At 29.1% G+C, this 72,089-nt stretch overlaps 4 protein-coding genes and 1 long non-coding RNA gene across 8 annotated transcripts in view; 2 read left to right on the top strand and 3 right to left on the bottom strand.

Moving 5' to 3' along the window:
* Positions 1-1,076, bottom strand: part of LOC137813312 (uncharacterized) — a 1,810-nt gene extending 734 nt beyond the window's left edge. Inside the window, exons 1-2 of the long non-coding RNA XR_011081411.2 lie at positions 847-1,076; positions 1-498 (exon numbers count right to left, since the gene is read on the bottom strand). The exon at positions 1-498 is cut by the window's left edge and continues 734 nt beyond it. This is a non-coding gene — a long non-coding RNA (uncharacterized LOC137813312). The remainder of the gene's footprint in view (positions 499-846) is intronic.
* Positions 1,077-19,162: 18,086 nt separating this feature from the next.
* LOC137813311 (14 kDa proline-rich protein DC2.15) lies at positions 19,163-19,936 on the bottom strand. The gene has a single exon (XM_068615447.1). The coding sequence runs from the start codon at positions 19,850-19,852 to the stop codon at positions 19,487-19,489; it is 366 nt and encodes a 121-aa protein (XP_068471548.1). The 5' UTR covers positions 19,853-19,936; the 3' UTR covers positions 19,163-19,486.
* A 19,030-nt stretch (positions 19,937-38,966) lies between these two features.
* Positions 38,967-44,897, top strand: LOC137815413 (ACT-like superfamily protein). The gene is made up of 7 exons (XM_068618551.2): positions 38,967-39,161; positions 39,298-39,349; positions 39,844-39,958; positions 40,060-40,127; positions 42,490-43,197; positions 43,336-43,440; positions 44,351-44,897. Exons 1-7 carry the CDS (start codon positions 39,088-39,090, stop codon positions 44,690-44,692), a joined length of 1,464 nt encoding a protein of 487 aa, XP_068474652.2. The 5' UTR covers positions 38,967-39,087; the 3' UTR covers positions 44,693-44,897.
* A 3,981-nt stretch (positions 44,898-48,878) lies between these two features.
* On the bottom strand, positions 48,879-57,590 carry LOC137813310 (putative glycosyltransferase At5g25310). The gene is made up of 4 exons (XM_068615446.2): positions 57,225-57,590; positions 56,843-57,021; positions 53,443-53,794; positions 48,879-49,754 (listed from the first exon to the last, which is right to left on the bottom strand). Exons 1-4 carry the CDS (start codon positions 57,465-57,467, stop codon positions 49,089-49,091), a joined length of 1,440 nt encoding a protein of 479 aa, XP_068471547.1. The 5' UTR covers positions 57,468-57,590; the 3' UTR covers positions 48,879-49,088.
* A 6,625-nt stretch (positions 57,591-64,215) lies between these two features.
* On the top strand, positions 64,216-71,124 carry LOC137813309 (putative transporter C405.03c). 4 transcript variants are annotated; one of them, XM_068615443.1, is made up of 9 exons: positions 64,216-64,783; positions 65,833-66,228; positions 66,689-66,903; positions 68,397-68,467; positions 68,573-68,671; positions 68,826-68,943; positions 69,026-69,161; positions 69,859-69,909; positions 70,690-71,124. In XM_068615443.1, exons 1-9 carry the CDS (start codon positions 64,703-64,705, stop codon positions 70,717-70,719), a joined length of 1,197 nt encoding a protein of 398 aa, XP_068471544.1. In that variant the 5' UTR covers positions 64,216-64,702; the 3' UTR covers positions 70,720-71,124. The 4 variants fall into 4 exon arrangements, 2 of the variants coding, with proteins under 2 accessions (XP_068471544.1, XP_068471545.1); XR_016518892.1 differs by having other exon boundaries at positions 64,373-64,783; positions 68,380-68,467; XR_016518890.1 differs by lacking the exon at positions 70,690-71,124 and having other exon boundaries at positions 64,373-64,783; positions 68,380-68,467; positions 69,859-70,172.
* Positions 71,125-72,089: the final 965 nt, after the last annotated feature.

The raw sequence follows: 72,089 nt of genomic DNA, 5'->3' as shown, positions 1-72,089 counted from the left end.
TACATGTTTGGTTGTAAAAAGTTAAAAAAAAAAATGCAATTTTAACAGTATCTATACTTAATTGAGTCTTGCCATGAATATATATTAAATTTCTATTTTCTTGTTGATTAAAAGGAGTAGAAATAAAAAAAAAAAAAAAACTGGGTAGAAAGAAGTGATTCTAATTAAGCTTGATTGCATGTGTTGTGTGGCAGTCACAATTGCAGTTAAGTACGTCACCTGCATTATGGTCCACTGTTTTATTTTTTTATGATTCCTTTAGTTGCAAATGTAAACTGATACAGTGATTTGAAAAACACATGCTTGTAATCAGACACTTACCTTCATCCCTCAGAAGGGTTTTGTTTGTGCTTCACACTTTTTTCTTTTCTTTTCAACATTCATCTTCTTTCTCCTTGAATCTTCAAAAAGTGGCAGATAAAACCCCAATCATTTTGGTTAAAAAAAGCAAATCCATCACCACTCATGTCAGTCCAAAATGCTGGTGCTTTTTCACTTCTGAAGCAAAAAAGGATTACCAAAATTAATAAACAAATAATAATTATTACTTTACATGCAATTTATATCCAGATTATTAACCTGACAATAATAATAATAATGACAATTCTTCAAGATAGATTACAAGAAAAAAAAACTGAAATTCAGTACTAATTAGTTAAACAAAATTGAAGAAGAACATGTATGGAGAAGCATACAGAAGAACACACAGCAGCAAAATCTGATAAAGAAAAAGATACACATATATATATATATATATATATATATATATATATATATATATATATATATATATATATATATATAACATTGGTGTTGTGTATAGATTGTGCAGAAAGAGAGACATGCCATATATATATTGAAGCAGATCATCTCAGTGATTTTCCACAACTTTCTTGAATTGTGGTAATGTAAACTCTGTTGTATTGATGAGCTTAATTGGAAAAGCTCAAACAAAACACAGTTCAAGAAAGCTGTGGAAGATCACTAAAAAGATCATTCATCACAAAGTGACACCCTTCTCTATGAAATGGTTTTCTAAGAATGAACCAAAGGGGAGAGAGAAGAATAAGAGTGAATGGGAATAGGTAGAGGTTTCAATGTATATATATATATATATATATATGTAAGTTGGTAATTAAAAGAGAGAGAGAGAGCAATTCTTTATTTCCACTAAAAAAAACATTTAAGATTTTATTAATGAGATAGACTACCAAAAAAAAGGCATTGTTAAAGTTACTAAACATCATGAAATTTTGTGAAGTAAATAAAGATTTTCTTATGTTGAAAATTGTACCCTTTTTTTCTTCTTAATATAGATTATGAAATTTTAATAAGTATCTTAGGACACTAGTTAAGGAATTAAAAAATATTATAAAAACATCGAAAATAGGTTTAAATTCATTTTTTATATCCTTAAAGTTTCATGAATGTAATTTTCATTCAATAAAAAATTAATTGCATATTTCAAATTTCAAATTTTTCCAAAAATTAACTATGCTCTAATACTAAGATTATAAAAAAAATATCAATTAGAAACCAATTTTAGATAAAAAAATAATTAATTGTTATATGACTAAATTAGAGACTATTTTAGAAAAGAAAAATTGGTAATTAGCTACCAAGGTTTTAAGTACCAAATTTAGATTTTAAATTTGGTAGAAAAACCTTGATTTTTAATTAAATACCAATTTAAAAACTATTTAATAATAATATAAACTAATTTAAAAACTAAAATTTTTTTAGTCTATAAAATGATATCTAATTTAGTCACTATATAATTATTTTTAGTTAAAATTGATTTTTATTTCATGATTTTTTTACTATCTAATTTTAAATAAAAAAAATTAAACATGCATTCTTTCGGTTATAATAAAAATATTAATTACTTAATTCATGAAAATTAATAGCAATAATAAAACTCCATCGGTTTCTTAATATTAGGAGTTAAAGGTTTGATTGCTAAATCAATATACATATTAATTTTCATAAATTTTAATAAACATTTTAATTTCTGTCTAATAATACCCTTATCATTGTCATTATTTTTTTACAGAGAAGATCAGTCAAGATAACGTATCTTCCAATCAAGGGTCAATTTTTATTTTTTCTCAACAGAAAACTTATCTTATCTCTTTGTAATAAAGTATCAATTATTTTTCTCTCAAGCAAATAACATCTTGTAAGATAGAGTATCTGAAACATTTGTTTTATCTGAACCTTTTTTTTCTCTCATTTCAATAAAAATAAGTTTCCTTTTATAATATTTAATCTTAAAAATTTTACTATCAAATTTTGATTTTAAACAATAAGGAAAGATTTTTGCTTTCCATAAAAGAAATTAATATCCCTCATATTTTTAATATATATTGGATTTTAATCATTTTATACAAAATTGCACTTACATATTATTGTATTAATGTAGTCTTAAATTTTACAACTGGCAAATAAAAAAAAAAGTATGATGGTTGAAAAATGAGGTGTGAACCTAGTTGAGATTTTTGGTCTGATCAGTGATCAGTAAAATAGGTATTTAGATATATCCCCACATCTATTAGAAAAAGACAGGTTATATATCTGCATAATGCCCCAAAAACAGTTAAGACTCTGATAAACATCACAGTTACCCTAAAAAATCACACTCACCAACATCTACCCCCACACAAGAGAACCTGTGAAGCTATAGGACTATCAACACAACCTCACTCATCCACCCACAGGATACATAACAATCCAACAACAGAAGTAGGTGGGAAAATGGAGAGAAAAACTTAGCAAAAGCTATAAAAATATTAGGCAAAACTGTGAAACACTACAAGAAAATCATTAAACAGAAATCAAGTTTATAGACAAAAAAAGTGATTAGTTGATATATTGAATAAATTATATATACTATTTCAGATGCTACAAAAAATTATTGGTATCTAAATTAGTTCCTATTATTGATAAATAGTTTCTAAATTGATAGCTAATATATATATATATATATATATATATATATATTGATAAATAGTTTCTAAAGTGGTCTCTAATTAAGTATCAAGGTTAAATTATTGGTATCTAAATTAGTTTATATTATTGATAAATAGTTTCTAAATTGGTATCTAATTAGTTACAATTTTAGAAATTATTTATCAATAATATAAACTAAATTTTGGTAGTCTTTAACATTGTATCTCATTTATATAATTTAGTCAATATAACAAATAATTATTTTTTGTCTTCAAAATTGATTTTTGTTGTAGTAGTGTTTGAACCTAGTTGAGATACTAGTGGGATATTATTATTTGATAATCATTTTTTTACCAGTAAAGAATAAAATTGAAGAAAAAAAGAATATTTCAGGAGTAGCTCAACCCGTATACATCACCTATAGGCTTAAGACATAACTAAACAATCCTATAGAATCATCCGTAGTGGTGCACATTTGTAAAATTGAATTTATGAATAAGAAGAATATATATATTAATGTTAGATCAAAATTATTTTGTGTTAATATTTCTTAAAAGCTTCATAATTGATGGAATACTTGTCTTAATTAGTGAGGGGAAATGTTGGTCTAGTCCCTCATATTTTTGTATTTTCTTTCTTTTTTTCCTTTTTAATAATATTTTTTTTTCATGTGGTGGCAAATGATTGTTATAAGGTGTTAGTATAACTGAGATGTCAAGTTGCACAATGATGCCTAAAATGAAAGTTTTTATTTTAAACCAATTATTTAGTGTTATAAATTTGATTAAATATGTTATTAAAAGTTTTAGATATCAAAATTGCATTTGGATGAAATTATGAAAATATTGAAAGTCATACACAAGATCATTGAGTTTTATAATATTTTCTCATTGAAACATAATCACATAACATAAATGTAAGACTATAGATTATAAGAACAATTATATACAGCTTTAACTAGAATATAAGTGTCGAGACTTTTGTATTGTAATAAAAAAATGTTTTACAAAGTGAGCTGACACACTAGAATCACTAAAAGTAAATTAAAATTTCCTACAATAATTCTTGTAATGAAAATGACCAAAGTTTCCGGGATCAAATAAAACAAAGAAAATAAAGGGAGGAGCATATTCCATTCGATACATTTTATACATTGTATAAGAAAAACATTTATTTAATTTTTTTTTTAAAATAGCTTCTTAATATTAATCTTATTATTATTAAAAATGATAAAAAAAAAATAAAACCTATACAAGTTATATTAAATATATGTAGTGAATAGTTTGAATTATGAAGTAATGTTATTTTTTTAATTTTATTAAGCATTTTCAAAGAAATTATTGAAAATTAATTTAAATAAAAAAGTGAAAAGAAGGAAAATTGAAAGATAAAAAAAAATTAAGAGTATCAAATATATAAAAAGGAAGAAGGATATTGATAATAATTTAAAAGGTTAAAAGAGGAATGGTTTTGCTAGTCACATGTAGAGTTGTTAAAATAAGTGTTTGGTCCACAAGGAAAATAACGTATCACAATATGTTTTGTAAAACCAATAAAGTTAAAACGGTTAGCTACAACTTTACTAATTTATAATCTAATTTGATCAACATAAAATTATTTGATAAAATATCTCTTCTAGCTTACACCTTGTACTTTTTATTACTATTTTTTTATATTTTAATATTATTTAATTTCATTTTACTTATTATTATTTATTTTAATTTTATAAAGACAACTAATTATACTATTTTTAATATTCGTCGAAATTGCTTTTTTAATTTTTGTGTAATTTAAATTAAAAAAGATTTAACATTATAAATTAAATTAGCTATTTTTTCATTGCATGATGCTATGTGAAAAACATAGATAAAAAAAATCAATGTAACAATAATTTAAATTGATAAACAAGCAATTTAAATTTTTTAAAAGAAATAAAATGACTTTTCCGAATTAAAAATATATATTTAACATTTAGAAAATAAATAAAAGTACTAAAAAAGTTCAATAATAATTTAATTATTTAGAATCTAAATAAATAATTGGTAGCTAAAATCTTACTAGATACCAATTTAGAAACTATTTATCAATAATAGAAACTAATTTAGATATCAATAATTTTTTTAGTCTTTAAAATAGTATATAATTTACTTAATATAACAACTAACAATTTTTTTTCTCTACAATGAATTTTTATTTAATATTTTTTTGAAATGTGAAAGATAAAATGAATATTTTTTAAAATTTAAATGACATTAGCTTTAATTAATGATTAGATTTAATTATTTTTGTTCATAAATAGGCTAGTTTGATATGAGTCTATTTGGTCAAATTAATTAAAGAAGTTAATTCAATTTAGGTTATTTTCTTTAGATTAAACTCAAATCCTATATATGGTTACCTGAGTCAAGTTATCTGACTAACTCTACTTCAATAACTCTAGTTTTATATAGGAATGACAACACTAGGTGTGTATTCAAACTAATACCCATAAAAACTTATAATATAATAGTTTATTCATATAATCTACATCTTAAATAAATCTTATTATTTAGGAGATTGTACTGGTCCTACAAAACTCAAACTATACAGGTTAATGTCACTCTATGAACTATATTTGTTTAGCTCACAATTATAGTAATGAAAACTCACAATAAAAAGATATCCTAAATTTAAAAGTGATAGTGTGAAAACATTGGATTATAGTGATAACTCACAAGTTTAAGTCTAAATCTTAAGCTCTAATTATAATATTAGTCTTCGTATTAATTATTTTTTCTCTCATAAATAGACTAGTTTGATCTTAGTCTATTTGGTCAAACTAACTAAAGAAGTTAATTCAATTTAGGTTATGTTTTTTTAGATTATAGTCAAACCCTATTGACAGTTACTTGACTCAAGTTATTTGACTAACTCTATTTCAACAACTCTAGTTTTATGTAGGAATGACAACACTAGTTGTGTATTCAAACTAATACCCTCATAAACTTATACTAGAATAGTTTATTCATATAATCTACATCTTAAAGAACTCTTATTATTTAGAAGATTGTATTGATCCTGCAAAACTCTCAAACTATATGGGTCAATGTCACTCTATGAACTACATTTGTTTAGCGCACAAATTATAGTAATAGAACAAAACTCACAATAAAAAGATATCCTAAATTTAAAAGTGATACTCTTAAACTGTAAACAAAAAAATATGGTGTGGTGGATGTGTAATGGGTCAATATTCACACACTGCAACATAGTCAACTTAGTGTTAACTATTAACATTTCCACCTTTTGAATGAATTTAAATGGGAAACAAAATCTAGTTTGGAAGAGGTTGTGGATTGCAATAGTATGGGAGGTGTGGACATATAGGAATAACATAATATTTAGGCAAGGAAAGGTTGACATGAAAGAAGTGTGAAGTTTGGCTTAATTAAAAGCATGACTATAGATCAAACAGAAGCATACAACTGTGAATTTTTCATTTCGAACTAGGTCCATTGTCCTATTATGTGTCTAGAAAGTTTGTGATGTTTGAAAGGGAGTCATTAACTAGGTTTACTGTGGTTTGAATAGAAATTTTAGCAGTATGCAGTGTTGTTGGGGCTCGTTAGGGGTAGCATAGGATTATTGTGCTGACATATTATATTATCTACTTTCCATAACATTCTACCTTGGTCAACAAATGTTGCTTAAAGTTTGTTGTGGTTACACATCATTCTTTCTATCCAAGTTATATCTCAAATGGAAGTGAAAAGGGAGGGTTTGGAGGCAACGCCACATCAATATAGGACCATAGTAAGACTTACTTGCTTGTCATGTAATCCCTGCTATGGTTGTGCAATTTTGGAAAGGTGATAGCAGCGGTGACATTAAAGTAAGGCCATGCTAAGGAATACTTTTTATTGTGGGAAGTTAGATATTCTGAAATTAATAGCATCTCTATTTTGAGAATTTTTTTGGGAATGTGATTGATTGGTATGTAAATATTGTTTAACATGTTTGTGTTGGTAATCACTGTCAAGAGGAATAGAATAGCCTGAGCAAACAAGAACCACAAATGGGATCTGACATTAGGACTTTTGTGCAGGAGTATGGCTTGTTGTTGTTCTTTGTCATCAAGTCAATTTTTGTAAAATGGTTGGTACATCACTAAAATCTCATAATTTATTTATTTTATTTTTTTGTCGATAAAAAAAGGTTTGACAACTAATTATCTTTACATGATCTCATATTCATTGTGAAAAACATATATAAGTAAAATAATTAGTTATTCAAGTTTCATTTTAATATAATCACCATCTCTTTAAAAAATTTCTCTATGATTCTGACAACCTCCTTCATCATACTGAAAATCAAAGGTCACCACTAGACTTTTGGCTGTGAATAAAACAAAGCTTCCTGATCCGAATTTTAGTTAGAGTAAGTTCATTTTTACTCATTTTTTCTTTGAATCAGTTTTGAGTTCTAGTATTTGTGTGTAGAGGTGTTTGCATGTGGTGGTTATAGCTCTAGGATTAGTCTCTATTAGTTTAGAAGCCTAGTGATATGTTTGGATCATTGATCAGGACCCATTCTTTCTTTAGGAGTTAGAGCTCTTTGTGAGCACGCTTATTCTGATTAAGTAAGAGAAACTATTTTTACTTTTCAATGGAATCTTAAGTTAAAAGATTTGAACGAGAAAGTGACGTGGTCACAAGCTTCAAATTTTCTTGCAGAATTTTTTGTTGAGTAAATTAAGGTGTTTTTATTGAGATTGAATGTGAAAGTATAGAGATGATAGATTTTGTTGATTTGGTATATCACATGTTGATTATGATGTGAAGAAAATCATGAATGTGTAATCATTTGAAGTGTAAACATTGATGACTGTTGGTTGTTTGAATTTGAATTTGAATGAATATGGTTTAGAATTCGTGAATGTATAGATATATAGGTTGACAAATGAGTTCAATGAGAATATTGATCCAACTCTGAGCAAGGTGAAATCATTTTTCTCTTATATGTTTTATAAAATACAAGTTTGAGTATTTATTTTGAGTGAAATATTGAAAAGTATCAATTTTATGAAATTTTCTTCTGATATGACATGGGCTTAGACTATGTTGTGATGAAAATATAACAATATGACAGGTGCAAGTCTCTGAGTCTTACACTGATCTTCTGGAAGTAGAGTCAAGTGTTTGTGTATATTGGTCAGTGATTTTTTTACATGAGTAATATTGATTTTGAATTATTTATAGACACTTGATTGGTTTGTTAAAATATAATGGATGAACAGTGATGAATTTTATGTTCGTGATTGAAAGTTATAGTTAGTTATATTGGAAGTTTTAATAATTTCTAGTTTACCCTACATTTTATTTTGTGTTTGTTTCTTTTTAAATTATGATCGTATATTACATGAGAGCAAATGATGTTGCAGGTAGTAGAACTCCACATTGAGAAGATGGAGTGTTCTAATTCTTTTTTTTTTGACATTTTTGTTTTTTTATATAATGTATATTTTAAATTCTTTGAGATACTTTATGGATGATATGTATATATTTATAAGTTTTAATTAGATATTTTTTTGCATGATATAATATTTAGGTGATATGATTAGGGATGTTACATTAATTCTCAAAATTAATTAAATAAAACAATAAACTTGAAAGAACTAATTCAGAAACTTAGATGACATTACCAATAAAAGTTAGGGGTAACCAAGTATGTCTTAACTCGTGGGTTGATTTGTCAACCTGTCAATATTTGACAGGTCAGAGTGGTGTTTTCAACCTGCCAGTCTGTTTTGGTCTATCTGGTCAAAATATATGAAATTGGTGGATTAAAGGTAAGGCTGGGCACATTGACCCGCTAGCCCATTTTTTAAATTAAAAATTAAAATAAAAAATAGTTTAAAAAATTAACTTCTAACATTATATTATAGTTGAAATATTGAGAATAAAGTACTCTTCTTCCTTAACTCAATTTTTATCTATAAGAAAATTTTTTCTGAGTAAGGTTTTAATGATGCTCATTCTTAACATAAATAAATATATATATATATATATATATATATATTCTCTATAATTCTTTTTATAACGGTCATTTTAACAAATTAGACCAAATAATTAAAGAGTATTCTTCGATATCGAAAAATCATTAGATCAATAGTATCTATTTAAAATTAAACGATTATAAAATGTTTTTATAAACTTAGGCCAAAAAAAAAAAAAAAAAAAAAAACTTCGAGATCAAATCATCATCAATTTTTTTACAAATTTAGACCAAGCAATCATAGAGCACATTAAGATCAAATAATAGTGCTTAATCAAGAGAATAAATTATTGAAATTACTTTAAATAGAATAATAAGTTATGATAAATAACTTAGTTGATATCAGAAAGAAAATTAAAAAGGCAAAGGTTTGAGAATTATGGAGAGTTAGCCCCTATATACATTAATGCACATGCATGCCAGATAAGAGGTCTCTCTATCTCTCTTCTGCTTTCACTTTTTGCTGTCTACAACCACTTAATCTCTGGAATACTCTGTAATATTGTTGGAACTAGTTACAAAAATACAAGGTGAGTGGCATAACAAGTAACATCAAAGAGGCAAAGAAACATGGTGGGTCTAACCCTAATTATGACTTGTGACACCCTCCAACTCAACTTCTGGCTACATAATCCCAACAGTGCAAAACTCTACCAAAAAAATATTCATTTTTCTTAAAGCATTTTTGTGATCAACATGGATCCACTTATGTTTGTCTTTATATGCTGCAATTTAATGTTTACATCAAAGAAGGGGTGATGGTATCTTTCCACTACAACAAAAATATTAAAAAAAAATTAATTTTTTGAAAAAAAAATAATTAGTTGTTATAATAACTAAATTAGAAATCATTTTATAAATTAAAAAAAATTATTTTTCAAAAAAGTTTCTAAATTAGTGTCTAATTAACAACCAAAGTTTTTCTACCAAATTTAGAATCTAAATAATTTGTAGCAAAAATCTTGATGGCTAATTAAACATCAATTTAAAAATCATTTAATAATAATATAAATTAATTTAAAAACCAAATTTTTTTTAATCTTTAAAATATTTTTTATTTAGTCACTATAAAAAATAATTATTTTTTTATTTAAAAATTAATTTTTATTTCATGGTTTTTTTATTGTTCTATCAACCTGCATAAAAAGATGGATACAACTTTATTTGTATGGAAATATCAGCTCATAAATAAATTCATGTATAGCTTTTTTTTTATAAAAATAATATCAAAATTTCAAGTTATAACTCTCTTTCAAGAAACAAATAGTAATGAACGAATTTTGTTGCAGATTATGTATGGATAATTCTTTCATATAAACTTCTAAAAGGAAAATAGTAACATATTTTTATAAACTAAAAATAATTTACGTAAGTCTTGCATATTTTCAATATATAAATATGAGGAATAATTTTTTCTTTTATTATCTCTATAAAAAGTTTCATCATATAGCAAAACATGTAAGTTAAAAATATGATTTTTTAAGCAACTCGAGAAGTATCAACCTTGAAATAAGCATGTAAACACAAAATAGCTACTGTGAACAGAGCACTGCCATATGATCTTATGAACAGAGTATAGAGTATAGTACGACATAAAAAAATATCTCTTCTCTATTTTTTTATTAATAAATAATAAAATATAATATTTAAAATATATTTCAACTCGTAAAGATTAAAAAAATTAGTCAATCCTTCTACTTATATATAAAAATTATAATTGGGATGGTGAGATCCTTAGATTTTTTTTTAATAAAAACTTTTATATTAGATATTATTATGAAATTTTACATATCTAATTAATTGTCATATAAAAAATATATTATTAAATAGAATACAAATAAATACGGAAAACTAGATTAAATATATAGTATTGGTGACTTGTTGGAAGATGAAGACGATAATAGAGAGGTTCATGGAGATGGAAACGTTAGCTTGAAACATGAGTTATTCCGAGAGTTATAACATTCCAATAATGAAATAGAAACCATTTTTTAGATACCATAATAATTAGTTGTAATAGTAACTAAATTAGAAACCATTTTAAAAATTAAAAAAATTATTTCTAAATTAATTTTTATTATTGTTAAATAGTTTCTAAATTGATATATAATTAGCTACCAAGGTTTTTGCTAAAAAATTTGAATTTTAATGGTACTAATAAATTGACTAATAAAATATTTCATTAAATATATAATTTTTTTAAGATAATACATGTAGACACATTATTACTATTCTAATTTAAATATATATATATATATAATATTATATTTAAATTTTATTATATAAGAGACTAAGGTTTGAGAACTGTATTTAGCATTTGATAACCATCGAAACCTAAACAATATATGCATTTGAGAACGAAGAAAACTATTAAATATTAAAAAATTGTGAAGGTGTTATGAATTAGGAATTGATGATAGTTTTTTCATACACCTCCATGCATTTCTTCTTGCAACCCATACTTCAAAAAATACTTAAATTACCTTTTGATATTTTTCATTAAATAATTTTTCTTTAATTCTGAAATGTGAAATTCAAAGACTTCCCAGGTTATAGATTTTGGAAGTTAAAATTAGTGTTTCAGATTGTATAATATTTCATATTACACAGTCCAGAATAAAATTTGTATTCCAAATTTTAGAATTTAACAAGAAGAAATTGTGAGAATTCATAAAGAAATTTCTAAATTTGTAAAATATGTGAGTTATGTGCAACCCGTCCCATCGCACTTGGTCCATGCGGACTTTGGGTTACACAAAGCATATCTAAGGGGACCAACAAGTTGAAATGGGCATTTTACCCACTTTGTCACTCCTATAATAAATTAAATAGAGTATTTGAAAATTATTTTATTTGTTATAAAAAAATAATTAAACATTTATTGGTGGTGAATTACAAAATTAACATGATAATTTTTTTTTTTACTTTTTGTAATCATTACTTAAAAGTGATATAATTATTATTATTTTTTTATAAATGTTTTCATGTATACAGATATTATTATTATTATTAATTATATTAAAATTTATATTATTATTATTTTATTTAAAAGTTGAATATGTCTAGTACAAAAACATTTTGTGCGGATTTTTATTGATTTAAACGGAAGCATCGTCTAAAAAAACTAAACCTAAAGACATTTTAACACATTTCTACATTTTCCCATCAATTTTTATAGGTCACAACTTAAATTGTAGACCTCGATTTTCATGTTTATTATTATATGTTAGAAAGTTATGTATAAAATGCTAACATTTGTGAAAAGTAACTTTGACGAATTCAAATGTTTTCAAAATAATTTAGGTCTCAAGCTTAATCATGTTACTGTGTTTTGGGGTCTCGTGCTTGACAATGAAGATAAAGTGTTACTTTAAACAAGTCTTTTGGGAGTCCAATCATTATTTGGTTTATAAATATGGTTTCTGATTATGAAAATTATTACTTATTTATGATATTGTCAATAAAAAAAATTATTTATGATCTTTTAATAGGAACAAGTTTTTTTAAAAAAAAATAAATTGATTTCATAAACTAATAGTATAGTTAATTTTATTAAAAAATTAGTAAATAAAAATTAATTTAAAAAAAATTAATTAACTATTATATTAACGAATAAGTTAAATATTATTTTATAAAATATAAAATTATTAATATCTAAAATAATTTTTATTATTAATAAAAAATTATAAACTAATTTTTAATTAGTGTTTAACCTTAGTTACCAAGATTTAAATTAATTAATGTAAGGATTATTTAGAACCTAAAATGTAAGAATTATTTAAACTCTCTAAAATAATTAGGAGATAAATTTTTTATATTTAATATTCAATATTAAATAAAAACTAATTTATAAATTTTTATTAATAATATATATAAATAATTTTTTAATTAATAAAATAATATATAATTTAGACAATATAGTGACTAATTATTTTTTATTTTTTAAATTAGTTTTTATTTAATAATATTTTTATAGTGTTTATAGAAAAAAATTTCAAATTTTATTTTAAATATGTGTATTAATAAATTTTAACATATTGAGAATTTAATTTCATTTTTTATTTCATATTTTTGTTTACAATTCCTTTTAGAGAAGGTGACAAAAAAAAAATGTTATTGTCTACTTTATTGAGATCCGCTAGTAATGAGATATCTTTTTCAAAAGATTAATTATTTCCTTTTCTTTATTTTTTATTTTCTCCCCTAAAAAAGTGTGTTTTCCTAAGTGACAATTTCTCTTTTTATTATTAAGGGTAAATTTAGCATTAGATTGGAAATAAGGGGGATAAATAAGAGAAAGTAAAATGCAGATTGGCTCTTTTATTTTTTTTTAGTTTCAAACTTTTCAATAAGTTACCCTTTTTTCTTCTTAATTCTCTCTTCATTCTTCTTAATTACTAACCAAAATTAAGGAGTTTTTTTATATAAAAATATATTTTCTATTATCAACCAACTTGAATAAGGAATAACTCAACATAACTGTTTTCACTTTCTCTTTATACTAAATAAATTGTTTTGCTTTTGAAAAAAAAAACTTAAAAACAATATAATATTTTTCAAAACCCTATACTCTTCAATAAATATTTAATAATGTGTACTGAGTCGTAAAGTATATAATGATTGAATGATTTTTTTTTTCCTTTATAGTTATTATAGTAAAAAACAAAGTTAGTTATGGACTGGATTGACGTGATTTATAAAAAATGTCATATTCAATTAAAGTGATGAATCAATTTGGAAGTGGTTAAACTTTAAATAGTTAAAGATATTTTGAAAATTCTGAGCATACTTTATAAAAAAATAATTGTTTCATAACACATAAAGTCGAGCCTTTTTGGAATACCTAGTATATTCAATATATTGTTTTGTTCATAAAAAAATATAAATTTATATATAATTTTTTTGTAAAAGTTATATTTTTATTGGTTTTATCAAATTTTATTTTTAATGATATTTTTTATTTTTATTTTTTATAGGTATTTATGAAAAAGTTTTCTATTAACACACTACAAGAAAAACATGAAATATAAACCAATTTTAGAGACAAAAAATAATTAGTTGTTATAGTAACTAAATTAAAGATCATTTTAGAAACTAAAAGAAAAATTGGTTTCTAAATTAGTTTCTATTATTGTTAAATAATTTTTAAATTAGTATCTAATTAACAATTAAAGTTTTAATTACCAATTTCCAAACAAAATTTAATCTCTAAAATGGTCTCTAATTTAGTCAATATAGCACCTAATTATTTTTTGTCACTAAAAATTAGTTTCTATTTCATGATTTTATAGTAGTGAAAAACCTAAATTTTTAAAAAATTTAAATTATAAAATGAAACTTAATACTTTTTCATTTTTTTATTTCTATTTAAATGTAATTTTTGAAACTATTTATTTTATTTTAATTATATATATTTTTCTTTTTGCAAAAGTTAGATAAGATTCTTTTACACTAATTAACAATATAATCAATCCCTTAAAGTTGATTCGAGAGCAAAATTCATTCCCTAAAATAATATTAATAAAATAATAAAAATTAAAGTTAGAATAAAGAAAAACATAAATCCTTTTAAGGTAACTTTAGAAACTCTTACAAAAGTGAGACATCTTTATCAACTTTTTATCATCTTATATTTTTCATATAGATGATTATAATTATTAGCAAAATTTGAAATTTCATAAATTATGCTTTAAGTAACTTAATATTATTACACTATATTTACAAACATAATTTTATCTTTATAATAATAATTAATTTATATCATTGTGAGGAGGAATAATAGTTGGGAATGATAGTAATGTTAGAGAATAAACACATACTCCCTCATGGGAAACTGCATTAGAACAAGAAATGTTGGAGGAAATTTATAGTCAATCTGCAGATAACTTAGATAGGTGAACATGGTTAAGGGACTAGGATGGTCAATTTTTTGTAAAGTCTACTTATGTTTGTTTGCATAACAATAATAGTACGAATACAACAAATTTTCATTGTTTTTAGTTTATAGCACAACCGAATGACCATATATTGGCTTAGAGGGTTTTGTTGGGGAGAGTGGCAACTAGAACAAGCCTTGTAAGAAGAGGAGTCAACCTAGATAGCATGTTATGCCCTTTAATATCTAACTTAATTAATATAATGACTAATTATTTTGTCTCTAAATTAGTTGTTATTCAATGATTTTTTTTGTAATGTATCCATACAACTCATTTATTTCAAGTAAAACAAGAATAAAGGAAAGATTTCATAAAAAAAAAGCGAGGTGTTTTCACTTGAGTGTTATTCCTAGAGTTTAATCCCAACAATTTTCATTCTCACAAATGTTAATTTCTTTTCAAAGTAAAGTAATAGAAGTTAGTTTCCCCTACCTTGATATTTTTGTGCTCTTCAAGGAATTACTCCATAACTTAAAAAAATTAGAGAAGTCCTAAGTTGCTTCTAGAAGTCCTAATTCACAACCCAAACATATTATTATGGATCTAGACAAACATATATTCATCCTTCCAACTTGGATCTCACATGAGACTAGAACAACGATACATGCATGTGAAAAAAAAAAAAGAAAACCATAAATATAAGGGAAAATAAAAACTTATTGAAATTTGTGAATGCATGTGTATTGTTATGAAGTAGAAGGACCTAAAAATTGTTTAAGATCAGTAGAAGGGGTATAATTGAAATGAAGTATGGATATTTTATTATTTAATTAAAAAACTTATGAATAGAAAAAAAATTAGTTAATCAAGCTTTATTTAAGAAAAAACCACCATCTCTCTATAACCTTCTTTGATTTATCTCTAAAATCCATCAACTCAATTCCTAAACTAATTTTCAAAACAAACAAACACACAAGTATAATAAATCCATTTTCCTATGTTACTTTAAAGTTTTATATTTTTATCAGCTAAAAAAATAAAAAAAATAAATATGAACCACTTAAGGGGTGATCCAACCCGTAGACATCTCAACTGCTTCACTCTAAAGAAAGACCCAATAACCTTGTTAAAACCTACCAACTCAAAACCAACGAAGGCACCTAAAAAACAACACCACTAAATCTTCATACGCAAACTAAAAACTAACAGAAACTTTAGATCAAAAGCAAACGAGTCAACGAATCAAGACACCAATCAAAAAAGGAAAAAACAAGAAAAAGCAAAATAAGAAGTAATCCAAGGTCAAGCCTTTAATTGAGTCAAAGAAAAGATTTCAGAATGATCAATCACCCCGCCTTTAAAAATGTGTTTGTTCTTGTGCCTCCAAATCTCACCATTGTTTGCAACCCAAAAACTTTCCCAAACGACGTTTACATAGTCTAGAACATTGTTCAGATTAAAATGTAAGAAATGTGAACATGAATCAATATGATCTACCGACGCCACCCCGAGCCAAGTATAACACTGATTCCGACACAAACAACAAGAAATACAATCAACTTAACCCCTCACCTAGCCAAATTGGCCTTAGAAGCAATTGAACTACCCAACACCCTACAAGTTGTTTAGAGAACATAAGGTAATGCTTTGATCTTCCAAAAAACTTCGAAAAAGGAAGAACTTTCACGAACACAAGAATTCCTTAAAACACCTAGGCCAAGTTGACCGAGTACCCCGAATTCACGTCATCCTTCCACACCCAAAAATCTTCCTTACCCAAACTCGAGCCTTGAAGCTCCTGCCGAAGCAGAAATTCCTGATTCTTTTCCCAATCAAACATGCATCTTCTCCACACTAGAACCCAATTCCACGAGTCGAAGGCACTCCCCAAAAGAATCCAAGAAAGCGTCTTTGTTATTACTTAAATAGAACAATCTCGGAAACCTGCTCTTCAAAGCTTCATAACCCATCCACACATCATCCCAAAACAGAATTTTATTTCCATTACCGAGTGCCCACTCAAGGAAGCCCCCGAAATTCCTTCCCCACTCCTCCATCCTTCAAATCCCCTTTAGTTCTCTCCATCAGAGAGACTCATTGTAAAAACTTTTATTCTCTTTCGGACTCCTCCAACCACCGTATTTTGTATCAATAACCTCTTTCTAAAGTCTACTCTGTCAGAACCCAGTCACCAAATCCATTTTCCCAACATAGCCACATTGAATAACCGTAGATCCAAAATACCAAGATCACCAGCTTCTCGAGGCTCACATACCTTTTTCCAAGAAACCCAAGCAATCTTCCTCCCAACCGAGCCCCAACCCCACAAAAAATTTCTCTGTAAATTCAGGATTTTCTTCAACATCGAAGAAGGAAACTTATACAAAGAAACGTAAAACAACAAAATGGATGAGAGAACAGACTTAATCAAACAAATTCTTCCTGCCAATTACAGGAATCTACCTTTCCACCTTCTGAGTTAGCTTTTAATCCTTTCTATCACGCCGACCCAAACGCACCTCTCTTATGACAATCCCCCACAAGCAACCCCAAATACTTAAAAAGAGTATTCATCACATCACAATTGAGTATTGCAACAAACCATTGGATCATTGACTTATCCACTCCCAACTCTCCAATCCTACTTTTAAAGAAATTAACCTTAAGGCCAGAGACTAACTAAAAGCAATTGAACATTACTTTAATAGTGAACACGCTTTTAGTATTGAATTAATTACTCCAAAACCTCTCTCTTTCCTAAACTCGCAGACTTTTTTCCATAAAACCTAAGTGATCTTCCTTCCTTTGCATCATCACCCAAAATAAAATACTCATACTAGTGGTACTCCTATCAATTCTGATAAATGATAAATGAATATGAGATTTTCATTATTGAATTGAGTCACATGAATGGACTATGACTATTGACTATTGTTATAATAGTTAGACTAAATTATTAATTATAAATACTATAATTTTTTTAATTATTATCTTTAACATATACATAAAATCTTTTTATTTTATAAAATAATCATTTAATTTTTTTTCTCTTAAACATATTTACGGAATCCCTTAGTCAGGTTATAAAATCTTTATTCATCTTTTTAATATGTAATGCTGAAATTTAGTATGAGTTTTTATGTACGGACTAGCTATTTAACTAGTAATATGTGTGCAAACTTATACTAAGAATAATTGACTCGTTTAAATTCTATTAAATACATTTGGTTTTCTAGTTTCTGAATTAAACTTGAACTTATATTTATAAATCAATTATGTGTTTACTATTCCCTCCATTTGAATAATTAAAATTTTATTTTAATATTACTTGAAATAAATATTTAAACTAATCTATTTTTTCTTATTTTTTATCACATGTAAAATGAAATTGAGGAAATAATTAATTCCAATAATTGTATTTAATATTTGGTTATTATTTAGGTGGACAGACTAGCTATTTTTATATTTTGTTTATAATTCATTTATTTATTTTGTATTTATACTTTTCTAGATTCACGTGCCAAATCACCAATCCATAGGACTGTATGGACCAACTTTTTATGCTGACACATTTATTTTGCTGGTCCAATTCATTTTTTACAAGCTTGTGTTGAGTTTCTACAAGTCAAACTAAATTTATACACTATTTTTTTAACCTATATATACATAATGGTGGAAGTTCGAAACATTTTTTGAACAAATAAATAATATTCACTTTCCCAATCCAATATAATCTATTTCATACCCAAAGTAATATTACCAAAATAATTATGCTACCACTTTTACAACTAAGATTGGTATGATCAAATATATAATAGAATAATGTTATTTAATAAGAATACTAGTTCATAATACATTTTATTAGTTCCTCACCACGTATTTTATTTGAGCACATTCTTTCCTTATTTTTTCTCTATTTGTTGTGAAAATTATGATGAAACAAAAATGTCAGAGAGCTGTAATAATCATGTTTTTCAGCATAGTTTGGAAAGAAGCCTGTTTTATTTTTTTTCTTAATTTATTGGTTACATATACTAAGATTCTTCTGGAGAAAAAAATCAAAACAAATATTGTCAACATCTGGAAAGAAACCTGCTGCATGTAATTTGTTGTTTTCAATTCACATACAGAAGAAAAAGGTGCAGAACTGTTTAGCTAAAAAAATCAAGAACTTTTTTTATTAGGAATATATTTATAACAAAATAATTTTTACATGAAACTTTGTTTTCTTTTGATTTTGTTTAACCATTGCTCTATTAAGTTAAAGAATTTGTAAGAAGAAATATGAGGAATAATAACAGCAATTTAGAGGAAATTAAGAGACAGTGCTGAACTTATATATAAATTGATAATACACACTTGATTCTAAATTAGAATAAATTCTGCATATTGGTCTTTAAGATTTGGCTTAGCAAATCAAACCCCTCTACCTTTAACATACCCCAAAAATAAAACTTACAATAATAACCAAATTTACTAGAAAAGAGCAAAGGGTTACTGATTTGGACAAACATGTGTTTGCCAAATTATTAAAATGAAACATGCACACATTGCACAAAAGGAAGAACTCTAAAAGACAACAAATTGAGGACACAAGTGATGATGAGATGAACCTAGCATGATGAATTCTATGGACATTGGAAGCCAGAAGGAACTGTTTTTTGGCAAGCACTGAGTAGCACACTGAGTGTGATAGGCACATTCAAGTTGATTCCAAGCACATTGGCCTTGATGGCAGTGCAGAGGCAAAGTGCAGCCTCTAGATCAGCCAAACCCGAAAGCAATGCACAACACTTGCTGGAGACAGGTGAGCCAACAACAATATTAACAAGTCCTAGAATGTCTGCACAAGCCCCTAGCTTTAATGTGTCCTTTGGGCACTTCCCTGATGGAGGAGGGGGAGAAGCCTTGGGAGTGCATGTGCCACATGCATTGGTTGATGAGGCAAGGAGAGAAAGCACAAAGATGGTGGCAATAAGCTTGTTGGAAGCCATTGCAAGGTTGCAAATGAAAAACACTTTCACAGTGTGCTTTGCTTTGGTTTGAAGGAATCACAATGGGAAAGACAAGAGAGGTGGACCAATTTAAAGGCAAATTGTGAGGCCTGATCATGTGCATATCTGATTGAGTGGAAGAGAGGGTGATAATGTTACAGTTGGATGTTTTTGTATGCTTCTGAAAATCATGGGTTCCTTGCTTAGTGGTTGTTAAGGACTAGGACTATCTATGGTAAGTAGTAACTTAGATTTTTTTTTCTCACTTACCCTTGTCAGCATTCTTGCTTACTGCATCATTGTTTTTACCAAAGCATTAGAAGCCACTAAAGTAGAATCTTGAAAATCTAAATTGAGGACCAGGAAGAGCAGGAGAAACTTCCAAGGAAGTGCCTAACACCAAACAAGCTTGGTTCACATGATGTCATTGTAGTTAAATTTACTGCAAGGAAAAAAGTTGTTACTCCAACCACTGCAGTAAACTATTAGTGGTCTACATTTACTTTCAAAATCACAAGTTCTAGCTTTTGGTTTTATTCAGCTATGAAAAGGGCAGTTTTGGCTCATGTGACATGTGATTACAAGAGAAATTATTTCCTTTTGGATTATTTAGAGATGAAACATGTCTCAGTTTTATCTATAATTAAGATCACTGAACATTATTACTTGAAAATTTACCATTCATTTTAATGTTAAACTAGGTTTTGAATACAAAGTGCAAAGAATTCTGCAGTTGAAGGGCTTATGTGATGGGTGGATCTCTTGGTTCCTTGCTTTGAATCAAAACTACTAAAACATATGAGATTAGAGAGTAGTTGAAGGTATAAGATAAAACTACTTTGAAAGGAAAAAGAAAAAGTGGTAGAAAAACAAACAGAAGAGGAAAAGGGAGAATAAAATTAAATGACAAGTTGACAGTGATATAAGTGGTTTCCAGCTTAATTGGTTCAGATTAAAAAGAAAACTGGGGTATAGGGTTTGTCTTGTTTCATGTCCATTACTTGGTTGCTTCATTGAATTATTGAAATCAATTGGGCATTCTGCAAGTAGCTTACAACACCTCTTCAATTTTCTTGTCGGTAAGGCTCAAATGACTGAGATCACCATTTTCAAAACAAAATCAACCTTATCATTTCAAACTGTCTTTTCTTCATCTCCTCACTGTGTAATGTATGCAATATAATATATTTACTATGTTATGTAGTTTGAGGAAATAGCACATATGTTTGAATGCAGTGTGACTTGCATGATCTTTTGATGTTTTTTTTCATCAATTTGGCATAATTTTGAATTGAGACTTTGAGCTTTTAAGGCTAAAGATTGATTTTCTTACCTATAATTGTATTGTTTAAATAATGAAATCTTATATAGGTTCAAATTAATAGGAGAGGCGAACAAATTCTAACAGTTAGAAATATTGGATATGAATTTTTCTCTTCTATAAATAATTTTTTTTAAAAATGAATTTTTTTTAGATATTCTAGTTTGAAGTCTTCTAAATACTTTGAAGTAGAATATATATTTATTATGCTCTTAAAAGTGTAAGATACTTTGTAAGAATACTTACTAGCATAGTTAAATTAAAATTTGTAACACTCCAAGTATTAGTAATATTAATCTATATAAAAGAAGTTCATTATGTCTAAAAACTTTAGTCATAACATGTTTAATAAAAAAACTAATTAGGTTTCTAATATCTTTTAGATAGGTATTTGTAAGGATGGACTCTAGTTTCACATGCAAACGAAAATTTCAAACCCAACATGCTCATGAACAACATTAAACACACATAACTCATGTTCTTCTAATTCTACATGGTGAAGAACATTAAACATGCATACAACAAGTATTCTATCGTTTCTACATACAAATGGAGAACATTAGATGCACTTCTTCAAGTTCAACCGAAGAGCATTATACTTACATATAACCCAAGAATTTCAGACCCAATATACAACAAAAAATTATGCTACTAAAGTCTTCACAATGAAACAAATTTCAAATTCATAAAGTGCAATTATGTGAGGTAATATCCCTTATCTGAAACTTTTCTTCCTCGTGCAAAAAATCACCTTACACTCTGAATCTGTGATTGAAAAACTATTCAGACGAGGAGCTATTCTTAGTTTTCCAACTACTGTGTGATTGAATTCTAAAAGATATGGAATAATTGAATGGATGAAGGTAGACAAAGAGCAAGGAAAACTCTTAGAAAAAAAGAGAGAGAAAGATTTGCACGCAAATCTAAATGAGGGAATAAAATGATAGAACATGCAATTTTACTAAATTGAGTATAATGTAATAAAGAGTTAAATTTTTAATACAAAAGTATACACATTGTTACATTTTAAACTACACAATTAAGGTGTTTGCCTCTTTAGTAGAAATTATCAACAATTAAGGTGTTTGCCTCTTTGGTAGAAATTATCAAACATTATTATGTGATTCAATCCTTTAGTCTAGTTGTACTCATCAGAATAATTATCATTACAAAATCTAGTCATTTTTAAAGTTTTTTTCCTCTTTAAAGATGAATTATGTGAAAATCAAACTCAAATTTTCATCCATAAGTTTGTCTTAACATACCCATATCCAATAATAGATAAAAATAATGCAAACTTTGCATGCACGATTAAACTAAATTAATATGAATTCTTGTAGTTTATATGTATTTAGGTAAAAGATTTTCAGGAAGAAGCCAAGACCCATCCTCACCCTTTGAAATCTGTTTGAGTATAAACCTCATGAATAATGTTATGACTTGAATTGATAAAATTTGATACAAATAAAATTTTACAATATTTAGGTTTTATTGGTTTTCTGAGTACTGAAATTCACTTGCGTAGATAATACGACTAAAAATTGGTAATAATGTTTCGTGTACTCAAAGTATAGACAAGTTAATGAAATACACACCCAATGTAATTACTATATTGTAACTTTGGTAGAAATTAATTAGCTTTTAATGTGAGTTCTAATTTTTTTTGCTTGCAAATTGAAACATAGAATCAAATTTGAGATTAGGTTTTTTTTTTCTTAGGATTATTTGAGATTAGTTTTGATTGATGTGTTTATAGTGATTACGGATAAGAAGGATTGGGATCCACCATTCACGAGAGTGGAAACTGTGTTCTTTTCCTCACACTTCAAGTACTGTGTCACAAATTCCCTTCATGCTTTATTCAAATTCCAATCTCAAATTTTGTGCCATACTTTTAACTTTTTCATCTTTTTTTAGTACAAACTTTAAAGTAGTAACAGTAACACTCAGTCAATTTATATATATATATATATATATATATATATTAGTTAATAACTAAAATTTTGATAATAAATATTAGATATTTATTTAAAAATTAATTTATAATTTTTTATTAATAATAAAAATTATTTTAAATACTAATAATATTTTAGTTTTCTAAAATAATATTTAATTTAATTATTATAATAATTTTTTAAAAATTTAGTTGCTATTTTCTTTTTAGTAATTTCACTTATAATAAAAATAGTTATTATAAGTGAAAAAATTTGTAAACATGTAATGGAATTATTTATTGATTATGTAAATTTAGTTTTGTTGATTAAATTAAAATAATATTGTGTAAGTGTACATGGATTTTTTTATTTAAAATTATTTATTCTTAAAATTAAAAGTAATTTTTTATTTAAAAATTTCATTTTTCTATAAAATTATTTTCTACTGTACAAAGCATCCATAATTTAAGAAATTGTGTGGGCAAATGGGTGGTGAGAATTTGTGTGAAGGTTTTGGTGTATAGTATGTAGGGAGTAGCTGTGTCAGATAAAAAAAATCGTCCTATTAGATATGCATTAATTTTAATTGTTTAGGTACTAGAATTTGCATATAATTAAATGGGAATAAAATTTATTTGATAAAAAGAGTGAAATTTATTTTACTTATTTACTATAAGAATAACACAATTAAACTTGTAAAAAAAATGGATTTTAGTTGATTATTAGAACAATTGTTTTTAAGTGTAATATAGTTGATTACTTTTCATTTCAATAAATAAACTCTTTACATTTTTTCATTATTTTGTATAGGAATTTTTTTAGTCTCACTAAATTATTTCTAATATTTTTTAGTAAATTATTAAATTGATTTTTTAATGTGTGAAGCCCTTTTAATAGTCATTAAAATAATAAAAGATATAATTCCTATATATATATATATAATCAAATTGTTCCATAACATTATATTTATGAAAAATAATTTGTGATTTAATGTGAAATTGATCCTTAAAAGTATATTTTAGTGACAAAATAGTCTTATAAATTTTAATAATTTGACGTAATTATATATTTTTACACTTTCAAAATTTAAAATAAATATTATTTTTTAAAGGACTAAATTAGCAGTATTCTCGTGCATTTTAAAGGTTAAATTAGTCCTTTACTAAATATTGTTTGGTACATCTATCTTTCTTTGTCAAATAATCAATATTCACCGGTTTCAATTATTTTCATTTTTCTTCTCCCTTATAATTCTTGGATCCCAAAGGAAGAAAATTCTTCCCGCACTTTCATAATTTTTTATATTTTTTAAAATACTTAAATTATCCAGTATTTTATTGAATTTTTTTAATTTCAATACGTAGAATTCAGAAACTTTCTTAATTACAATGTTTAGAAGTTAATATTTGTGGTATTTTGTGTAGCATCCTAATTTTTATTTATATTTAATAAAATAATATATATGTAATATCTAATTAATATATGAACATGTAAAACTATCTCATATTGTATATTAAAATATATTATTTCTATAGGGATTTTAATATATGCATACAAAGGTTTATATTCAAATAAAAATATTTCATCCACTAGCTGCTCACTGACTAGTTCTATCACCTGCAATCCTCCCATATGCTCCCGTGTAAATACACGATCATCATAGATAAAAAAAACAAAACACAACAAACAATAGGGTAAGCTAACTATAAAAGAATTTTATATAATTTCCATTTCTATTTAGCAAACATAAGTCATCAAGTCTCATACATTTTCTTAAACCATCAAGTGTCTATCACAATTCATCATTCGCATTACTCATGTCAAATTTCTACTGACAAACGTACTCAGACACTTGACTATATTTTCGAAACACTCGTGCATTGACTTAGACAAAGAGATCTACACTTGTTATACTATCTCACTGTGAAATCAACACAACTATGCGCATAAATAATCTCAATATCATATCACCTAGTAATACAAGGTTAACTCGTATAACATGTCAAGTTAGTTATCTTTAAAACAACTGACTTATTCATATGAACCTCCTTCGGCTCTCACCACCTGAATAACTTCATTTATATGATTCCATTATATCATTAGAGTAATAATACCTCCTTCTAGACGAATCCCTAGTCAACGTACATCTTAAACAATCTTAACATGGTATTTTCTTTCCTAAAAATACTATATCTTGATTAAGATTCATATTCCTCATCTCACAATATCTAAAATCACACAATTAAATCATACCAAAACTTAAAATTTCAAAACACATAAAAATTCATCCAAGAATCACATAAATATCTAGTTCAAGGTGTTTTCAATTAAATATACATAAATTATAATTAAAAACTATAAAATATAAATAACCCAACCTTTTAAAAGCAAATATAAAAATTTCAGTTTTTTCTAGGGTTAGCTTCAGCGAAAATTATCTCGCTTGAGCGATAATGGGTCTCGCCCAAGCGGGAATTCCCTTGCTTGAGCAAGATTGAACTCGAGAGCACCCATAATTTCATCTCATGCCTGGCTTGAGCGAGATTTCTTCTTGCATGGGCGAAAACAAACCCGAGAGAACCCCATTTTTCATTCTATTCTTGCTTGAGCGAGAATTATCTCGCCTGAGACGAGATATGCAAAAAAATATGCTTAAACCTACTATATTTTTTATTTTTCTACCAAAATTACACTCAACTCATATTTTTATAAATCTATACATTAAAATGACAGTTCTTACTCGGAATTATTGAAGCACTCTCATTGACCTTTTATGTCATTTTATACATTTATACATATATATGCTCTCTAAACCAAAATCACCTAAAATCAATCAACCAATTCTCAACAAACATTACATTTTAAGTGACTCAACAAACTATTCAAATACATTCATTAACTCATTCAATTTCAAACACATATAGATTCTACAACATCTACCATATCTACAATTTCACATTCCAATCTCAATCAAATTCTAATGAACTCAAAAACCTGAAATTTTGTAAGAAAAATTGAGAGTGGTGACCACGTCACTCCTACATCCATATCTTCTAACCCAAGGTTCTATTGGAAATTTAAAGTAGCTTCCATTACCTCAGTTTGAGCAGGGGCTCACTAAGAGTTCCAAAACCTACCAAAAACTCAATGGTAGCTTGACCTGCACCATAGAGTCTTGATAAAAATAATCTAACTGTATCACTTGGACTCTGAGCTAACAAAGACTAATCCTGAAGCTAAAAGAGTCACATGCAAAGCCTAGAGAAAAAAATTTACTAAAAGAGAAGAGCAAAAATAAACTAACTCTATCAGAGATTCTGATTCGGCAGTCTTGTAATCTTTAATGTCAGGAGTCTAATGGCGGACTCTGATTATCAAATTGATGAGCGATGATGTCAAAATTTTAGATAGAAGGTTGAGAAAGAAAAATAGAAGTTTTAAAGATATGGTGATTCTTTTAAAATGAAATGTGAATAATTGTAACTGAATCATCATCTTCTTCTTCTTCTTTTTGCAAGGTAGGACAAAATAAAAGATTCAAAAAATTAATGTGGGTTGCAGGGTAAGACATGTTAACCCGCACTTTAGCCCACTTGAACTAGCAAGCTTGAATGTCCAATATTTTTTTTTTCTAACTTCTCATGATGATCTTTTTGGGAGAAAATTCTTCTTGCTCCCCCATGATTTCCTCTTACATCTTCATTGGGGTGACGAAAAGATGATTTTACCCTTAATGAAAAAATAAATACACCATATTCAACACTCTTTTCATCTTTTTCCTTTCTCAGTCGCAACACCCCGCACACCTCCTCTTATCTTTTGTGGTTCGCTTTTGTGTTGGAGACCATTGTCGCACCTTTTCAAAAATTTTGCAAGTTTACACAAGTATCGTTTGTGTGCCTTCAGATGATATGAATATAAATATATAATAAAGATTTGGATATTTTCGCAAGATTGACTTTGATTCTCCATGCCTTCTTTAATTAGTTAAATAGTATATAACATGCAATGTAAAATATCAAAGAAAAGAAAATATACTTAGTTTTTTTTTATATTGGTTCGTCTGATCACATAGATTACGTCATGTTCTTGACTAACTAGTAAAGTTCCACTAAGAAGTCGACTACTGTAAAGTATCTTTGACCAAGCCAATCCTAGCTAACATTGATTATTCTTGACTCTAGACACTCTGTACTCAATACTAAGTATTCTTGATACTAGTCGCTCCTTACCCATCATTGAATATTCTTGACACTAGTCACTCCTAGCTCAATACTGAGTATTCTTGACACTAGACATCCTTGTTCAAGATCATTACAAATTCTTAGAGATCAATATATGTTATTTTTTCTCACTAAAGAGGGTAGCATCTTTCGATGTGTACAAGGGTTAAGCTCTTTTTACTAGTCTGCGAGAATGAACATGAACAATATTTTTACAAAGCTTTAGGGCACAAAATAATTCACAGAGTTTCAACACCTGCAAATTATTGTTCGTTTTCTTGTTCTTCTCTTTGAGTCTTCTTATAGGGTTGTGAAAAGTAGTAACTTTATTCCCTTTTTTGGTAGTTGAGTAGCTTTGAACTCATTTCATTGTCTTATTTCTTCTCATGCTATTGTCTGATAAGCTCTTATGTTAAGAAGCATTGAATGCATGTCATGAAACATTAAATTCTATTCTCTTCTTCATTGAAACTCTCTGATATTTGGTAGTACTTATTTTCCTCCATGGCAAATATTTTTACACCAAACAATGCTTAAAAGTGCATATTGTACATGATAATCAGTTGAGTTAGAGTTTAAAATAGTTGAGTCAGATAAGTTGGTTGTCATTGCAACTTTAACTTATAACCCAAGAAATAAGTTTCTCTTGAACATGAATAATGTTCTTCCTTACAACTACAAAGGATAAGCATAGCTTGAAACCTGAGTTTGTTTTTGTTGAAAGACTTTCATCAACCTTTCTTCTTCAAAGAGATAGTCTGTATAGAGTTTGATAAGAAAAGAGTCGTTGCACGTCCTTTGTACCATTGTGAGGGTATTCATCTACTACTACTTCTTTTTGCATTTAAGCAATCTTTAAAGCTCGAAGATGCATTAAATGCTTTGAAGTTAGCATTGAATGTGTGGCCGCTTTATCAACACTTCTGGAACATGGCAAAGCTTCACAAGAAAAGTCATGTGGATTCTCTTCATCTTTTGAGCAAAGTCCATGTCCTGACACAATTGATTGACTTTACAACACTAATATCTTTCTTTTCATGAAAAGTAATTTGCAAGAAGTAGCTTTCAATAAATTCTTCTTTAAATAAAGAAGAAGTTTATAAACCATGCAATATAAGATAAGAATTTATTAAAGTTTGACATGTATCATGAAATGCTTCAGACTTGTGTCTGTCAGACAAAGTATACTTATTATCTTTTTCAAGAAAAAGTTTATCAAACAAAGTATGTGCACAAAACTTTGCATGTATCAAACAAAGCACAATATAAACAACTTTTGTGTCTAGCAACACAACTTGGGTCTATTGAGCTAGACTAGGTACTTTGCGTCTGACATGATATATATATATATATGTATATATATATATATATATATATACATATATATATATATACATATATATATATATATATTTTGATAACAAATTATTTTACACTTAGTTTTTTAAGCACACAATTAAAACCAAACAGAGGGTCCTTTGAACTTGAATCTAACGATTTTTTCCATTTTTTATGGTGCTTAAAACAATAAAGTTTAATAATACATTTTCCAAAACCCATTTTCATCATATTAGGTTTTCATAAAATATTTTCAATATAAATAAGATAAAGTATAAATTAGAAGAAACAAAAGAATTTAAAGCCTTCATCTTTGTCTTCTTCTTCTTTGAAGCTCCACCTCAAACAAACATTGTCGGTTAAACAATGTGGAACCTTTAAATAAGCTCTTCTCTAGCTTAAGATGATCTTTTTCTATCCTCTTTGCTTTTGTCCCCCCTTAAGCAACATGAAGCTTATCAAGGTTTATCTTGCTTTAAATTTTACCTTTATCCTTTTTCCCAGATTGATGTCGTTCCTCAACATATTTAAAAGAGTTTTAGTACAGACTGTCTAACGCAATGCTAGACCGTCTAAGACTAAAAAGATAATAGTATAGATAAGGTCAGTTAATTCAAAGTCATTTCCTAATGAATTCAATTGATAATCTAGTCAAATAGTGTTCAAAACTTATCTACAAGCAATAAAAGTTAGCAATAATAATAAAGAAAAAGAGGGATTGAGATTGTTTAGAAAAAAAAGATAGAATAAAGAATAGAAAAATGATAAAGGTAGCAGGTTGACTCTTAAGTTCATTCACCACTGAATTCATTTTTCTTATCCTAAGATTGTCATTCTTTCAATTCTCTCACAGAGTTGAACTTAATCAAAAAGTGTCGATCAAATTGAACAAGATATTATCAGCAAAACAAGCGTCTAGTACGTATTCAATATCTCATTTGTCTAGTAACATAGTCAATATCTCACTTGTCTCCAAACGTCTACTCAAGAAATGTTTATCTTCTATATCTTGTATTAAGCAAACAAGATATTGATTAGAATTAGACAAACCTAACTAAGAACTCTAATTTAAGAACTCTAATTAAATAAAATAATTGAGTTTTAACAAGTGCTAAAAAACAATTTCTTTTGACAAAATTCAGAATTCAAGAAGATCATATTGTCTAACATGTTACAGAAAATTTAAGAATAAAATTTTATTGAGAAAAATAAAATAAATAAATAAATAATATAACCATAAAGGTATTTATGTAAAGTTAAAATTAACTTATGTACAAATTAACTTGTAATAAATTTTTATTTTTAGTTTATATATAAAACTAATTTTAACGAAGTTCATTGTAACAAATTTTAGGATTTAAATGAACATAATTCTTCACAAGCACTTTCAGAAAAAAAAGAGTAAAAACTTAAAATTAGTTTTTTTTTCATAAACTATAATTAATTCATGTGTAAGTAATTTGTATTATATATATATATATATTTAAATTTAAATGTTTAACTTATATAAGCTTATTTTAACTCTTTTTTTCTTCTACAAGTTGTAAGAACTTCGTCCAATATATTATGTATGTTTCGATGCCAACCCTAAATAAATTAAGTAGTCTAATGGCTATATATTCATGATTAGCTTATAATTAAGATTAAGGTTTTCCTCTATCGCTAACCAACAAGCATTGTAGATGTTAGAAAGTCATAAAACATGACACGTTTAATTTAATAGCTGGAATCATATATACCTTTCAAAAGACAAAAGCAACACAACAATATACTATAACCTACAAAATTGTACCAAGATTCTCTGGATAAGAGAATAACAAAGTACCAAACATTTATAGTAAATTCATTATTTTATAATAACTACAAAGTAATGATGTCAAATAAAACACCCAAATAATTCAATTCAAGAATTATTATTAGAAATTTCTATTTATCTGCTCCATTTACTGGCTGTCTGCTTTAACAATTTCAGATGCTTATATGGTCCAACTGCAGAAAGTCATTTTTGGAAATATAAATGTAAGCAGAAAGTTTTAGTTTAAGAAATAATAACAAGATCAATAATATATAAGTAAAAAATCACATAAATTCATAATCTTAATAACTTTAAATTTTTTTAGATTAAAAGTAATGTCTTAATCTCTTACATATATATATATATATATATATATATATATATATGTGTGTGTGTGTGTGTGAAATATGTTGAGTATATTTCCTAAAAAGAGGTGCAAGGTAAAGAAGTAGAATATAAATGTAAGGAAGTGAACGATGTTGTTAAACTTTATATGTGTTTGAGGATGAAACTTTATTCATTGTTGTCAAGAGAAGAGAAGATGTGTACTTTGTTTACAACTTTGAAAATTTGTCTTTACACTTCAACACCAAACGATGAAGACATATCATTATTAAAAGAGAATAATACATAAGATTAATGTAAATTACCTTTCTAGTAATAATTTTTTTTTTAAATAACTCAAAAAAACTAAATCTTTGAGAAATAGGTTTTCATATAACTTTTATTTTGTGTAGTATTAAAAAATAAATTTTGCAACAGAAAATTAGTCTTCATTTATATATTATAATTTAATATTATTTATAGTCGAAATAAAATTACTAACATACTTTTCATACAAAATATGAACATTTTGAATATAAAACTAGACATTTATGGATAATCTTTTCATACGAAATATGAACATTTTGAATATAAAACTAGACATTTATGAATAATGTAATAATAATAATCCGATACCGAAAGACATTATAATATTAATTGGATTACCTATTTATATATTGTAATTTATTATTATTTTTAGTTGATATAGAGTTATTAAGGTATCATACGAAATACGAATAGAGATTAAATATTTATGAATAATTTAGTAATAATAATTTGATATCAAAAGACATTATTGTAATATTAATTGGATGACACATTTCATTGTGTGGAATCTTATCTCTTGCATAAATGCCATGGTGTAATAGACTATAATGGGTGAAATTGTGTGGAGGAAAATGGAGTAAACTAAAGTTGGTGACAACCATGGCAAAGATATGAGAATCCATTATGGTACTTAGAGGTGTGCTTGTGCCCACGTGCTCTTGTTCTACCATTTTTGTCTTGCTAGGTTAAGAAATGAGTGAATATCCTTCCAACATCCTCGTCCATTCCTCTACGTCTAACCATACAAATGGGAGAGAAAATTTTAATGATGTTATAAATGGAATGGTTGAGGGTTTTTTTCAGAGTTAAATTGGTATTTCAAATTCTTGTGAAAAATTTTGGTGGGGTAATTGGGTTTAATTTGCATTTATGATTTTAAAAATTCTAGTAACGACCTCATAAAATTAGTTTGTAATTCTTTATTGATAACTCTATTTTAATTCCTTTTTTTAACCAAATACAGGACGATTAAAACAAATAGATAAGTTCGCATTGTTAACACCCTTCAACATTCTTTTTTTTCTAAATTATGAGTTTAATTAATTTTTTAAGAGAAAAGTATAGTTTTTGTCTCTATTTTTCCTATCAACTTGATTTTGATTTTATACTTTAAAAATGATAAACCTGTCTTCAAACTTAAAAAATATATAAGATTTAATCATTCTTATGACTATAGAAAGTAATCACTAAATGAAGAAGGATTCAATTCATACATTTTTAAAAGTTGAAGAAATAATTATTATTTTTTTATAAAAAGTTTTTATGTTAAACATCATTATGCCACTTCAGCACCATAAAATAAAAATTGCGGTGGATGAGATTCAAAACCAGATTCCTTCAGTGATCAAAGAAAATTTAACCAATACTACAAACAAATTCTTTAGTATTATTATGATTTTTATTATACTTATTATTATTAATATTATTAATAACCAAAGAAATTGTCTGGTCTAGTGGTTAATTCCAATAGGGGTGGTTAAACAGGCGGGAAAGAAGAAGTTAGTAGAGAGTATTGAGATTGGGGATGTAGAGTCTACGAACTACTCTGTGAAGGCAACTTATAATTTTCTTTCGGGGGATGAGTCTATAGTGTATTGGGACTTTTTTTGCAAAGTTCTGAAAGCTAAATACCTTACCTTCGACACAAATTACGGTTTGAAGGGCGTTAACTAATACAATCGCCACTAAGGACAATCTTCTGAGACGTGATATTTCTCTAGTGTGTGACCGTTGTCCTTTGTGCGGTGTGGAAGAGGAGATGGTATGTTATCTCTTCTTTGAGTGTAGGATTTCTTGGAGAATTTGGGGGTTGGTTTGAAGCAAGTTTCTGTTAGGTGCTTGGGGGGGATTTGGGTAGGTATTCTAGGTGAAATTTGGAATCATAGGAATAAAGTTGTTTTTAAGAATGGGCGAGTTGATCTAATTGAGGTTTTAATTATGGTACAAAGGAAGACTTGGTCTTGAGTTACGGTAAAGGAAAGATTAACGGATTTCTCTTACTCGGATTGGTGTTTAGAACCTTCATGTTGTATAAGGTATTAGAGAAATTGATGTTCGGTGATTCATGTTTAATGTTTTGTCCAAGTTTGGAAGTTATGGTGTGTTTTTGTGCAGATTCTTTGGCTTCCGTATCTCTCTCACGACTTGATGTTTATGGTTTTAAAGTGTTTGACTTATTTCTGCTTGCTGACAAAGAACCTGTTTAGTTGTTGCAATATTTTGTTTTTTTTTATGAGAATGTGATTCCTTTGGAGAGTTGATGTAATTGTATTTTGTTGCATTCATGTCTCTTACCCTATCTATGTCAATCTAGTTTATATGTTGTAGTGTCTGTTGGATCCTAACTGGTAGGTCTTAAGAAATTTAATTTAAATTTTTCTATATAAGTGTTGAAACATCCCTAAAGTATCTTATTTTATTTTATTATTTATTTTTTTTATCACCATTGTTGGAGTGGTCACACTCACTTTAAATAAGATTACGATTGATTTTGATCAAATAAGTCATTGTTGGAGTGGTCACACTCACTTTAAACACAATTACTTTTGATCAAATAACTCATCGATTAACCTCTTATTTGACACACTTCTTCGATGGCAGGTCACGATCGCAACTCAACAAATCAAAGGCCCCTAAACAAATACAGTGTCATGCAAAAGAACATTCAAGAACTAACCCGTGACTCTCACTAATTTACCAAAGCCATTTCTGAATATTATTACCAGACATTCTTTGTTTCCTCATCATTGTCTCTCTAGTTTGTGAGCAGAACAATGACCACATTTCAACGTACAAAACCTCAAACAAATACGAAATGGTTTGATGAGATTTCACTTTCGTTAGTAATCTGAATATTCTCATTTTCTACCAGCCTAGTTTACTATCAAGTGTGGCACAGTCTCTTTCAGCAATGGGAAAGGGAAATTTCCACACAAAAAAAAACAATATTCAGAAACCCTAGTGTGAAATGTTTATGGAGGAGTCTTTCTCAAATATGTTGGACCACCACATTTAGTGATGCAGCTGAATTCTTTGCATTGGCGAAGCCACGTTTTACCAAAGGATAGCACATGTTTCTTTGAAATTTTTTTAGCAACTAATAACGTAATATAAAACGGTGGAGTCTCTTCAAAGGAACAATATCGTCATTTGGTTAAACATAAATAATTATTTGTTTTTAAATTTATTCATTTTGTAAATAAACTTTTTTTATTTCTGCTTACCTTCATTTATAATCTCATTAATAAATTTTTATAACATTATTATACAATTAACCTTTTAAGAATAACCTTTTATTTAAAATCCTTAGTCATTATTTCAACGTTAATTGCATATATTAATGTTAATTCTCGTTATAATAAACACACCTAATAATTACTAAAGATTAGAAGAGTTAAAACAAAATTAACACAATTAAAAAATTTACACCAAGATTATAATTTTTTTTATGATATATTTACTGAATAAACTATTTACCTTTTCATATTATTAATATAAACTAACAAATGTTGTGACGTCATATATAATATATAATGAAACTTTTAAAGAAGAAATATTTGTGTCACAATATTTTGAGTAAATGTTAATAACAAATTTTAATATATATATCAAACAAATTATCAGAACTGGTAAGAGAATAGTTTCTATCTCAAATGTCCCTCCTAAGTACAATTTTTTTTATATATATGTAAGTTAAATTATTTTAGACATTTAAAAAATTAATACTAACGGCTAATTTTTAATTTAGAAATCATTTTAAAATTAATTTTTTTTATCAGAATAGAACTAATAAATAGGAGCATTTGAGTATATTCTAATCTCTAAAGTTTGAGGTATATCTACCTCAATGAACATTACAAGAAGGACCGTACAATCCATTACCATCAAACACGTTATATAACCATACAAACAAAACATTACATTACATTAACTTAAACTCAACGTTACATGATCGTTAGCCAACAAAAATAGGAACCATATCCGCACCCTTAGTCTTGGCCTCAATTGCAACCAAATCTTTGTCCTTAACCGTCATACATTCATTTAACCTTATTCATGAATTAAGATCCAAGAATTCCAAAATTAGTTTTATTGGAATTGTAGTGTAATAAAGAACTAGAAAGGTACGTGTGTGACTACTATGTTATGCAATGTATGGTTTTCATTACAAGACTTGTCGTTAACAGAGGTTGGAAGCAAATAATCATATTTAATTATTGTTTATAATAAATCATGTGTACTTTAAACACTAATATCAACTTATTTTGTATTGTAGTATTTTATTGGACCATATATGTGTGCGTGTGTGCGTCCGTGTACGTGTGTGTGTTGTGTGTGGGTGCGTGTGTGCGCGTCTGTGCGTGTGTGTGCATGTGTATGTGCGTGTATGTTTGTGTGCGTGTGTGTTAATAATCGTCGTCTATATTTATGTAATTGACAACGATTCTTTGACTATCGTCTATAATTCAAAACTATAGACGATGTGCTCATAGACTACAGTTTTAAAATCGTTGTCTAAAGATAGCAAAAACTATTGTCTAAAAGCATTTTTTTTGCAGTAGTGATCACTTCAATTATGTATCAGAATTACCTAGTATGTATGTGGTTTGATTGTTGATTAGGCTATACTTCATGCAAAAAAACAATTGTTCACAAAAGTGGTATGCCTTGCCATGATTTTACCTCAAAAATTGCATCCACAAGTCAAACATAACTATCTAACTATGACAGAACAAAAGTTGTCCTCCCCACGTTGTTAATCCTCTCCCATTGCCCATCATGTTACTATGATGTCCATACTGCTGGAAAAAATTGTGATACCTCATCCAAAAGATTATGATACCTCACATTATCTTTGGACAAGACTAAATGTATAGAATGCTTTTGGAAACACTAAATTTTCATAAAAAAAAAAATTTATATTGGTGAAGTAGTATATGGGTTGGTGGAATAATGGTTGGGTTTACTGACCCAATTATTGGTTAATTGAGCCGACAAAATAATAGTTAGTTAGTCTTGTTTAAAGATGTATTTTTGTATGTTAGTTGTTTCCACTCATGTTTGGGGGCTTGTTGTTCTTTTGGTTATCATTTTAAATTTTGGAGGGTTCATACTACAAGTTTCAATTTTTATATAAGGATTGGATATCCCTTAAATACCCTGATTTATTTGTTGTCAATAAAAAAAACTGTCACATCATTTTCATCTTTCTTTCTTTTTTCTGAGCTTCTAGTTTTACACGAAGAAATCTCACTAATTTAATTATTTCCTTTTAATTAGAGAATAACTTATTAAATATCGAGAAACTTATGTCTACATAGATAAACAAAAACAATAAAAAAAAACAATATAAAAATCACACATCTCAATCTCTTTTTATGTTTATATGATCAAAGTTGTGTCAACAATATGGTTTTGGAAGTGAGTTTTTTAGGGTGGTGTAGGGGCTTTTATGTAGAATATAGGGTATGGTATGGATGTTCATATTAGGAGGTATGATGCAAGAATTCACTAAAGTTCTCTCCTGAATTTTTGTTGTCTGTTATTTTGTATATAAGTCTGTCTAGAAACATTAGTATATGTTGATTTATATACGGGTTTAAACATCTATTAAATGCTCCAATTTATTTAATTTATTCATTGTAATAAAAAAATACTTTCATTAGTTATTTCCACCATGTTACTTAAAATAATGTTTAATAGTCTAATTAATATTATAAATTTAAACTTTTTATTGTATTTGGAATGGATTACTCATCAAGAATCAATTTATTTTGTTCCACTCAATTACTCAAGTGCCTTACTCTCTGTCCTGAAATAATTAGGTGAAAATTTTACTATTTCGATAAATGATTCATCAATGAATTTGTATAATTTCTTTCGTGATGTTGCTTGAACCTCAAAGGTTTCAGTTTTAATATATATGAACACAATAGTATCATGATGGGAAGCGTAACTCAATAGTATTAATATGAACACATTTCATGATATTAATTGTTGCATAACAAAAATCATGCACGACTTTTCAAAAGTAGTTTTAAATCTGAAAATGTGAGGTATGCATTTAGGGTAAGGAAAATGAGAAGTTGAAGACCTTCTGAAGTGTAAGGATGCATGCATCATGCATATTACAAAATTGAAACTCAAGACTTCGTAGGTTTTTAAAATAGGAACTTCTCAAACTTCACAATAAACAAAAACATTGCCCTCGTATTTGTCAATCCTGTGTGTTATTGCCAAAAAAGGATAAAGGGTGTGCTTGCTTCTTAATTAAGCAAATATTTGTAACATTATGATTTGTTTATTGATTAAGAAGCTAAAACATAGGAGGAGAAAAATATGTGGAAACGTGTGTATGTTTTTTAGATGAGTTAGTTGACTTTTGTACCTTTAACCTTTGGATTGCTTTTGTATGATCTATGTGTTCCACAAACTTTGCATAACTTTGAAGTTAATCTTGAAGACATTGGCAATGAAGGGGACCCACCAAATCATTAGCATTTTGTTTTCTTCATGTTTTTATACCGATTATATTTCACACTCCAAATATTAAAAATAATTATTTTATATTGATTTTTTAAAATAAAATACTATATTATAATAAAAAATCATTTGTTTAAATATCAAATCAATATAATTAGTATCAAGTTATCATTGTTTTATATAGATCACGTGTTTTAAATTGTTTTGGAGAGAGGAAACTTCTCTATGGGCATTTTTTTAACACTTATAATAATCTTGGCTGGTCAAACACTCTTTTCTTTTCCATGTAAGATTGTTCTTATTTTCTCTCTCATCATCTTCTTTCTAATCTTCTCATGCTCTAAAACTCACAATGTTGTTGGTTGTAGATAGATACTAATATTTTCTTTGGTATTTTACTTTCCTGTTAAGTTTTAAAACATATTTAGTTTGTTTTAAATAAGTAATACTTTTAATTTAGTTTAATAATATTGACTAAAAATGATCTTCCATAATTAATCTTCTAACAAACACACGTGATAACTGTGTCAATCCCTACAAGAATAATTAATTAAGTGGCATACTAGTTTTCATCACTTTGATTCTGTGTTACTTTTTTTGTTGCATCCACTTTCAGTTAATAACATTAGGGTGAAAATAATGTTGAAGATCTCACATGCACTAGAAATTAAAGTCTTTCATAGTATATAAGTGAGTGCAAACCTCATCTCATTGAACCGGTTTTATGGGATTGAGTTAGACTTAAAGTTCACTTCGTAATATGGTATCAGAGTTATTTCGAGTCTATCCTAGCGAGTGTTTGTGTTGGGCCTATACTCTCACGCACGAGTTGACAGTCTTGGCGTGAGGGGAGTGTGTTGAAGATCCTACATCGACTAAATGTTATAGTCTTTCATAGTATATAAGTGGGTGCAAATTTCACCTCATTGAGCCGGTCTTATGGGTTGAGTTATGCTTAATAGAATTTAGAATATGAAACTACCATTAATATGTAATTCACTTTCTTAAGGAATAATTCTAACTCTAATTAAGTTAAGGAGCCCAAAATTGAACCTGCATGAGAAAACGAGTATAGACTTTTCCTTTTCTTTTTCTTTTTATTTTGTTGTTTGATGTGTAGACTAAATATTATTTATTTTCTTATCTATATTGAGGTAATCAATTTGCATTTGGTTTCAAAATTAGAAATAAAACTTCCATAAATACAAACTCCTACATTTTAGGCTCAACGTTTAATTATGCTGATCTAGAAACTCCTTTTGTTGGTGAATTTTGACTACCCTCTTCACGAACGTGCTTAGTTTTTCACTTTGTGTTTTGTTTTTGCCATGAGCTATGAATGGTTGTGATGTTCATATGAACAATCAACAAATTAAAACCTTCTCATTCATTCATTCATTCATTCATTCCTCTTCTCTCGCCCCATTCAAAATTTGCCTCAATATCAGCACTTTCTAAGAGTTAATTAACTCTTCATTCTGCACTTCACCATGAATAATAGCGTTTGTTGGCCTTACTTTGATCCTGATTTTGATACTCTCCCAGAAAGAATATATGGTCCACCGTAAGTCATTCTTCATTCATTCAAACTCTTCTCATTAATTACTTTCTTCAAATTTGCTTCATTTCATCTATTACACAATAAAAATTTGAATTTTCCATTCAACAACTTACACATGCTAATTTGTTTTGCCATGAAGTTGCCAAGTCTGCATCGACAATGAAAGCATGAAAGGATGCACAGTGGTGAAGGTACGAACCTTACTTACAATAATGTAACAAAACAAATTGTCTTTTTAATATTTTTACCAAAAACAAATTATGTTTTTGATCTGCCATCATGTTGTCATACCAGAAACTTTGATGTTGTTACCAAGGTTTTGAAAAAGAGTCTGTGACAGTAATTTCAGCTGCAGCTTTTTTAGGGTGAATTTGACAAAAAATGACCTGAACTGTGGCCACACATGTAATACCAAAATTGAAATGAAAATCCAATATTGTAATCTAATATCAGACATCTTATAATAATATGTTTTCGAAATAATTCATATATAATAGAATATTTGTGTCGGATTTTCATTTTATGGATGAACTACCACAATTTATCACAAAATTTCAATAATCTGTCATTCACAAAACTTCAGAAAAAAACTGCAACCAAAAGGATTATGTTTTAAAATCCTGCTATTCTGAAAAGACTAGTATTATTTTGAAAGATTTAGATATATAACATTGTTTGATTTCAGGTAGATAGCGTTAACAAGGAGGGTCTCCTTCTAGAAGTGGTGCAGGTTTTGACAGACATGAACCTTCAAATCTGCAAAAGCTATATTTCATGTGATGCTGGTTGGTTCATGGATGGTGTGTAATAATTAAACTTTTTCTATCAAGTTTACGTATTTTGAATTAAATTATAAATATTTTTTTTGTCTGAAATTCCTGTAATCAAAATCTAATTGCAGTGTTTCATGTTAGAGACGAAAATGGCAACAAACTAACGGACCAGAAAGTCATCAACGAAATCCAACAGGTACTGCAATTTTCTTACAATAACAACGATCAAAATATTATATCTGTGTCAAAACCCTTTGTGGTTTTACACGAGAAATTATTACATGCATATAGTTCTGTAAATATCCACATGATATGCAATCATATTGTTTACTTTATTTGTTTTAATATGTGTTATTTAGAAATTGATTAGAATGAAAGAGATTAATTATAAAAAAATCATTGATCCTTTTAAACAGCTATTACAAAATGTCAATTCATCTAAAACAAAAATGAAAAATTTGCTTTAACCGATAATTATGTGGGAACTTTAGGAACTTTAATGGTTTTAGTATTTTAATTTAAGAGTGGTGATACTTTCATACTTTTAAAAAAAATATTCATTTTGATATTACTAAAAGATAAAAACATTTTTTTAATTTATAAATTCAATATATATTATTGCATTATTGAAGTTGGTTGTTAAATGAAAGATTTTTTTAGGGTTGTTAAAGTATTCTTTCTCTATATTCAAACACATTCAAACTATTGACCCAATTTAGAATAAGTATTTAAAACCCTTAAATTTCTCCATGCCATAGCAACTCCGAACAAAAATCAAGAGTTACATGAAATAATCAAATTTCATTACAAGAATATGTGTATAACATAATAAAAAGACCTTCATTCATGTTGAAGACAAAATTCAGTTTTAATTATTTTGACATAAAGAAAACAAAGGAATTAGGTTTATTAATCATCATTAAAATATAATTCATTATATATATATATATATTATATATGATCGACACAGGAATAAACTAAAATAGAAATTAATACTTTAAAGATGTTACAATTCGTATACAAAAGATAATATATTTTATACCGAACAAATATTCTACAAATTATTACATTCAATCTAAAAAAAAGACCTGATCCAAACTGTAATACACAATTGTTGACACACTAAAAAAATATGACTGGTATGCCCACATTTAAGCTCAATTACATAGAAACATCGTACCCACATAATTCATAAATATTCTTAGAATCCCTACATTCATCAAGTATCTATGTAGCATCTTAACCAGTGACATGGGTATGGAAAGAAGGTGAGTCAAACGTGTTCTCAGTTAAATCTGCGTATAACATCCTTAAAGAAGATGTCCAAGGGGAAAAGGGAGATTTATATGAGGGTTTTTGGAAGATTAAGGTTCAACTGTCACCTCTTATTACTGCTTGGAGGCTTATGGAATTTGGCAAAAAGAGGGATCAAGATGGATAGTTGCATTTGTTGTCTCTATGGGGAGGAAGAGGAAACTATGTTCTACCTCTTCTGCACGTTCAAAGTGGCTTGGCTAGTATGGTCTAAGTGTTATGAGTGGATGTCATTGGGAGCCAAAAAATGCATTTTTTTAAAATTTCAAGATTAACGGGGTGAATAAAAGGGTTAATCGGTTGTGGGTGTGGGTAGTCGTGGTAGTTGAATTGTGGAATTATAGAAATAGGAAGATCTTTAAAAATGATAGGATTGATCACATTGAAATTTTCACAATAGTGAGCTTAAGGTATGGTCTTGGATGTTATCCAAAATTCGCGACGTAGGTTTTTCGTACTCTGATTAGTGTCTTGAGCCTCTGGTATGCATGAGATCTGTTAGAAATTACTAGGTGATTTTTGCGGAGTGGGGTTTATATAAAAGATCTGTAAAAGGGGATCTTTTTTGGTTTGTCTGAGTTGCTTGTTTCTGCTTCTGCAAAGAAGTAAGTCGTTAGTTGTTTGTATAAGAGTTGATGTATCCCTGAAATACCTCCATTTTATTAATTTGTTTCTTTCTAATAAAAAAAAATCTTAACGAGTGACTTCAACTACATGACTTCAACTACATGTTTAAACCTTACAACATTGGAAACCAAATAGCCTAATCAAACATACTACATGACATTCTGAAGAGGAAAGATTTTGGGAGATATTAGTAGTGCACATATTGATTACTAATGATGTAATTAAACCTTCATATTTAACTACCTACCACAAGTTCAGATAGATCTCAAATAGATCTCAAGCATTCGTCTTGGCACAGAACCCAATCAAAGAATATGATAAAGATTTTATCATTATTGTTTTATAAGTTAGATCCCCATATACCTTTATTACCAATTTTTATATTGATATTGTTTAATCATTAAACTCTATCATTTTAATAGTGTTTTTTAACCAAAACTAGAATTTTGCTTGAGGAAGGTTATCATAAATTATTAAAATAAATTCTAATATTAATTCAAAAATCTCATTAAAAACACCAAAGAATTACATATAAATTAAGTTTCTGATTATTTTTTTGCGTGCTTTTTTTCTTTTTATATAGAAATGGTAGAGGGTAAATCTGAAAGTGCATGCAGGCCATAGGAAAATCAAGAGCCTCTCCACCATCACAACAACAACAGAGCAATATCAACAATAACAACATCAATTCAATCATCACAACAATGACCAACTACAAAACCTACTGCAAAAACCTCATCCCGTTACTTTCCAACTCACCTGAACAGTACACAGCCATCGAAATGACCGGTACCGATCGTCCCGGATTATTTTCCGAGATTTCAGCAGCGTTGGTGGATCTCCATTGCAACATAGTTGAAGTTCACGCATGGAGTCACAACGCGCGACTCGCATGCGTGGCTTACATATCGGATCAATCCACCGATTCCGCCATTGAGGACCCTTCTCGTCTAAGCTCGATAGAGGATCACTTGACAACTGTGCTGCGTGCCACCACTAATCCTATTGGTGATGGCACGCTCAGCTACCCAGATGTCAAGACCTCTGAGCTTCTAGGAGAAGGGAACATGACAAGCGTGGAACGAAGATTGCACCAGCTTATGCTTTCGGTGAGGGACTTTGAGGCTCCCTCTTCCCCCAAAGAGATGAAGGGAAGAAAAAGAATGGTGACAATCGAAAGTTGTGAACAAAAGGGGTATTCAATTGTGAGCATTGAGTGTAAGGATCGTCCCAGACTCATGTTTGATACCGTTTGCACGTTAACAGACATGGAATACGTTATTTTCCATGCTTCCATCACTTCCCATGGAAGCTATGCATTTCAGGTATGTGTAAATTATATATGTTTTATTAATATTAGAATTTAAATATGCATTTTAGGTAAGAGATTAATGATATATTGATAATTGATGTTATTTATAGAAATTAATTCCTAATGAATAATTAGCTTAATGCGTTTGCAGGAATATTTTATCAGGCACGTAGATGGATATGCTTTAGATACTGCATGTGAGAAGGAACGAGTAATAAAATGCTTAGAGGCAGCCATAGAACGTCGGGTTTGTGAGGTAATTAAATTAAGATTTTAAAAACCAATTTTAGAAACAGAAAATAATTAGTTGATATCTATGTAGCACAGATACAATACGGACAATGACACGACACGAATATGAACACGGATATACGTATAATCTCTAAAATGTAGGATACGGGGACACAGATCTATATATTAAATAATTTTGAATTATATAAATTAAAAATAAATATTTATATGCAAAAGTATGTTTCGATTCTTTTGGGAGCATGAAGATATTTTTCATGGTTCAAAAGAATTTGTTCCTTATTTTTATAATCATAATAAAAATTTATACAATAAATTTGACTTTTTAGAAAATTATTGTATTTATACAAAAAAAATTGTGTTAGAACCGTAGTAGAATTTTAAAAAAATTCAATAAATATTTTTTGAATTGAACACTTCACCGATAAGTGTCGTACGAGTGTCAACACTGATAAGTGTGTCCGACACGGATACGCCATCTAAGAGAAGTGTCTGAGCTTCCTAGGTTGGTATATTGACTAAATTAGAGACTATTTTAGATACTAAAAAAAAAATTGATTTCTAAATTAGTATCTATTATTGTTAAATGGTTTCTAAATTGGTATTTAATTAATTACAAAAGTTTTTGCTACCAAATTTATAATCTAAATAATTAGTAGTGTAGCTAATTAGATACCAATTTAGAAATTATTTAACCATAATAAAAATTAATTTAGAAACCAAAATTTTTTTATTTCTAAAATGATATCTAATCTAGTCACTATAACAACTAATTATTTTTTGTCTCTAAAATATTGATTTCTATTTCTTATTTTGCATGTTTAATTCTTTAAATTTGAAAAAACGTATGAATATTAGTATAATTATTTCATTAGTCACATATTAATTGTTTGATTTAAGTTGACACATGCATGCAGGGTGTTAGGTTAGAGTTATGTGCAGAGAACAGAGTAGGGTTACTATCGGACATAACACGAGTCCTGCGAGAGAATGGATTGGTGGTTGTTCGAGCAGACGTTGAAACGCATGGAGAGAAAGCCGTGAACGCTTTCTATGTCAAGGACGTATCAGGGAACGAGGTTGATGTAGAATACTTCACCAACTCAGTCAAGAGGGAAATGGGTCCAATCCTCACACTCCATGTCAAGAATGACACCACCAGAAGAAAAACAACCTCCCCTAAACGTTCACCTTCTCTCTCCTTCGGAGGCATGCTAAGATCTCGGATTGAACGTCTTTCTCATGGCTTCATTATATGACTCCCGAGTCATCTAGATCAATGTAGTTTATGCGTGTGTCAGTAGTAGTTGCAGTTTAGATCATCGATTTCATGTAGTTTTATGGATAGCTGAGTGTGTAGGTACCTAGTAGACTGTATTCAGAACCTCAAAGTATCTTCACTTTGTCACTGTTCACTAGGTCTGTAAATAAAATCTTCTGCACAGTTAAGAAACCATTCAATAATGATTATATGCAACATTCTTAAATATTATGAAAAAATGAAAAAAAAAAGTACAAACAAGTGTGGACAATTTTATCTGATTTTGAAAAAAATGTTAGTATTGTATAAATTAACTAATTAAAGGTAGATGGGACTGGAAGGGAACATCGTTTTTCTTTTCTTACTTCCCTGCATATATTAGGTGAGTATGAGATGTAGGTATATTCCAAAGATGAGGAATAGTGGCTAACTCGCACAAGGGTTCAAGGATTTTGTCAATAAGCAGTGGGACAGCTATAGTATACTAGGGGAAGGCATGATCAAGCTCAAATAAAAGTTAAGAAGAATGAAATCAGATTTGAGGATTTGGAATGAAGAGATTTTCGGTGATATAAATAGAGAAAAACGAGAATTAATACAAACTAGATGATGAAAGTCTATTAGAGGAAGATAAGAGAGAGGAAAAGATCTAGTTGTTGGCTAAGCTAAAAATAGCAGAGTTTTGGCTTGAATCATTGATGAGACAGAAGCAAGAATGAAGTGGTTAGCATTAGGAGACATGAACTCCAATTTCTTTCATTTAATGACATGGTGGAGGAGGGCCACAAATCTGATTACAGGGTTGAAGGTAAATGACCTTTGACATGAGAAACCTGCAGTGGTGAAAGATGAAATTGGGTCATAGTTTTAAAATAGGTCCAGGGAAAGTGTTGATTTTAGTGTTCAACTAGGAAATGTTGCTTTTAATTTTAAATATATCACAGAGAGTGACAATAAGTTGTTAAATGAATCATTTCTTGAATAACAGATCAAGAAAGCCCGTTTGGTAATGTGAGGGAAGTAAAAGATACTATCTATTAGGCTAAAGAGGGTGCTACATAGTGTTATAGACAATAAGCAGGCAACATTTTTGGAGGGTAGGCCTGCTTGACAGAGTTCTTGTAGCTTAGGAAACCATGGAGGAAGTAAAATAAAAAAAGATAAATGCATCATAGTGAAGATTGATTAAGAAAAAGCATATGATTCAATCAAGTGAGTGATACATTATTAATAGATTAGGTTTTTGTTCATAGTTGGATTGAGGAATGTCTAATCCTTAATCTCAATTTTGGTGAATGGTAGTTCAACTAGAAAGTTTAGTCCATTAAAGAGACTTAGATAAGGAGATATTTTTTGTTTGTTATAGTGGCTGAAGAGATGGCGGGAATGGTTAAAACTACAGAAATGAAAGAACTACTGAGTGGGGTTAAAGTTGGAAGATCAAACATAGAAATAAGTATGTTCAAGTTTGCATATGACAACCTATTCTGGTGCCAACCAGATCCACTAAATATTTTTTTTAAGTGATAAAAAGTATACTTAGGTGTTTTTAGTTGATATCTGAGTTAAAGTTAATTTCACAAAAACCAAAATTGGGTGAGTAGGGGTGGAAGGAAGCCTATTAAACAAGTTATCCATTGTTTGGAATTGTAGTATTATGACTTTGCATTTCACGACCTGCGAATTCCAATTGGGGGAAATCCAAGAATGTCCTTTTTTTAAAATTCTATTGACAAAGTTAAGAATAGTTTAACCACTTGGAAAGACAATCATTTGTCCTTTGCTAGAAGAATTTGCTTGCTGAAATATGTGATTACCTCTATTTTATTTATCATTTTTCCAATATCGGCTAGTGTGTGTAAGGAGTTGGAAAAATTAGAGAATGATTTTTTTTATGGGAATAAGAGAAGGAAGGGAAAGAAATAGCATGGGTAAAGTGGGATAAAATTTGTAAATCAAAATAAGGGGCTAGGGGTTAGGAGTCTAAAAGAGTTTAATAGTGCACTTCTAAGCAAATTGAGGTGGAGGCTAGGAATGGTTAAGAAGGGTGTGTGTGGAAAGAAGTCATCCAAGAAAAATATGGAACATGAAGGAATCTACAAACAAGGACTCACAATAAGTTACAATCTAAGGTCTGTTTGGATTGGGGAAGGAGTTTGTGAGGATGGGAAAGAGTGAATTTGTGAGGATTAGAGAGGATGTGTTAAGTTGTTTGGATTGAGGGATGATAGAGTAGATTTAAGAGGATGATTTATTTGAAAATTGTGAGGGATGTGGTAGTTAGGAGAGAATTTATAAATTTTTTTAAAGGTATAAAATGTAAGTTTACAAATTTATTCTTGTTATTAAAAAATATTTAAATAATGAGTTATAATATATATATATATATATATTATATATTATATATATATATATATTTAAGTTTGAATTACTATCAATTTTTTTTAGATTTCAACTACACAACTCCAACCACTCAAGATCTAACCCGAAAAGCGAGAGAAAATATAAATACAAATTTTTTAAAATTAACAAATCCAACAAAAACAGAAACACATAAACATAATAAGAGAATTGAGAAACATAGTAAGAGAATTGATTCTCAATGGCACCAAAGAGAACGAAATCGATTGTAGATGTTTTACAAAGCATGAGAATTGATTGTCTATACTTGAGTCAGAATTGATTCCAAAGTTCAAGTTAACACGATATTTATACAAAATGGTTATATCTACGTGATATCACCTCTCGTCTTTGCAAATCTGATAGGAATAAAAAATCCTTTATTCCACTCGCCCATTTGCAGATTCACCTCCGAAAACCTTTATGCAAATAGGAAAAGCGGTCGCTAGTCCATCCGCACATCAGTGCATGACTAAAAACAAACACTCCATAACATATGAGGAAAGATTTAAGGAGTGCAAGTAGAGAAATGTGGTTTAACAATGTAGAATGGAAGTTAGGAAATGGAGAGAAGGTACCTTTTTTTGTGAGGATAAATGACTGGGGGAGAGAAGCCTGAAAGATAGTTATCCTAGATTGTATAACAATGCTCTGAACAAAGAAGCATCAATTGTTGACATGGGTAGATGGAACAAGAATAGATGAGAATGAATTATAAAATGGAGAAGAGCTTGGTTTGAGTGGGAAGTGCCTCAGGTCAACACTCTTATGGAAAAACTAGAAGAGGTTGTTTTAGTAAAAGGAAATGAGGACAAGTTGATTTGAAAAAGGAAAGGAAATTGATACATATTCTGTCAAGTCTGCTTATAACATTTTAATTCATACCAATGAAAGGGATGGGGTGGATGAATATAGTGAATCCTGGAAAACTAAGGCATTACCCTTCTCTCAACACTTTGCATGGAGACTGATGCTTAATATGGTAGCTACAAAGGATAATGTGTGCAGGAGAGGGATAGGTCTGTCTGATAGGATGTGTGTATTGTGTGGAGGCAGGGGAGGAAGAAAATGCAAATCACCTTTTTTTTCTCACGTGTAAGCCATTAGTACATTTTTATCAATTTCATCTTCTGCAGTAGAACATAAAACAGAATAGAATGTGGAAATGTATATGGATGACGATAGTATGGATGGTGTGTAACCATAGAAACAAGATTATTTTTAGAGATGGTAAGGTTGATATAGTAGATATTTATTGTGGCAGAACTTAAGATTTGGGGCTGGATAAATAATAAATACCCTCTGATTGGTGCTTAAAACGGATGGTTTCCTTACATCGGTTTAGGTAGATTCAATTTAAGCTAGCAACCTTCAATTTAGAGATTGTGATTGGCTTCAGTAGCTACAGGGGATAAGAAGGAAAACTTAGGAAGGGGAGGTATATTTAAACAGGGGCAGGAAGGCACCATCTGGTAAGTTTTTGCTGAAGTAAGTACTCAGGCAAATGGAAACTGAATTCCAAGCAAAATGACAAAGGGAGAAGGCCGGATTAGAAGGAATTGGCATCAAATACCTAACACATATGCACAGTCACCTTATCAACTCTGCATATACTCATGACGAGTTTCACAACACTTCAACAAAATCATACGATAAGCTGGGTGAGGGATCCAAATCTGCAGTAGGCTGATAGAGGAAAGGAAGGCATCGCAAGCTGAATGTGCTATTTGATTATGAACTTTTGTTGTACTGTTATTACAGGGCCACAATAACTTCACCAGCACTTGTTCTATGTTCTCTTGTTTTATTTTGAGCTCTGATAAGAGTTATTTGCACAAGTATCAGATTTTTTGGGCACAAAGTCTTGTAAATCAGTGAAGTTTTGTATATGGATTGGATTAGAAATTACTGTTTATCTTCAAAAGAATCCATGGGATTCATATTTCCTGGCCAGCGAGTAATCAGTTTGACATGTATAAGAGAAAACTGAACTTCTATCTGAGTTCTATGTTTAGTCTCCTTAACCATATAGAGTGCAAGATCATGTGAAATACATCAAATCTTTTGGAAGGCCGATTCAGTGTAAAATGCTTCCTCACAGCCTTCACTCCCTCCTTCAGCTTCCGATATTCATCCTCTGAAATCGCACTAAGAATGTCTTTCAACCTCGGAATATCTGAAACATCAACCTGCACCGAAAACGCTTCCCATTGCAGCACATCACTGAAGGGCAACACGTAATACTTCGAAAGGATCACGGGAACGCATTCGGCATAAATTGCTTCCACGATTCTGGGACTAGCCACTTCGTGGCCACTGGGACAAAGACAGAACTTGGAGTTCAGCATGAAGGAGTAGTAGTCTAGGTCTTTGGGGAGGTACTCGAAGACGCGAATGTCCCCGTCTTGGTTCTTCCAGTGGTGGAGGAGGATGGGGCGGATTGGGCCGTGCAGACCGCCGGAAAAGAAGGCGAGGTAGCGACGTGTAATGTTATTGGATTGGGGTGAGAGAAGTTTGGGGGAGACTTCGCCTCCGTAAAGGTGGATTTCTGGAAGGGACACGTCCTTACGAGGGTTGAAGCCCTCTGAAGTGTTGGCATTGCACATGACACGGATAGAGGTGTTGTAGAGGAAGTGATTTCCCTGTGATGCATGAGGAGCCTGCAGAAAATCAGAGAACAGTGAGCTAGAGTTATGCAAACAAAAGAGATTTTATGGCATTATTTTTAACTATACGTTAGCTTCTACGAAAAAAATAATTTCCTGGAAGATAATTCCAAGTTATACTAATGCTTAAACACCTCATGGAATGGGTAAAGGAGAAAAGAAAAAGTATAAGCTGGATAAATTATGCGATACGATGATGACCATACGAGAAGAGAAAAATTAGAGCTATAATAACGTCTTGAAAAGGATGAAAATGAGGAGTTGGCTATGGATTAAGACTAGTATTTCATTTTTTGTTAATTTTTTTCTGGTAAAAAAAATAATTTCATATCATTCGATAAAACAAGCATTTAAGAATGCAGTGACAACCGAGAAGACTGACGTGATGATGAAATGGAAGCATTTAAGAATTCAGAGAGGAAAAGTAGCCTGCGGATATGCAACACAAAATGGCGATTATGAGGATTTTGAAGTTATACAGATGTGTAATGTAACTGTTAAGTGCTTGAAGTATTGATTTGGAACATGGATGTGTAATTATATTTTTTGTATGAAAATTTACATCTTTTCGTGAATAATCGACAATCACATCTCTTTACTACTCACATCTATTTATGATAATTATTTTTCTTTGTTAATGAAGATTTTTTTCATCTCTATAAAAAAGAAAGTATTACCAATTTAGATCCACGTTGACTTAATTAAGAAAAATAAATGTGTTTTTCTTTGAGTTATGAGCACGTCGTGCAACTTAAAAAATGCATCAGTTTGCATTAGGATTTTATGTGGAGATTGAAGACTGAAACTTTAAGTGTATATGGTGAGGAAAGGAAATAAGCCACAGAGAGAGTGAAAAAGAAGAAAGGAGTAACCAATGTACTCATTAATTATTATTAGTGAAAATTTTTATAGCACTAGGCTCCATAGAGTTTTTTTCATATTGACATTAAATAGTTTTGGTGTCTACTACTTTCTCTCTTTTTTTTCATCCCATTAATTTGTATATTATTTTATATAGGAAAAATTGATATGGTTGGTTTGACTTTGGCTTGTTATTCTTGTCATCTTCATAAAAAATAGTATTAGAGTATTTACTACCACATGAGTTTTGATTTGTGCTTTCAACATCGAAGATGGTGATTGTTAAAGTTATAACTGGTGGTAAAGGCACAACTCTTTTTACTTAAGAGTATAACAACCTTAGTCCACCTAACCTGTGACACGGGAGAATTGATGCACCCTACAATAGTGATGGTGTCGGAACCGTGATTAAATTGGATTCTATCAATTACTTAGTGTGAAAATTTCGAATGTAAGATTTGTTATTTTGGAAAAACCTTTAACTTTGGGAGATTGAAGAAGATAAATAGGAAGATTATTGGCATGATCAAGTAATGAATAGATCAATTTGTCATCATGTATTTGGTGTGACTTTGGCTTACAACTTATGGAAGATATTAAGCAAGTTGTTTGAGTCTAAGAATTCCTTGAACAAGGCATTCCTTACTAGGAAGCTAGTAAATTTAAATACAAAAACAATTCCTTAGTGGTTTAACACTTGACTAGTTTTTAGAAAATGATGAATCAGTTTATTACTGGATATTGCGTTAGGTGATGAGTTACTTGTGTTTTTTTTTTCTTAGCTTATTACCAAATAGTTGGGAGACAATAGTGGTACCTCTGAGCAACTCTACTCCTAATGGGAAACTAACTTTTGACATGGTCAAGGATATTCTCTTAAAGGAAGAAATTAGGAGGAAGGGTAGCAATAAGGTTACATCTTCAACTCAAAATAAAGTGTATGAACTCAAACAAGCTGTTGGAGATCCCACATCGACTAGAGATTAGAGTCTTTCATTGTATATAAGTGGGTGCAAACCTCAACCCTATGAGTCGGTTTTATGGGGTTGAGTTAGGCTTAAAGTCCACTTCGTAATACAAGCTTCAAGATAATGGTATAAGAAATTTGATTCCTTCATGATGGATCGTGGGTATGATAAAACCTCTTCTGGTCATTGTATTTTTGTGAACAAAATTTCTAGTAAAAAGTGTATTGCTCTATTTTGATTACATGTTAATTATTGGTCGTGACATGAATGAGATTCAAAGTCTAGAAGTGTGTTGAGTAAGTCTTTTGCAAGGAAATATTTGGGTCATGTAAAACAAATCCTTGGCATGAAAATTATTCATGACAAGAAGAATGGAAAATTGTGCTTATCCTAGCAAAAATATATTGAAAAGATATTGAAGAGATTTATTATGGACAATTCTAAACCCATTAGCTGGTACTCCACTTGCGGGTTACTTAAGTTGAGTTCAAAGTAGTGTTCTACAAGTGAGAAAGAAAAGAAGAAATATAGAAGATTTCATATTCATCTACAGTTGGTAGTTTGATGTATGTTATGGTGTGTACAAGGCCGAACATTGCTCATGTTGTTGGTAGTTTCCTTGTTAATCTTGGAAAAGAGCATTGGAAAGATGTAAAGTGGATACTTAGGTATCTTAAAGATCCTTATAGAGATTATTTATGCTTTGGTTGTTATGTGGATTCTAGGAAGTATATTTTTTATTATAGGATGACTTTCATAGGGGAGTAATGTCATGCCAGTCCAAACTACAAAAATGTATTATTTTGTCATCTACAGAGACATTGTTGTTGTAGAAGTTGCTAAGGAACTCTTGTGGATGCAAAAATCCTACAAGAGTTGGGACATTTATAAGAAAAATATGTTTTGTATTATGATAGTCAAAGTGCAATCCATCTTAACAAGAACTCCACTTTTATTTAAGGTCAAAACATATTGAGATATGATATCATTGGATATGAGATGTATTAGGAATGAAACAATTATCATTAGAGAAGATTCATATTGATAAGAATGACTCGGATATAATGACAAAGATCTTACCTTATTATAAGTAAAGAGAAAGTGAGTTTGATTGACAATGACCTCAATTAATTAGTGAGGGAGAGATATGTTAGATAGGTCACCAATTGATTAGGTTCATGTTGACTTAATTAAGAAAAAGAGAGTTTTTTTTTTTTTTCTGTACTAGTCCATTATGCAGGTTAAAGAATTCAGGATTTTATAACTGAGATAGAAAAACAAAATTTGAGTGCCTCTAGTGAGAAAAAAGAAAGAAGCCACAGAGAGAGAGTGAAAAAGAATAAAAATGGAATCAATGTGTCCAATGTAAATCTGGGCAAAGAAGCCGGAGAGAAGATTTTATACCAATTATTTCATGTATTTGATTCTATATGTTGTTTAACTAGATAACCATTGTAGTTTTTTTATGTTGTTATCCACTTGTTGGTGAAAATAATATTTTTCATTGATCCTAAGAGGTTCGAAAAGACTTATAGTATATTCATTAGTTATTATTATTAGTGAAAGTTTTTATTAGACTAGATCCCATGAATTTTTCTTTTATATTGAGTTTTCTCACCTTAAAATTTAGGGTATGCTAGTATTTATCTTTTGGTGGGATTTGCCTATTATTTATATAGGGAGGAATTTGTTTGAATTTTGCTTTTCCCTATTATTTTTGTTATCTTCCCAAGGAGTATTCTATTTCAAATTTTGTAGTCAAGAATTTCTAAGTATGAGAGTTTAATTCTGTGGCAGAGAAAGGGTGAGTTATAAAAGCAGCTATACAAGGAAGAAAGGGACTTTGAACTAACCCAATCATGACAGGCAAGCATAAAGTGGTCGGCACCATGAGTTCTATTCCAGAAGGGGTGCCTCGTGGAAATCACTTTCACATAGTCAGAGACAAAATGCTTTAAAGGAGTGACATTGTATGAGAGTGGAGTGTAGAGGTACTTCACCATCCAAGTCACACTGAATGGCAAGAAGTAAACGTGAGCGGCATTGGGATCGTTGGTCCTAAACCTCCCTGCGCCATGTTCCATCTCATGGAGAAACCTTCCTTCAATTGAGTATATGTCCTTGCACGGGCCATCGTGAGCGATTGGTAGCTCACCATCTGGGTATACGTACACTTTGAATATTTTCTCCATCTCCAGGTAGCTCCTGTAATCATAATTTAAGTAAATTTTACTCCCAAATATTCAATTAAAAATTGGGTCTAAATTTTTACACACTAAAAATAACAAACACTTTATTGGCATTTCTTGTTTCTTTCTAAAGTTCTCCTCGTTACTTAATGGACCAGTTTAGTTAGTTTTAAAATACGTATTTCTGAATTAAATAGAAATTGTTATAAAATAATCAGAGACTGCTTATTTTTAAAATAAGTAAATTAGAAAATATAAAAAATAACTAAAATTTATATATTCTATTGAAAAACATTTTTTTTAAATAAGTACAAACAAACTCATCCTATATAATAAACTGTATTAATTATTTATCTCTGTATTATTTTCATGTCTCTTAATGTATAGACACCCAGAGTCAAGGAATAATTTTTTTCTAAAGGAAAAAGGGTTGAACCCCAAGGAGTGTCTATGCCAGAGAAAAACGATACGAGAAATTAGTGATTGATAATGTAATGTGTTAAGAAAAAATTAAAGATAGAGAGAAACAATAGGGTGTCTGTAATTTTAAGTATCTTACTATCAAGCATATTTTCCTCAAAAATTAATCATGATCTTAATTTGGGGTAAATAAAGAAATAATATAAATGACCCGTAAAATTAATATATATATATATATATATATATATATGTATGTATGCGTGGATGGTAGAATCAACAAGATGAGGTGTTGGTTTTGGTTTCATACTTGACTTGCTAACTTAGCACTTCTTGTGCTTAGGTCTAGGTTCAATCTTTATTAAGAAATTCATCTGGCTGATTAAAAACAAAATTCTATGAACCAGTTTTCAGCCATTTTCATTAATTGCAACACATTATATGTTTGATAATTAAGGAAGCTCAAACATATGGAGAGAAATGGAAACGTGTGGTATGTTTGGGAAGAATAATTAAGTAAAATAATCTCATATTAAAATTAAAGTAAATAGATTTTTCTTATGAAAGTTAAATTTTTTATATTTAATTTTAATAATAACAAAATAAAAATTGAAATGTTGAGATCTTGTACAACTGAAACACGATTCATCTAAGACCACGTACTAATTGAGATAAGGTGAGATATTACCATCAGACTAATTCTCTTAGCCTCTGCTTGGTTTCAATGTTGGACGATTGATTAAGATGCATTTGAGTATATTTAAAAGGTGTGACGTGGTTTAGTTGAGGAGTTTTGGGGATATTGGTGAGAAAAGAATGATGAGTTCGATGATTTTAACTTTTTATTGTTGGGATTAGTGAGAAAGAAAAGGTAAACGAATATTATTATATTATAGTACACAATGGATGATAATAATAGGTTTTTGTATATAATAGATTATGAAATAATAATTTTATAGTTTATATTACAATAATAATAATAACTAATTAAAAATAACAAATAAAATTATTAATAACAAATAAAACCATCTTCTTCACTTTTTTGTTCTTTTTTTCAATCCATTTTTTTTGTTCCCTTTATTTCTTTCTTATCTACTAAAAATAACATAAATAATAAGGAGTAAGAACTTTAACAATATGATCTCGGGATGAATGAAAATTGGTATTGAAAAAGATATATTAAGAGAAATTATTCTAAGAAAAAAATTATTGTGAGCAATGAAAATAACCTGAATAAAATATTTAGTCGCCATCATTTTGCAATATGTCATATTTACTTTTATTTTCAATTATTGCACAATTACCAAACTAATCCTCATACATAAAGGTTTCCATTCTTATTGTGCACGCTCGAACATAAGTTTTAGAATCACGTGGCTCTTAATACAGTCGTATTAAATAATTTTAAAAAAATGAAAATGATGATTATAACACATAAATGAGAAGTTTGAATAAATTTTTCCACTACATTCTAAGAAAAATATAAAAAAAAAACAAAATTTTGATAAATAAAATAACGTTTCCATAAAATAAAGTTAAGTATATATAAAATTTAAATCTGATTTTGAAAAGTTGAATTAATTTATACGTAAAGTAAATGACGAAGAGTTTTATAAATTTGTGTTTCTTTCTATTTATAATATTTTTATGTGAATACCAACAAACCCATAGTAGATTAGGGGTTCGCCAGATCTTCCTTTAAAGGTGTTGATCGGTGCCTTATTGAAATTAATGAATAGCAAACATGGGGTGTGGAGAAGTATGCAATGATGGCTATTAAGCTTTGGACAGTTCATATTTCTTTCTTATTATGGAAGCTATGTATGAATCATGGAAATTGGGGAAAACCAGTTACCATTCTACTACTGCTGGAGTGTTGTAATAATAAAAAAGTTCATTCATAGCATAGGAGTTTTTTGCAGGGGGTTATCATGATTAGTTTTTGCTCTATACTTTTTCATGATTCACGAGGATGAGTGTGAAAATACAAAGAGAATGAATCAATACTACCGCACTCGCCATTCCCTTATCGTATATCACAAGAAAAGATCAATCAAATTATTATCGGATTTTTCTTTTTGAAAAAAGAAGTAAACATCTCTTTCGTGGCACAAATATTTTTCCTTGGCGGTGACTTGTATACAAAGCAGTGAAGAAGCTTTTGATACTCTAATAGTTCTAGTTGTAGAGTTTATTTTAAAGGAAAGATAATAGTTTCACACCATAGTTTTTTACACCTCCCTTTGAATTAAGGATATAATTATTTCATTTCAAAATTTTGTTTATTTTTATTTTTATTAATTAAATATAATATTTATTGTTGAAAGATGTTGTAAGATGGAAGTAACAGAAAAAATGTGAGTATGAAATGATAATTTTTTATTTTCAAAATCATACAAATATTAATTTCTATTATTCAGTTTAAAATACCGGTACGTACATAAACGTGTATTACTATGTAATATTGTTGTATCTTGGTGATTAGGTTATGAAAGAATTTGTTTTTTGTTTATCAGGTTATGAAAATGGATGTATTCATATAACATACTCCATTAATATTTATTATTTTTTCTTTTTTCTATTATGAATTTTGATCACTAGATAATTTTCTTCAAGAAATAATAAGAGAGGTGGTGAGAGATGTTACCGATGAAACAAGCGAGCGTTACGATAGATAGCTCCAGCTGGTACATAGTTGCGGTCGCCGCCGTCATGCACGGTGGTTGCCACAGTGAGATTGCTTCTCTCACCTTCTGATTCTGACGCAGCATTTCGCATCGAAGCTCTCGCCGCCGCGAGTGTTTGTTCTAGTTTTCCTACCTTCCTCTGTTAACTCAAATTAACTCGTAATCAATTTTCTTAATTACTTGCTTTCATTCTCATACAATCAGATACTAAAAAAATAAACACTGAAAATTAAAGCCGATAATTAATGAAGCAAATCAGCTGTTTAGAAACGCTTGGAAATTAATTCTTCGAAACAGAGGAAACAAAATCAACGGAAGAGAGAAAATAACAGTTGAACTTACGGTAGCAGTTCGGTGACTGAATTTGTTCCGGCGAAGTTCGCCGGAATTTGCGATGGCGTGAAGTTGATTCTGGCCAGATAACTTCATTCGCAGACGATCCAGAGGAACGGAATGTCCATGTTTTGAACCAGCGATTGTCGTGAATTGGAGTAACTGAACTTGACGCAGCACCACGACGACGACGAACGAAAGTAGAATCAGCGTGAGAATTGGAGGGAAGGGATATGTACGTGGAATGTCCATTTTTAGGTAGGAGCCTTTGGTTGGTGAGATTCGTTATGCGAGAAAATGAAGAAAACGAACACTCAGTTCAGATAGTGAAAATGAAGTGATGCAGAGTTAGAGAATAAATGTGAGTGAAAGTGAGCTTCTTCAACCTCATGTCTTCTCGTCAAAATACTAACGTTTTAATATCGTTACAAAACCTTTTTTCTTTTAATTTTTAAACTTAAAAATATATTTTGTAATTTCTACAATACAATCTTTATTTTTATTTAGTTTCTATTAATTTTAACTTTCTTGAGTTCTGACGAAAAACTTTAAACAAATTAACGTGAATACGAATTAAATTAAAAGAGCATATATATAAAATTAAATTATTTTTGTAATTATAAGATTTAATGATTGATTAAATCGACCATTTTTATAATATTAACACAGTAAACGGTTTATACTCTCATTTATTTAATTAGTATATTAATATTAATATTATTTAAGATAATATCATTTACCAAGAATTATATCATACCAGCACTAATTAGAGGTATTTTGGGAACGTTGTCGAAAACAAAAACTATGTATAGTTTAACTTTTTGAAAATAAGTTATCGTTATCTTTTTACACATGCGTCTTTTTTTAATGTTCTCTATAGATTAATATATATATATATATATATATATATATATATATATAATAAATATTATAAATACATGGAGATTGTTGAAATTTTACATTAACTAAAAATTATAATATGTTATAATAAAGTTCATTTTATAAATAATTTTAAGGTTAATTTTATGAAGTTGAGTTGATTCTATCTTCTCATAAAGTGTATTGGTTTAGTCTTATATAATAGTTAAATAACTTTTCCTATTTTTTTCCTTAAAAATATCAATATTTATATTTACAATAGATAAAATTTATATATCTACTGAAAAAGATTATTTTAATAAAGAATATATTCAATAGTAAAATTCCCATAAATCTAAATTAATGAAGTATTTAAGAAAACAAACATTGCACTAAAACATTAAATGAAAATAAGTTTAGAGAGAAAAATAATAATGTATTATATTTAAATTAGATATATGTATTATTTTAGAGACTAAAAGTATTATAGATATATAAATTAATTTCTATTATTTATAAATAGTGTTATCTAACTAACTAGGTTTTAGTTACTAATTATTTAAATATTAAAATTAGTAGTTAAAATTTTGATAGCTAATTAAATATTAATTTAAAAATTATTTATTAATAATAAAAACATATTTAGATATTAATAATTTACTTTAAAATTGGTGGCTAAAATCTTAATTAAATATCAATTTAATAATTATTTATAAATAATAGAAACTAATTTAAATATCAATAATTTATTTAATTTATAAAAATTAAAAATAGTATAATAATTAATTACTTTTTATTTCTTAAATTAATTTTTATTTAATAATTTTTTTATAATGTTGGTTACCTAATTTTGCAATAAACATATACTGTAAACTAATGTAAAAAAATCAGTAAAAGAAAATACTAGGAATAAGAATAGGTAAAGATGAATAGATGGATAAATAGGTAGATAAAAATGTTAGTTATAGAAGATCATGTTTGATGTAAAGCTACTTGAATGCAGGGAGGGAAACTGGTGGTAGAAGTATGGGTAGCTGTGCAGTGCAACGAATGTAGTGAATAAGTTATGTTGACTTAGGGGCCTATATGTGAGTAGTTTCAGTTCTAAACCATGCCAACCTAATTTCACAGTGAAACCCAACGAAGAATAACTATAGATAATTAGAGGTTCTGGTTGGACCCCGTATATTACACACACGGTTTCACGAATATCCGATGAATCTTATACCTTCTTCTTCTCCCATTTTCGGGTTAACTTTGGAGAGTATGACACGTGGCCAATATTCCAACGATGAGAACTGAATCCAGTTAACTACATGTGGTGAATATTCCATGAGAACTGAGGAAGCTGTTTATATCGAATAACACTACGATTGGGATTAGAAGGAAACTTCATGCAAAAGGGGATGATGGGCTTTTTAATTTTCTACTATAAACTCACAATTGTTATTGTTTTTAAAGATAATTAAAACTTACTTTAGGTTAGGATTAGTTAAAATTTTAATCTATACACTATAAAAAACAAATTAACTTCCAAACCATAGCATCGATCAAAATGTGATGTGATATTATTATAATCGATAAAGTTCACTATAACTTCACGCAAAATATTAACATTTTTTAGAAATGTTAATTTTTTAAAATATATTTATATTTAATTTTATATTATATTAAACGTATACATTAATTAAATTTTGATGCATATTACAAAAATTTGACAAATTAATTCTAAAGTAGGAGTAGATGAGTAGAAGAAAATAATGAAATAGAAATTAATTTTACATGAAATAGAAACCAATTTTACAGAAAAAAAATAATTAGTTGTTATAATAACTAAATTAGAGACTATTTTAGAAACTAAAAAGAAAAAATTGGTTTTTAAATTAGTTTCTATTATTGTTAAATAGTTTTTAAATTGATATTTAATTAGCTACCAATTTTTTAGGTACCAATTGTTTAGATTCTAAATTTGGTAGAAAAATCTTGGTTGCTAATTAGAAATTAATTTAAAAATAAATAAAAAATTTAGTCTCTAAAATAATTTTTAATTTAATCATTATAACTAATTATTTTTAGGTTATAAAATTGGTTTCTAGTTTATGATTTTCTGTGGTTTAACTAACTATAATCGATACTAATTATGTTTTTTACTTTTTTAATATATAAAAATATTTGTTCTAGTTTTAGAATTAGCTAGATAAAGTTAACACTAATTAAAAAAATATTAAAAATAAATAAAATCATTGCTAATTTTATTTGTTTTAATATTTATATAAATTTAATTTAATACTGATTAGATTAATACGAATTTTATTTATTTAAGTTGGTATTAATTAAACCCAAATTAATGTAATATATATTTAATATTTTATTTTATTTTAAATTTTCCAATCAACTATTTTATAAAGTAATTTGCTTTAAACTAAATTGTGTAGTAAAGTGGTTGATTTGGTTTGTTTAAAAAAAAAATTCTTACATATATCTATAGAATGCAATAATTAAGCCTATCGAATAGTTTTCATTGTTCTATAATGATGATATTTTTCTAGGAGATTGCGTGTTGTTTTTGTTATTGGGTGGGGGAGTTTTGCATAATGCTTGGTCTGAGACTAGTATCTTTGATCACAAATTCTGATTCAAGTGAACTTTTTGGACAATTTTTTTAAGTACTTTGGAAAAAAGAAAATAAATTAAAAATTATTTTTTATAAGTAAAAATTAATTTATACAGAGGTTTTCTTTTTTAAGGTCCATGTATCTAAATTTAACAGCTAGTAACAGATATAATTTAAGAAGTTTGAAGAGTGCAAGTGAAATAGTTTATAGAGGTTAAAAAAGAAGAAAGCAACTAAGAACTACTTACACACATGAATCAATTTGGAGGCATGCAACACTGCATATGGTATGTAGCAGGTAATGAGTAGGAAAACAAAGAAAGAAGGGTATGCTCTGAAATATCAAATGTTGTAAGGGGGGTGAGAGTGTTGCACAAAAACTTCAAAGCCTAGGAACCTTAGGCCATTAGTTACACACATTCACCATGAACCTATCTTGCTCAAAAAAAGCATCCTTTAACCAAACAATTAATTCAATCAATATGATGTATAGCATGACAATTGCATTATGGTAATGCCATGCCCAACTCTCCTAATTCAAACTTTAGTAAAAAGTTAAAACATTATGGGTGAAACAGGTTTGGTTCAGTCAAGTTTTCATAAATTTAAATTTGTTTATTTTACAGTTTTTACTACATGAGTCTGTTGAACAAGAATAGGGGAATAGTTAGAATAATTTTTAACAAGAACCTAATAAATACAAGAATCTCATTAATCCAGACACACTCCATTACATAAAGTTCAAGCAAATAATCTTAAAAGATCAAGAAATAACCGCAATAAATCTATCGTTAAGATTCAATTATATGTTTTCTAAAAAAAACTCAAATTCATAGAAACTCTTCCAAGAAAGAATATTGTTGTTTTCCAGAGTCTAAGTCTTCCACCTATATTAAAGAATATTGTTGTTTTCCACGGTCTAGTAGTCTTCCCATTCCCATTCCCATACCGCAACTTTTTAGATAAATTATTGTATGTGAGAGATTATTCTTAGATAAAATAATCAGACCTGTAGATTCAATAACTATGTTTCGATACTTGGGACAAACGAATATGACATGTGCTGCCGAAAACTTAAGCAAATGTTTTCCATTAACACGTCATTACTTTCTTAATAGGAGCCACATCTCTATCCTTCAAACAGCCACATCGGATGACTAAACCCACAAAGAACTCTACCATTCTCAAATGCTACCAATCTACGCCTCCAAAGTGGACCACACACGGCCACACACCAGCACCTCCTGCAGCACCACACGTGTTACCTTGAAACCTTCACTATAATGCACAAGACCAGCCACGCACCAGCTTGGACAGGAACAAGAACGCAATTCCGAAACCCTTCGCACTGGCCGCACACCAGCGCTTAGTTCTTAATTTGAAAATCCAAACCTATTCGCCCAAGAGAAGCAAAAGTAGCCGCTTGGACTCTTGGAACCTAAACAACCAACGCCCCACCCAAAGAGAAGCGCCAGCACCTCCCAAACCGACCCCGAAACAAAACAAGAAACACCGACCAGGAAACCAAACCCAAGACAACAACCCTCAAACAAGAACCAGAACGCCAGCCAACAACAAGAACAACCCCACCGACAAAGCACCGCCCAAATGCGACGAGAATCCAAGACCCACCTCGCACGCACCAAAAACCGAACACACTGCACCGAACCAAAGGCACAACGTTGTTGAATCACCAATCCAAGGTTTCCTCCACGCACACACCACAAAAAGCAAAAGCTGTCTTAGCACCAATAAGGTTTCCACACGCAAAACCAGCAACACTGCCATGCCAAAGCATTTAGTTAAACTTTCTAAGGTTTAACTAATTAAGAGAGTATTATTTCTCATATGACAAAACCAATAAAATGTCAAAACTAAAGAATCAAGACTAGAGAGATCTTAGGAAACAAATGAAGTTACTCTATATTTAATTATGATCCAACAAAGTTGTTCTATACGATCTCTTCTTGAAAAAGATAAAAAAAAAGTAAAAAATGAAAAAAAAAAGTAGTTTAGAAGGAACAGAGATAGAAACAGAAAAGAAAAGAACTGCTTACATAAACAGATGCCTGTCACTATCTTAAGTCATTAGTCCGTAAGCTTTCGGATAACGACATAATGCCATCTTAACTAACATTTCCAATATTTTCACTAATCTTTTTTTTTTATTATTTATCGTTTTATATCCCTTAATATTTTTATGCATAAATAATAAATACAATACTTTTCTATTCAACTAAAATAGATGTGTTATAATAAAAATAACTAATATTATCTTAAAACATAAAAAATAATTATAATAAAAATATTAAAAAATAAATTTAAGTTTAATTCAATCAAATTATAAAATAAAATTTACATTTCATATCGAATTTTTAATGGAAAATAAAATTTTGATATTTAAAAAGTAAGGAAAAGAAGAAGAATTGTTTACTAATATGTTATATTTGATAGTTGATTTGTGACTGTCTCAATGACTTATTAACTAACACGATCATTCTGAAAATTCAAGTCCAACTTAGGTTACTCCACTTCATTCACATCCCAATCTCTTGTAATCAAATATATATTCTTCAATCACTTAAGTTAGGATAAGAACACATATTTAAATACTAAGAAAGCGATTCCCGTGTCAACTTTGTATTATTTTAGTGCTTTTTTTATGCAAGGCACTATCATGTGCCAACCAATTATTTTCGTATTTGTATTGCTAGAAAACCGAATAAGTTTATGGCTAATTAAAATGGATTGAATTTAAGCTAACCAAATCATTTAATTTTCTTAATTGGGAAATTATTTAAGCTTTTTAAACTTTATCTTTTTTATGAAAATATTCTAATTTCTTTTTCGTCCTAGTAAGTCCTTAATTTGTCTTAAATAATTTAACTCGAACTTGTTAGAGAATGTTTATGAAAGTGATAAGTTCTGATAATTAATCAGAATAAAATTTAAAATTATAGGTTTTCTTTGAAAAAAAATAGTAAAATGTAAAGATCAGCTAAATCAAAAATTAAGATTTTACGATATTTAATTATAAGTAAGATAAATTTGAAAGATAATTATGATAAGTTAATTTTTTATTTGTAAAATGAATGAAGTTAGGGTTAAATATTATTTTTCCTATTTAATTTATCAGTAAAAGTCAAGAATAATAAAGTGTCCAAGTCGATCTGTTAATTAGACAAAATTAATATATTCCCAACTAAAAAAAGTCAAAATTCGTTCATTTTGATTAAATCAGTAGAAGAATATTCTATTAATATATATGTGTGTATTCAATTATCCAAGCCCAGTTTAATGGTGTTGCTTATATATAAAATTATCAAGTTTAAGGATGTTTTTCTAAGGTAGTTTAACGACGCTAATTTAGATTGAATTAATTAAAATGTCTGCAACTTTTATTCTATGAAATCCGACTGATCCATGAAGAATTGATGATTCCTACTGAAAACCTTTGTCTTCTAAAGGAATAGTGAATTATTATAGTTTCTTCAGTTTCTATTTATACATACAATTTTTTCGGTTCATAGAAAAATGGCGTTACTCCAAATTTTATGGAAGCACATGCCCAAAAATTGTAACACGAGAATGCATTCACAGAATTGAAAGGGTGGGCACAAGAATGAAAAATAGTAGGAAAAAAAGGGAAATGCAATAAATAAAAAAGCATTTTCACAAGTTTGTTAACCGAGTAACGTTGACATGTTTGAGAATTGCGTTGAGACAATTCTCATGAACTAAAACTTAACGTTGACACTTTTCTCTATGTTGTTTCATTTTTCTACTCATTTTCCATGCCTTTTCTGTCGTTGTTAGAATCTCCAACCTCCCTCCAAAATCTTCCCACGCAATTTTGTGAGCAAGGTTGAGGCTTGTGCTTCCCCGTGGTGTTGTTCTTATGATGGGATTGGCAAATTGGTGTGTTGAAGGGTGATTCTGGGATCTAGCAGAGGCAGAAACGTGTGGATCTCTGCAATTCCTGTAGCTTTTTCCATCTGGGTATAGTTGTTTTGTTATGGGGTGGAGATATAAGTCAGGGTTGTTCCTCATACTTACTGTGGTTGTCATATGGGTCACCTCTGCTGAAGTCACCCAGGTATAGTTTTGCCAATTCTATGCTTCTAAAATCTACCCTTTTTCAAGCTTCTTTAGGCATGTAATGTGATTGGATTTTTTGTTTCGTGTCTGGGGTGAATACTTTTTGGTAAATGTGGATATGTGTGTACGTTTCTCCACCTTGTGGGAACTTCTTTGTTGTCTGTGGCTGTGTACTTTTCCATTTGGTGAAAATGATGTCTTTTCTCCTTAGGCATCCTTGGTACCAGCTCAATTTAATTAAACAATGGTGGGGTTTTGTCTTGGTATATAGGTACAGGACCTTCTGTACCATCAGAGTCAGGTCTAAGGTTATAACGTGATGAACCACGGTTCAAATCCCTGCTGAGAGAGGTGTCATCGTTGAGTGTCCAATAGTGTTTCAAACAAGATTGTTTCTCAAGGATAATACCCATGTGAAACAAAAAAGTAAAAATAGGACCTTCTGTCAAAAAACACTACGAATAATTAGGATGATATTTTCACATCAATTAGGATGATGTGTTGGCATAACATACCTTGATTTGGAAGGTTCCTAAATCCTAAGATCAACCTTTGCATACTTGAAGTTGAAACTTCTCATGTCAATCTACAAAGCTCTAGGTGAGATTGGAAGTTCCATTGGCAAGAATAATTTTTTGCAAAGAATAGCAAGCCTAAAACCATGCAGTCCTCTTGGCTTTGAATTTATGAAAATTGCAGACCTGCGTTAGAATGTGTTGCTGAGGGACCACTATTCCGGTTATATTTTTTATGATCTTGAATTTTAAATATGTTGATCAGAGGATATTATGTATTGACAAGTATGCTTGAAGATTTTTTATTTTAAGTTCGGTGTGTTTACTTCTATTTTATAGAAACTTCTATCTATTTCTGAATCCTTATCTAAAACATGGTCAATTTTTTGTTGTTGAAATGAAACTGTTAACATTTGAAATTGTTCTCGAGGGGTAACTTTTTATTGGAGATCAATAACATGCAGTGTACAACCATCCAAAAAGCTTTGTATGTAAGAATGCTTCTCAGTTATTATTTATTTATTTTTTACAGGATATTTTTATAGATTACAGGCAACCATTTGCAGTGACATATCTTGGAGCTTCTCTTATGGTAGTGTACCTCCCAATAGCTTTCATTAAGGACTGCTTTTATAAGTTATTTAAACACCGATCTTCTAATAGTGGAAAAATAGTAAAAGTTGGGAATGAGTTTTCTGTCCGGTGTAACTCTCCTCTCAAGGGCAATGGAGGGCAAAGGAACACTGAAGTGGAATTGGTGGGTGTGACTCGAAAAGATAGTGATGCAGACCTCTCAATAAATGAAGAAGCAATGCCATTGGTGACTAAATATAATGATGCTAATGCAACAAAGGCAGACAAAGAACTTACTACCAGAGAAATTGCTACTTATGGATTTTACATTGCACCTATCTGGTTTGTAACAGAGGTAGGTAACTTAAAATTGATATCTGGAGTTTGTAGTTAAGCAGAATCAAATCATGGCTTCAACTAAATTGTGTGATTATATCTTTTAATTGGTCCATGAGCTCCCTACTATTGTGAAATACATGAACACCTACACACTTTTCAAAAATTCTAGCATGTCTTAATTTGGCCACTAATAAGCTCTAACACCATCTTATGAAAGTGGGATAAAACTTAACTTTATAAAACTGTTTTATAAGATAAAAGTTACGTCCTACTTATATATTACAATTTAGTTATATCTGTAATCGATGTGGAATCCCAACACATCTGCATCTGCAGTGGTTAGATCACTGGATAGATAAATTTGATATCACATAAAGTTGACATCTTGGTTTTTTTAATAGCTCATGTAGAGTGTCGATGTTTTGGATGTTGTTTAGTGGTGTTATTTTTTAAAATTCTTTCTGTGCTGCTTTCAGTATCTGTCAAATGCTGCCCTTGCACGAACAAGTGTTGCAAGCACAACAGTGTTGTCATCTACTTCAGGACTCTTCACTCTCTTCATTGGTGTGCTTATGGGCCAGGAGACTTTAAATATAGCAAAAATAGTTGCTGTCTTGGTCAGCATGGCTGGGGTTGTGATGACAACTCTGGGGAAAACATGGGCTCCAGATGACACGCTATCAAATGCTTCGTAAGCCTTTCATATTGCTTATAGAAAAACCACATTCATTATGCATTTTTTATTTTCAATTTTAAATGATAACAAAATTAAGCATTAGGTAGAAGGTAGTTCTTTTTCATCATATACACTAAGCTGGTTAACAAACTATAAGTTCCTCAATCCAAATTGCTTATGTTTACCATGTTTTTCGGAAAGAACATTGGATAGTCTCTTATTCATTCAGTTCCCAATTGCATAAAATTTGCCACCTTTATGTTCACTACACTGTTACCTCTTCTATATACTATATTGGTATCACTAATGGCTGTTCTGTATTAACTTATGAATTTGGCTCCTCAATTTAATCAGTTCAATGTGGTATCTCTATTATAAAAAAATCAAGTTGGTCCCTTTGATATTCAAAACTAATACAATGTTACGTTTTTTTGTCAGTACCATTTAAATTTCTAACAGAGGTGTCCTACATGGTGACTACATGTCTTTTTTTTGTGTGCCACCTATAGGAAAAATTAATGTTGTTTCTTGTAATTGGATGGAAAGGACAGCATTGCATCAATTTGGAATATTAGGGGACCAAATTAAAAAAAATTAATGATAGAGGAACTAGATTGAACTAATTAAATAAATAGAGAGACCAGATTAGTAATTTAACTTTTATAATTTGAAGAATGAAATTTTATGGAAATAATTCTGCTAGGGGTTAGAAACCAGGATAATATAGATTCAAGTTGACATTCTTGTGTCACCCCAATCAAGTGTGAACGACAGCCATCACACTTCCAGATTTTTGATACTGAACTCTAATACCAATTTGATGCATAAAAAAGAAAAGTATGAAATAAAGAAGTTTTTTTTTCAGTAAGAAACATTTCAAATTTGAAAATGTCTTATTTGGCTGAACACAAAAGTCTTAAGGGCTATTTATACTAAGTTAGCTATTTATTGCTTTAGTATCATATCAAAGACAAGCAAAGCTAAAAGAGACCAGAAGACGTGAACCTGGTGCTGTGGAAATGAGTTGCATTTCTCAAGGAGAGAGAGGACTTGAATTTGATCCCTAAGATAACCCTTTAGGGGAAGGCCATCCCTTTATGCTTTTTGTCCAAAAGGATTTGAGATCTTAGGGATCAGGCTCACCTCTGAAATTTGGTCCATGACTGATTTAATTTCTTTTCTCATACAGGGAGGGGATTGGTTAAAAGGCATAAGATATTAGGTGGAAGCTTATGAATTTCTTTATATATCTAGTATAAATGATCCCTCTTTGTCCTGTATCACATTTTTGAGAAATCTGTCTCCCCTTTTCATTTGTGTATTAATGTAAGTTTCATCCATTATATTATAGAGACCAGAGGAATCATAAAATCTGTGTAAAACTTAGCTAACTATTTTCTTCATATGCGGAACATTAAGGAATCAATTTGTTGTCTTTCATGTATTATCAGCTTCTTGCTCTCTGTAATACTATTTTTTGGGCGTTGACAGTTGATATTTGTGTTCAGCAATGGACCGCACTCTCTTGTTGGCGATCTTTTTGGACTTCTCTCAGCCATATCATATGGTCTATTTACAGGTTAGGCAATGTCTTAGTTTTTTGTTCATGTTCTTTTTTTCTTTTGTTTTTCTCAGATAATTTAGACAAATGATGACTTGCTTCCTTTACCTTAATGCCTCACAGTTCTTCTTAAAAATATTTCTGGTGAAGGAGAACGGATTGATGTGCAAAAGCTGTTTGGATATATTGGTTTGTTTACACTTCTAGCACTATGGTGGCTTAGTAAGTATTTGAACTTGCAATGACTCTATATACTATAGTTATTTATAAATGTCTTGTGTTAAGGTTCTTTGAGTCCACTCCTTTTTATGAGCTCGTTTAACTTGGATTTTGTGTTCTAAACTAAATTGCTAATTTCCCTCTATACTTTTCTCAGTCTGGCCATTGTCAGCCATAGGAGTTGAACCTAAGTTTGCTATTCCCCATTCTCTTAGAATGGACGAAGTGGTACTTGCCAATGGATTTGTTGGAAGTGTTCTCTCAGACTACTTTTGGTACATGAAATAAATCTGACTAATTCACACATACATACACAGTTATCCAAACTCTTAAACTAGAGTTCATTTATGTAACCAGGGCACTCAGTGTTGTATGGACAACTCCCCTTGTGGCCACTTTGGGCATGTCACTCACCATTCCTCTTGCTATGTTGGCTGACATGCTCATCCATGGTCGGCATTATTCAGCATTGTACATTCTTGGCTCAGCTCAGGTATTTTTATGCTAAAGATATATCCAACTTTGAGGCTCTTTTATTTTTTGTAAACAAAATATTAAAATGAAAATATGGAAGCTATCCTATTTGTTTTCGATCTCATGCTGTTTGGTTCCACTGCCATTCAGAGGATTTCTATATGTATCTTTGTCAAGTTTGTGAATGCATATTTATGTTCATCATTATTGCATAGTATAGGGTCTGTTCGGCTAAATTTCTCTATAAACACTAATTAGAGAGAAAAGACTAGAATGAAAATGAAGAAACTTTTCTCTAAGGACTTCTTTTAGGAAAGAAAAATAAAAAGAAAAACTGAAATTAACTTCTGCATAAACTTCTTTTCCAAAAGTCCTTATGAAGAAACTTGTTACATATCAATTAGGAAGTTAGTTGATGTAGCTTCCCATGGCACATTGTTTTTTGTTGTTCCAATCAATTTGTATGTAACTTGTGTCAAGAATGTATGATTCAGGTTTTTTGGTTCAATGAAATTTACCATCAATGGAGTATATCATTCACATCCATAATTCCTTGCATAGTTATGATTTACATGACAGAGTTTTCATACATAACCTAGGAAGTACTTTTCATACCATGATGTCTGGTTATCAACTCATGTTTGGATGCCACAATCATCAAAGCATTCAACACTGTTGTTCACATATTAAAGGATTTGCTTTTGGCTGAGTTGCAGGTATTTGCAGGCTTTGTGATAGCTAATATTTCAGACAGGATAACCACGAAGGTGGGATTATAGCACACTCTTTTCTATACTGATTCTTTCTTTGGTTGATCATCTCCCACTACTTACACTGAGTGTTATACCATGATTAACATGTTCAAAAACAAAAGCCAATGCCCTAATCCAGGGTTTTGTCATTTTCAAGGAAAGTAGCAAAATTGTGCTTTCCATGAAGTTCTGTATATGGTTCTAGAGTGAGGGTTGTGTTGTAACTTGCAAGTGTCCAAGGTGAGCTTGTAGCCATGGATGTAAAGAAGCAATTTTACATGGTGGTGGCTACACAAGTAAATCAGGTCTTCAAGAAATTGAGAATATCACTAAGATTATGTCTATGTAAATATTCATGCATTGATATCTAATTAAAAAAAAATATTTTTTAACATACTAAGAAAAGTTATTAAATAGATTTTTTTTATTACCAATGAGTTTTACTGTCTGATAGGATAATGAATAAATGAACATTCCTTTTAATCATGAGTGACTACTAAATAGATGATAGAGAATAACAATTTTATGAAATTAATCTTGTTTTGGTGCTATAGAAAGTTCTAACCTCATCACTATTAATAATTTATTTATAGGTTTTATTAATATTTAATATGTATAAATATAAATGAAAAAAAAAGTAACTAACATTACTTTGAAATTTTAAAATAACACTTATTTTTAAACTTTTTGGTTTCTTATATCATGAGATGTAGAAAGAATGAAAATGTCAATTTCATCTTATGTTGTTAGAGTAATCTAAGTAAGTTCTTCATCATGTGTAGTTCTTATTTTCAGGAAAATCACACAGAAGAATTGTGTTCATAGGCACAAATGGAGAAGTCAACTAAAATAAAGTAAGTAAATCAACAATGGGTCTCCATAAAGAAATATGTGAAGAAAAAGGAAGTTGAAGAAAGTGTCCACTTTTAAGGTAATGGGTGAAGTAGTGATAAAAGGGATTTTTACACAAAGAAAGCCTTTGTGGACAACAAAATTTCAAAGTTACATTGGTTGTTTATTGAGAGTGGCAAGAGAAAAGAAGAGCAACAACACAGAAGAAGAGGTTACTAATTAAAAAGAGAGTTATTCAAAAGTGTTATATAAAGATTTGGAAAAAAATGTATAGAATTACACATCTCATGTAGAGAAAAGAGACAAATGGAATGGCTCAAGTAGATTGTATATATAGGTTTTCTTAGTAAAAATAAATATGATTAATTTTTACTTTTATTGAGAGACACTTAAACATATTTGAATTCAAAATCATTAACATGGTTAGTCTAATAAAAAAAGAATTAACAAACTCTTATTTGTTTTGATTTATAAAGTTTCTTATTGATAAAAAAAACTATAAAAAGAGAGTGCAACAACAAAATAATAGTCTATAAGTATAAGGCATAATGTAAAATCTTGCATCAACATAAAGGAAGAAGTTGTAAAGATACAAATGGTAAATAAACTATTACCCTTTCATCAAAAAAAATTTTTAGGCTGCAGGTTCAAAGATTGTTTTCATCCACTCTCAAGAAGATTGAGATAGTTTCCACTTTACCACGTATTTTTAAGATATAGTTGGCAGTGGAAAGAGAGAGGATAAATTTTTCTTTTGAAAATGAGTTTTTTTAAGTAATTATCACAAAAATAAAAAATAGTAAAAGGTTTATAAATGATATGATTGAAATATAAATAAGATTTAATTATATAAATTAGTGATTTACAAAAAATATTATTGTTTTAAAATTGTTAAGATTAATTTATTTTTATTTAAAATAAATCATGTACATAAATATTTTATCTTATTAATAATAAGCATAATAAAAATAATTATTGGAATATGAATAATAATAATTGTAAGAATAAAAATAATGAAGAATACTTTCATTAATTAATAATATAGATTCTAAATATCCTAACACTTAAATTTAGATTGAAGAAATAAAATATTTTTTAACACATTTCTTTTTCGTTATCAATTAAGTTTATTTATGTGTAATTGTTAATGACTTCATAAATATGAAAATTACACACATGAAATGATTGTGTATATGAATAAAAGAGCTATAGTCGATTATATATATGGGGTATGTCCTCATGCATAATCAATCAATAACACCCTTCATGAACATATTACCGGTCATGCTCAAGCCCTGAAAAGATAAAATCTACCCTTATATCATTAAACAAAGACCAATCAA

Source organism: Phaseolus vulgaris, chromosome 1 (genome assembly GCF_051622355.1).
Source record: "Phaseolus vulgaris cultivar YP4 chromosome 1, ASM5162235v1, whole genome shotgun sequence".
NCBI lineage: Eukaryota > Viridiplantae > Streptophyta > Magnoliopsida > Fabales > Fabaceae > Phaseolus > Phaseolus vulgaris.
The sequence above is the reverse complement of the archived record's forward strand: the minus strand, read 5'-3'. Positions and strand labels throughout refer to the sequence as shown.

Coding starts and splice junctions, on each gene's coding strand:
- LOC137813311 (XM_068615447.1), bottom strand. CDS start 19,852: ATGGCTTCCAACAAGCTTATTGCCACCATCTTTGTGCTTTCTCTCCTT.
- LOC137815413 (XM_068618551.2), top strand. CDS start 39,088: ATGAATAATAGCGTTTGTTGGCCTTACTTTGATCCTGATTTTGATACT. Junction 39,959..40,059: donor TGCTGGTTGGTTCATGGATG/GTGTGTAATAAT, acceptor ATCTAATTGCAG/TGTTTCATGTTAGAGACGAA. Junction 40,128..42,489: donor TCATCAACGAAATCCAACAG/GTACTGCAATTT, acceptor AAGTGCATGCAG/GCCATAGGAAAATCAAGAGC.
- LOC137813310 (XM_068615446.2), bottom strand. CDS start 57,467: ATGGACATTCCACGTACATATCCCTTCCCTCCAATTCTCACGCTGATT. Junction 53,795..56,842: donor AACGCTCGCTTGTTTCATCG/GTAACATCTCTC, acceptor TTATGATTACAG/GAGCTACCTGGAGATGGAGA. Junction 49,755..53,442: donor TGCTTGCCTGTCATGATTGG/GTTAGTTCAAAG, acceptor GATTTTCTGCAG/GCTCCTCATGCATCACAGGG.
- LOC137813309 (XM_068615443.1), top strand. CDS start 64,703: ATGGGGTGGAGATATAAGTCAGGGTTGTTCCTCATACTTACTGTGGTT. Junction 66,229..66,688: donor CTATCTGGTTTGTAACAGAG/GTAGGTAACTTA, acceptor TGCTGCTTTCAG/TATCTGTCAAATGCTGCCCT. Junction 69,162..69,858: donor ACATTCTTGGCTCAGCTCAG/GTATTTTTATGC, acceptor GCTGAGTTGCAG/GTATTTGCAGGCTTTGTGAT.